We start from the raw sequence: 71,515 nt of genomic DNA on the forward strand, positions 1-71,515 counted from the left end.
AATGTGTTTTCTCAGGATACTTCAAGGCATAGAGGGGGCCCTTGCAAAGTTCGTGTTCAGTGATGACGTAGGAGCTAGGCAGCATCATAACATGACACTATGTCATCATCTGAGTCAACTGTGATCTGTTGCATTGGATTGTGACCAGAAGTAGCTGACAGTGTCACTGAGCTGTTGATCTGTGAGGAAGTTGTTGTTGGTAAAAAGTTGCTTGATGGAATGATGCTTGTTAAACTGTCATGCTGGGAAATTGTAATGGGAAGAGTAACTGATTGAGAGGAGGTTCTTATGTCGGCAGATCTAGATATAGCAGACTCTATAAGCTGAGTAGATACAACTTGGAGTGCATCTTGGTTTTGATGTGCTGAATATGATTCTGTTTCTACCGAAGATGTTTCTGGAGAAGATCTGTAGATACAACAAATCTTTTTTCCAAAAACCATAATAACAATACAACACAGTGCTCTCTACACGCCATGCAACTGCGCCATGCACTATGCCAAATAGTCTGCTTGTTTGTCCATCCGTTTGCCTGCCTGTCTGTCTATCTGTCTGTTTGTCCGTTTGTCTATCCTGTCCAATAAAAACATTTCGAAATTTTTGCTATATACAGTAGTTAGTGGTGACTATATGAGTTCCAAATCTCTATAGGGCCACCATTGTCTATAGCTATCAAACTAACATACATTTAGATGGATGTGATTGATAATCAGAGTTGTATAGATGGATATATATAGCTTTGTCAAAAAAATATTGGTGAAAATGATGGTAGAATATGCTCAATTGAGTGTGTAAGCAGGTTAGTCTTTATTAAATACCTCATTTGAAAATTGCTCTGTTGTCTTGTTTGACTACTCCTGCATGCCATGGTATGCTGTCTCATATAAGCCGAGGGAACTTGCTCACCACATCGACAGCATCTCACAGTTGGATGGGCTTCTTCCAAAGCCTAACAGTAGAAGAAGCTACGATACAGACTTAATTAATCAGTTTTTAAGTGATTCTTTATTGAAATACAAGATTGTGTTACCTCTTGGACTTGTCTCTCACTTACTGACCTTCTTGAGAGGTCACGTTGAGTTGGCCGTACGTATATATTAGTGGTAGCTCTTGTAGTGTTGTTCAAATACTGAGCGGTTACCGGCACTGCGGATTCTGTGAACCTTGACAACAGCCTGCTTCCAGGAGATGCCCGTAGTAGCTCAGCCACCGCAGCTCAAGAGTTCAGGAAGTTTGTTGTTAGTTGCTCGTGTACGTCTTCTGCTGTGCCGTTCAATCGTAGTTGAATTCGCGCAGTCCCAAGCCGCTTTCAGAGAGAGCTTGCATTTGGGCGTGGTTTGGGGCAGTACATGCGGAAAAACTTGACAAGATACAGAATGTTCGTTGAATTGTGGGAATTCTCGAGCGAGGGTACGTGTACGGCGCCGACGATGTTCGTCGGGAAGAAGACGTCTGCCTTCGAGATGGTTCCTCTTGGGTGTCTTGTCGTGGACTTGTGCGACGGAAGAGAGCCGATATCTCTTCTCTGATGCCGGTAGGCTGTGACCGCAGCTGGCTAGCGTCAGAGTCGCTCTCACTCGTACGAACACGTGTTATAGAAGGAGGGACATGGATCGACACACATGTTCGTCTTCTGCCCTCTGTATCACCAGACGCTGCTCATTCAAATACCGTTGTAGTATTTGTACATAAATTTGTACACATGAACAACTCACTTCTGTTGCCCAGAAGCCGTTGCACTTGCTGCTGTAGGTTTTGCAGTGCGCTCATAACAACACGAATACTATCATCACGGTCGTCGCTCGGTCGGTCTTGTTGCTGACTCATAATTCAGTGTAGACTAGGCATCGTCTAGGTTTCACGCCCTTTTACCGCAAGACTTCCGCCTTACAGATATCAATTACGTGAATACACTGGAAGTGTTGGTTAGCTAGTAGTGCTCGGTAGATCACGGAGCAGAATTACACAGACATGTCAACTATTGAAACTTAGATACGTGAGACAAAGAAACGAACAGTTACGTGTACACAGCCTTGCTAGTATTAATTAATTAAAATAGTTACGCTACCAGGTTTGTTCCCTTATAGAACCCTGATTGACTCAAGCTATGCCTGTAAGTTTATATATATATATATATATATATATATATATATATATATATATATATATAGCCGTGCAGTGCGCATGCAGTTATACTAAAATTAGTTTGGTCAAAGACAAGTGCTTTACTCTGGGATTACCAGTCTATATAGACTGCACAAAAACTCTGCCAACCTGAAAATTAGCAGGCAGACTTCCTGTAAACTGTAAACGCCCATAGGAAATCTCAGTATGTAGATAGGCGTGAGACGAACTCGAAGTGATGGGTACGCGCGAGAAGGGGTCAAATGCGTGAGAGTTGAAATATCTGGGCCATTTATTGCTAGTAGTTACCAAAGTTGTAGGCGCGTTGCCGTTGTATTGTATTAAACAATCACAAGCGGTATATGTACCCACTCTACGAGGATGATGATGAATTACTGAATTAGGATTCTATGACAGGTGAGACGCAACAAACTCAGTTGCCGCGATGAACAAGTCTACGCCAAAATCATTGCTGTCGGCTAGAGGATTTACTGTTCGTTTCAGTGCTACGTAATCTGCTTCGCTGAGAGGAACTTCTACGCCATCTGATAAGTGAACTCCGCTTGCGGTAAATTCATCATCAATGTCGCCGGTTGCTGGGCATTCCAATCCACACCATACTCGTCAGGGTCAACAGGTAACGGATCGGCAGCCGTACGCATAGAACCTTGCATTCTGAGCATTCCAGTTATCCATAACTATAGCCACAAAGGACGTAAACTGTTATAGTATGCACGTTATATAATATAACCATACGCAATTTATTTTGACTTTTACTGTAATTTTTGTTGACAGAATGGTGCAGATGGCTTGATCTTATATGTTGATTCTGCAGGAGGCCTTTAATTTTGCAGCTCAGGAATAGCAACAAGAATTTTCACCCATACTGTTTACATAGGTGGAGATAAATTCAGCTATAGTTGTTTGAGTACAATGGATAACACATGTCAATGTATGTTCTAATAGAATGTCAATAAATACGGAGGTTGACTGGCTGAGTTTATTGTAGTGCTTATTGACTAGTGTGTATTCAGCTAATTTTTGTAGATCTCTAATTTACTTAAGTCTCTATCTTTGTAACTAGAGTGTGCACTCGCGGTTTCTTTTTGCGTCAGAATTTGAAATCTAGCAGTGTGCGCTTGCGGCGTAGTGCAAAATCACGAGGCATGAGGGCGTGGCAAAAGCATTTTGGCGGGCTTCCGTGGAGGTGTCAAAACAACCTGCTTGTCTCCGTGTAACATGGAACACCACGGTACCTTAAATAGCCGAGATCTCCAGCAGTTGAATGACGATAATTGGCTAAATGATAGTGTAAGTCTGACGCCAATGTGTACAAATTCTCAAATGTACAAAAATACTAAAATTGAAACGGTGTAGGTCATTGAAGCTTACCTGTGTTTCTTGAAGAGCCACTCTGGAAAAGATTTACAAAAAGTAGTTTAGCTTTATCTAGATTTTTCTATTTCTGACATGTGCTGGATCGTTTGCCTGGTGCAGAATCGAAATCTGAAGAACTTCGAGGTCTTGAGCACTCACTTCTTTACCACAATTAGAAATAAAGGCATCAAGTCTGTTGAAAGCTGGTACAAAAAGGTGAAGAAAGCTGCAATTGAAATACATGAATGCATTTTTACCTGCAAATCTTCAAAATGTAGGCAGATATTTTTGATGTCGAGTTGCTAATAGTACCTATCAATGAAGGCAACATCCACTGGACACTTCTGGTGTGGCCCACTCACCCGCTTAAACCATTATTTATACCCTAAATCAACTTTTGTATACAGGTAGTAAATAATAGAGAAAAGACTATGACTTATTATGATTCAATTAGAGGATTGTATGATGCTACAGACAGTTTCAGTCAGATGAAGTAAGTAAACACATTCACAACATAATCACTAACTGTTACATCATAATTGTTATCTTAATTTTGAACAATTGCAGGCAGTATTTGTCACGACAAAGTATGTTGAGACGTACAATACAGATTGACTGGACAGAGTGGAAGACTATCAACGCCAGTGTAAGATCTATTATATTCACTACTATATAAACCTGAACATTTAAAGAGTGCATGTTCGAATAGGTCACATGCAGCTAGCCATATAAGGCAATTAATGACTTATTACCCTCAACTAATGCTCACTTCTAATCAAATCGTAATGAAAAACCTCTTACAGTTACTCAATCTCAACACAAAGATAATATCTGCCCACTATCATTGGCTCTTACTAGCTGCAAATATAGGTATACATTGTATATAACAGGTCAACTTTTAACTTAATAGTGGGCTTGAAACTGTTAGACAAGTTCTGGCCAACAAAGAGTCCTCCTTTGAGATGCAATGTCGTGAATGCAGTTAGTGTATTGTGAATTTGTGTGTGTGTGTGTGTGTGTGTGTGTGTGTGTGTGTGTGTGTGTGTGTGTGTGTGTGTGTGTGTGCATATATGTGTGTTCATCATTAAATCCAATAAACAGTTCAAAGACCACGGTGTGCAAACAACTGACATTAGTTAGTGTTGTTATGTAGCATGATTACCATTGTAATCTATAAATAAATGCAATACACAAAGACATTATTCTGTTATTCATACTTTCTTTATGACTTTCTTTATGACTTACGCTAATACAGGAAATACCTCAACAGCAGAACGGTAATGACTGTGGGGTGTTTCTTCTCCAGGTATTACAAGCTACTTGGTCTGACTTGTTCTAAACTAGTCACAATTTAATTTTATCTGTTCAGTATGCCTATTGCGTGGTTCACAGAAGAGACATGGACTTCAGTCAGGTACATGATTGTTAATTTATATATCCATTAATTAATTAATTAACATTCAACAGCTTACTACTGATACTAAGAAACTCAAACATTCTATTTATAGAACCACTTAGAAAACCTGAATGATATATCTAGAACAGTTTGTACAGTTAGTAAGTACTCGTACTTTATTGGCTTTGTTACTACAGGCTGACATTCCCCAGATTCGTTGTCGGATTCAGTCAGAACTAACAGACGTGTGCAAGTCAAAGACAGCAGCTGACTCCAATGAATCCATATCAACACATGTAGAAATAACCAACAGCACTGACTTGGCACCCATAACTGAGTCCAAAAACAATGAATGTCAACCCACAATCAAACAATCGCTCATTCCAACCTGCCAGTCAAGTCTAAGCACAGATTCAGATTCGGATTTTGAAAACAACACTGTGGAAAGAGTCTCCTCCGGCAATAGAAATTGCTATTCTGTCCTAAACGGAAAATGATTGCCCAGAACAATTGAGAGCTGTTGTACCACAATCCAATAAATACACATATGTAATAGATGAATTCAAAGTATCTGAGCAACACTGTCTTGATAGTACCCAGTTTTCTGCCACTCTACGAATTAATTTAGCAACTAAAGGCGATGCAGAGCAATGGCTAAAACAATTCATGTGTCACAGCAAGTGCACATACAGAACAACAAGAACAAAGAAGATTGCTTTCAAACGCCTTGTGGCAAAATTCCACATGCATTGTCAGCATCACAGAAAATCATTAAGTCACAAGCAAAAACAGGCACATCTTCGAGTTGAGAGAAAAGGACAGAGAAGATCTCTCATTGCAGGAATGAGAAGCAAAAAAACAGAATGTCCTTCAAAGTTGACTTTAACCATCATGAAACATACCAAGAAGCAAGTTTGTACAGCAGATAAAAACCTCCTGTCACACATGACAATCTTGAAGTTGAATTTTATTCACAACCATCCTGAACACTCAGCGCATGCGTTGAGTTTTCGATCTGTAGATGATGCCACAAAGCAGGAAATTTTCACTCTTTTCTCTAGGGGCATAGTGCAGCATCAGCTCGGCACGCCCATGAAACCAACCTGATGATTTCCTGTGCTGAAAACGAGCAAGATGTTCAACGTGTACTAGCAGACAGGGCCATAAATCCATCAGTCCAGGACTACAGCAGATTGCATGAGCAATGGAGAAAGAAGGAAATGGGTGAAGAGAATGGGCCAGACATGTTTTTTCAGCTTGAAACTGAAATTGATGTCTACAATGAAAACAACCAACAACAAGGTGGAACAGCCAAACTTCAGGTCTATGAAAATCCATGCTTGAACAAAGCAAAAAGTGGCACACCTTCTAACAGTGATGACGAAATCTCACCACCACCAAGAAAAAAAGAAGTTGTGTAAAAGAAAGCAGAAACATCAGCCAATGGTTCTAGCAATCTGAACACCACTTATGTCCAGAGCCCACAACAACATCAAACAAGCCAGAGAAATGGTGTTTATTGATGCAACTTCCTCACTAGATCGCTATAATTCATCTGTATTCATTATGTCAACTAGCACACCTACTTCTGGTATCCCTCTAGGTGTGATTGTCACTTCAGATGAGCAGGCGACAACCATACATCGTGGACTGGAGTTGTTAGGAGAAGTTTTGCCTGAGGAGACATTCAATGGCAAAGGAGTGAAACATGGTCCCACTATTGTTATGACCGATGACAGCCATACAGAGCGAGAAGCTCTTCACAATTTCTGGCCAACAGCAAATCTCCTTCTATGCACATTTCATTTTCTTCAACGCAGGTGGACCTGGCTATATGATAGTAAAAACCACATTTTAAAAAATGATCGTACCATCCTTATTGAAAAAGCCAAGAAATTAGTTTATACTAATACAGAAACTGAGCTACAGAAACACTACAACAGTTTCCTTCAAAGCCCTGAAGTAAAGAAATATCCTAAGTTTTATAGTCACATGCAGTCACTGTGGGCTAGACGAAGAGAATGGGCACACTGCTATCGTAGAACGATTCTTATTAGAGGAAATCATACTAACAACTATGCAGAAGCTGGAATGAGGATCCTGAAAGAGCTCATTTTCAGTCGAGTGAAAGCATACAACTTGGTACAGATATTCTATTTCATAACTGAAATAATGGAACGGTATTACCAGAGTAAACTGCTCAGTGTAGCCCACAGTCGAGTTGACCGCTATATTTCACTTCGCTATCAAGGCGTAAATGCTAAAGCATATGCTAAAGTAACCATAAAGCAGATCGCAAAAGAAAGTTTTTCGGTGCCAAGCAAGACTGAAAGGGGAGTTGCTTATTACACTGACATGAAAATAGGAGTTTGCACGTGCCCAAGAGGTCAAGATGGGTCACCGTGTAGTCACCAAGCAGCAGTTGTGTTGCACTTTGGGTGCACAACAGTAAACTGCATTCCTGCTCTCAACCCTGAAGACAAATGGAAGTTGGCATACATTGCATATGGCAAGGAATGTGTACAAGATTTGTCCTTCTATACGCTAATCAGTAAGCCAGTTGACACAACAAAGAAATCATGCGAGCCACAACCATCACCAACACAGCAGCAGGAGAAGCAGCAGCAGCACGACATTTCAACTGGCTGGTATGCGCAATCAGAATATCTACAGCCACAATGGTGTGCAGATGATGACACAAAGCAGTGCAACAAAGAGCATGATTCTGATACCACTGTCTCTCTAAAACAAGAAACACAGCAACAAGACCAACTCTGTCAGGTAGTTGACTTAATATCTGAAGATATTAAGTTAATTACAAAAAATTGCATAACTAGATAAATGGGCAGATACTTACATAGCAGTGGAGAAGAAATAATTATACATGTTTTACTGAAGGTTTGCTGAAAGGAAGACAAGCATGCTTACAGTCTCAGGGAGAAGACGAGAGCGTCTCGCACTAGCAATATGGCCTGCTGTACTGAAAGCACGCTCTGAGGGAACAGAGGTAGCTGGAAGGCAGAGGTATTTCTTTGCTAGACGAGAGACTTTGAGAAATCCAGTGCTGTTGCGACTCCACCAGGTCAATGGATTGTCTGATGTTGCATCTTCTCCAATATACTTGGAGACTTCAATGTGAGCCTTTTCTTTCGCAGAGATGTCCTCATGACCATCAGAATCTGGCTGCACAACATCCTTAAGGAATTCAAGTAGCACATGCTCTCCACGGGGTCGTTTGACTGCTGGTTTAGCTTCCTCTGCCTCAGTAGACTGTGTAGAGGTGGTCTCAGAGTTGATAAGTTCCTCTACATCCTCCTCAATAAGTGATACTATGTGCTGTCTCTCCTCTGACTTCAAGAAAGGAAGAGCCTTGAATCTTGGATCCAGGGATGCTGCCTTCGTCAGCAGGTCCAATGCACTACCAACATAACGATCCTGCAGATCTGAACAAATTGATTCTTTAATCATGCACACTAGGCGTGAATCTGCTGTGGCTGGCTTGAGGTGCACGTTAAGCAACTTGTGCAGAAGTGGCCGAATGATCGAGATGGTCACCCACTTTTCACCCCCAATAGCCTCAGTCACATCAACTAGTGGCTTCATCGCATCCTTGTAGCACTCCATGACACTGAATTCAGTGTCAGACGGCATCAGATCTCCCTTACGTAGCTCAAAGAGGGCGGCACAAAGGGGTTGCTGTTGCTCAAGCACACGCTCCACCATGTAGTAAGCTGAGTTCCATCGTGTTACGACATCCTGAATGAGGCTATGCTTCACATGATGGAGATCATCTTGCTTCTTCTTGAGCAGGTGGCTTGATTTAGCTGAATGATTGAAGTGACTGACCAAACGTCTACACCTTGCGAGTGCTTTTGCAACCTGTGGTAGCTTCATGGCCTTCTCCACTCCAAGTTGCAGTGTGTGACTGAAGCAGGATACATGAGGCCACTGGAGTAGGTCCACTGCAGCAAGGATGTTGCTCCCATTGTCGGTTGTGATCCCAGCAATCCCACTCTCTGTCAATCCCCAGTCGCCAATGATCTCCTGCAATTCGTCGTTGATGTTCTCAGCATTGTGGGACTCTGGGAATTCCCGTGTTCCTAGGAGATGGCTCTGGAGTTGGAATGTATCGTCTATGTAGTGGATAGTGAGGCTTGTGTATGCATGTTTTGCTCGGGACGTCCAAATATCTGTTGTCAATCCGAAGTCTTTTACACCCTCGATCTTCTGCTGGATCCGTGCCTTTTCCTGCTCGTACAGTGCAGGTATGTACTTGGTAGCAAGCAACTTTCTGTCAGGCGGGGTGTAGCGTGGTTCAAGCACTTGCAGCAAATGCCGAAACCCACGATCGTTGACAGTGGAGTACGGTCGCATGTCTTTGGCGACAAAACGACACACGGCTTTTGTTATCTGTGCCCACCGAGGACTTGACCGATCTAGAGGTTGGCCGCGCGTAAACCCCTCGGCGATCGACAACTGCCCAGACTCCAGCACTTGCTTACTTCCACACTGTGGCATCAACTTTCGCTTAGCCTCCTCCTCCTGAAGGAGTGCGCTGTGTTCTCGGCGATGTGTGTCCAGAGGTGCGAACGCATATTCGTCGTGTTGCCACTGTACTTTATCCGCTTTGGGCAGAGCTTATAGTGCACAAACTGCCGTTTCTTTCTGTCTGACTCAAGAATCTTCCCATTGCGTGCTGGGAATCCAAAATGACTCCATACAGCACTAGTGGCACCTTCAAGAGGTAACAACTCGACATCGCTTTCTGCCATCTTGCAAACCGAACACGTGGCCACTACTTGCGCATGCGCAGTACAGAAATGCATTGATGCAGAATCGCGCGATTCTGATACTGGAAATATCGCGATTCCGATACTGGAATTTTATCGCGATTATGCTTAAAACGATATTATCGCTCAGCCCTACATTATACCATGCCAACATCATTGTGGCTAGGTGTAGCATATCTTCTGCAACAGGAGAGCTAGAATTTTGTGGTTTTCTATATGCACTTAGCTAACTTAGAGAATTCAGATGGTTGTACCTGTCATGTGGTATAATTAATCAAAGGGAAATTATGACTCTTTGTTCTTATACGCCTGGGTATAAGTCATGAGGGAGATGACCAGTTAGACACTCTGAGCTTAGAGGCCAGTGTGATGCCATTTATTATGCCTGAATGTTTCCTAACATTGGTATGTTGATAGAAAGTCGTGGTTTCTAGTGGGTGTGTGAATCCATACAGTGGTTGTGCACTGTTGACTAATTTGTTGACTTACCTGCTTAATTGTTGGGAACCAAGAATCTGCCTCTAAATTATTGATTCTTGTCCAACTGTACTGTTCCTGTTCTACCGCAGATACTATATAGGCTAATTGATTGTTTATGTGCAGTTCTGTACTTCCTTTTATATAGTCATGTGTCTTGATCTGGTAACTTCTGACTGTCTCTTCCACTTACATGCATTTACCTGATGCATCCACTAGGGTTACAATGATATGCCTCTGTGAAGGACTTCGTGGATGGAGGGATGAAGTTTGAATGCCGATGCCTGTGGGCATTAAGCAGGTAGCTAGGTTACAAGGAGAACAATATTAGCCTTCTGGCTCAAGACTGTTACTGTCATTGATCTTTGGAACACCAGTGCTTGCATTTTGCTGCTCCATGTCATCAGTTGCTGGAGTCAGACCCTTGGTGTTGGGACATGTTTCAATCCAGTTATGTACATACTTGTTGGGAGCGTCTGGCAAAGTCAGAATGGTGTTTGTGTATATGCTATCTTTCTATATTATAACCAGCAAGCTGCAGGATGCACAAACATTTAGCGGCACAGACAGGAACAGACAGACTGACAATAGTCACATGTACTGAATCTTGCATCCCTCACAGGACGCCAGTGCTCTAACTAATCAAGTGTCAAGATTTAAAAGTGGCAATAGTGCTCAGTTACTTGCATGTTCCATGACTACAACAAAGGTCTACTCTTAGGTTACATCTTGCTTTATTAACTCTCCTCTAGTACCTAGCGCTGTAGGTTTATCAAACCTTTTTTGATGTACTAAACAAAGACATTGAAGAAGAGACAGCACGTTTACCTTACTTTTGTAAATTCTTCAGGGATGGGATGTCGGCCATTGTGCTGCTTTCTTACGTGGCGGGCCCAGGACTGCTGGCCCTTGCAGACAAACCTGCATTTGATGCAGGTGCATCTCCTTTCCGATCTCAATCTTCTCTGACGGCGCAACACTCTTACTGCGTACGCTTCAGGCTTATTCTATGTGAAATTTGGTTTAGTAAATTTCAATTTTACTCACTTCAACTGCATGTACCATGAGATTTCTATAAATCTTCATCATAAAGGCGTCCTGCAACACAAACAATGGATCTCTTGATTGACATTGCAATACCCCAGTACACATACAAGTTTTGAAAAGGGAACTCTTTTTGGCGGTGGTTAATGATTTGATTGATGTGATTGGATAGAGAGTCGGCGGTTTGTTTGAGTGGCGAATGTCTCCAGCCGGTCTTTCTCCTCCACGGGGGGAGATGACTGGCTGGACACTCGAGCCTACGGCTATACATATTTACGAAGGCTTCCGCCACATCCTCTGCGGTAACTTTCTTTAGCGCGACGGCCACGGGGTATCTCGTAGCGTAGTCAACCAATGTAAGGATGTATCGGCATCCGCTGTCACTAGGAGGGTAGATAGGTCCAACCAAGTCAACGGCTACCCTCTTGAACAGAGTGTCTATCACAGGCATTCTTTGAAGAGGCACCCGGGGTACTGTGCCTTTAGGTACGGTCTTTTGGCATACATCGCATGACCTGCAAAACCTGGTCACGTCGCTTGGGATCCCAGGCCACCAGAAGTCGTTGAGGATCCTGTCTCTCGTCTTTCTTATACCGAGGTGTCCACTCATCACCGACTCGTGTGCGATCTTCATAATCTGCTTGCGGGGAGTGTCTTCGGAACGATCACTTGGCGTATCTGCTCTCCCATATTTACTTTGGGGTGCTTATACAGTCGATACCACACGCCGTTTTTGGGTTCAAACGTCACTTCTTGGTATCCTTTCCTCTGTGTTCTGGTTTCGTCCCGGTACTTGTGTAGCGACGTATCTTCTGATTGTAAACGCGACGTTTGTGCTCTGTCAATATCCATCCATTTTTCCTCCGAATGCTAGTCACTAACGGGTTGCTCCGGTCGGTCCTTTTCAAAGCCGCCTTGGTTGACGCACCAGCCTTCCACTGATTCACTCTCGGATCGTTAGGATTTTTGGCTTCGGGACGTTCCCGATAATGAGATCATAAATTGCGTTGCGCAGGCACAGAGCCTCCACGTCTTTTGTGAGGTATGGAGTGTCGATTTTTATCTTCGCTAATGGAACTTCTCTGAACGTACAGTCCGCTAACTTGATGAATCCAAACTTTCCCGTGTATTGATATGGTTTGACCAGCTCTTGCTTCACCAATATGCTACTGCATCCCATGTCTCTCAATGTTTGTACGACTCTATCATCTACTTTTCCTTCTCTCACTGGCATCTCCCCATCCATCGGAAATGCTCGGGTTGCTGCAGGCGTTCTCTATATACGGTACGTACAGTACCTCGGAGCCGTCAGCGAGGACTAGAAATCCGTTTGTGGCACGCGCTGGCCTCTCCAATAGACATCCGCTTGTTTCGATGCCGGCGTCACTCGATAAACGACTGGTTGGGTTTCTGTTCTCCGATTCGCGTCCATCTCTGATCTTTTGTCGCCCCCGCTCGATAAGGAGCCTTCTGGCTGCTTTCCTGCCTCGAAGTACCGGCGGGGTTCCAACAGTCTTTGGCTTCGTGTCCAAGTTTATGACATCTGAAGCACCGTCTCTTCCCTCGAAGTCGGCAGTCTACTGCTCTGTGGCCGGGCTTGTCGCAAATATAGCAGCGGGATGAAGGTTTTCCCTCTCGTAACGCTCTCTCTGCAATCGGAGCCGTACCGGTACCATCACTAATCGTAGTCGGTTGATTGGTCGGAGCGTTCGACACTGTGCAAAACTTCCGTTGGTGCGCCGTCAAGTAGCGATCGGCTGCGTTCGCGAGGTCTTCTAGGCTCGCTATCTCCCTCTCCTTTAGATGTACCGCCAGATCGTTTGTGCACACTTCCAAAAAACTGTTCTCTTAAGAACATGTTTGTGACCTCCTCGGCTGACTTGGGATCGCACTTCGAAAACATCATCCATTTCTTCAGGTAGTTCTTCAGGCGGTGAATAAGTTGATCGGGCTTCTCTGCTGGCTCCGGCCTGCTCTTTCTAAACTTATGCCGGTATCCGTCTTCCGTCAGGTCGTATCTCTTCAAGAGGGCCTCCTTTAATTGCCTGTAATCAACAGCTGCCTCTTCCGATCATCGGGAATATACGTCTAGGGCCTTCCCAGACAACAAAGCACTCAGAGCGCCAGCCCATCGGTCGTCCTCCCATCTATTAGCTCTAGCAAATCTCGAATCTCAGTAGATAACTATCTAGTTCGTCCTTACCATCTTGAAAGGATGCGATCTTGGGTAGTTTCGCTGCGCTAGTATGGTCTACTCTGATGGGCGCGTCTTTAATTCTCGCCGCCTCCAGTTCTAACCTTTTTATCTCTAAGGCATGTTGTCGTTCTCTCTCGGCTGCTTCAGCCTTTTCTTTTCTGGCCCGTTCCGCTTCTTTGGCCGTTTCTCTTCTGGCCCTTTCTACGGCTTCTTGTTCTTCTTTCTTTAGTTCTCGTTCCTTTTGTCTCTCTTCTCTCTCAATCGTCTGTTGATCCGTCACGAATTGACGTAACTCCGCTCCAGTCAACCCCATCTTCTCCCCAATCGTGACTAGTCGCTCCATAACAAATTAATCTACGCTTTCACCTCGACTGTGTTGCGTCTTCTGTAATCCCGAATAGCTGCTTTCCCGCCTGAGCCCCCAGTTGTCGCACGCGAGAATCCAAGAGCTTTTCGGCGTACACGGAAGACGACGTAGTTCGACTCGCAGTGAATGATTAAATATTAATGTTACGGACTATATATGAGTACAATCGTGCATATACGCGCACAAGCTCTTCAACACCACGTAACTGACAGTTTAATAATTATAACGGTAAGCACCAATTCTCTCTGTCCCTTCTGTCTGTTGTGCTTATGTCCTTCGTACAGATTTTCTCCGTCTGATTCTTCTTCTCCCCTCTCCTCTTTCCGTCCTCTCTCTCTCTTCTTTCTCTTCTCTCCTCTCCTCTCCCGCTCTCGCTCACACTCGAGCTCACCGGCATCTGCAACTCTATTTGACTACTTCTAAAAATATCTTAGCTCCAGTGTTCTAGCCAGGATTTTTTCCCAACCGGCAATGCTAATTGAATTATGACGCCATTAATAACGGATGATGACGTCATCATTGCCTAATTTTAGGTCATCTTTAACTTGCATTAGATTTTAGGATGGTACAGGTGATATAGACACTATCCGCACACAATTCAGTATGTATACATTACCTATAGTACGTGCATTGGTCAAAGTGTAGGCAGTAGTGTTAGGTACGGGTTGGAAAGTACCAAAACGAGACCTAACTACACCATCACAAACAATGCGAAGGTGTAAGTCAAGCTGACAGATATTGCTAACATCAGTTGTCTCATCTGCCATGACTCCCACAAATGCAGATCGCTGAATAAGAGACGATGTTTCATCATGAACTACTTCAGCAAGAGCTTCCAGAAATTCTCCTAGTATTTGGTCACTGTCGTAGTGTGCATTTTTACCCAGTCTGATAGCGGAGAGATCAACACCAACCTGGCCTAGTAGCTCTTTCAAACTATGCCATTTCCTCAAAGCAATATCTTCCTTTGCTATCCAGTACAGAGCTTGCAGGCATTTCAACATTGCAGCATCCTGTTGCTTGTTTTTGTTTCGGATGTGCTGTATCTGCATTCCTTGAATGCCACCACTTTCAGCTACACGTGCAGCTTGTTTGCTGTGACCAATAGCTTGCTTGTGTAGCCAAGACTCCTCGTGCTCCTTTACTGCGTCTAGCTTCAGTCGAGTACAGCCTCTAGTAGACCATGCTCCCCTGTTGTGTCCTCCAGGTAACATTGTTTTATCGTACCGCTGGCAACACACTTTACAGAACAATTTTGGCAGTGAACCATCTTCACCTAGCCGGTAGGTCAGCCACGACCGAGTACTTGCCCATGTTGTGTAGCTAGCCGGCATGCCAGATGGCAATTTCACCTTCTTTGCAGGAGGTCCACTATCTGCTGTTGAGGCTAGATCCATACCTTCAGTATCCAGGATGCGCAGTAAGGATTTTAGTGTCACCGTATGTGAAACATGCAGCGTCACTGTATGTGACACATGCAGCCATTACTAGTACAGAAACTTCAACTATAGGTTATATAGCTATTCAGATGTACCATGACACCTTATATACAAGGCCCTAGTAAAGAAATGAGTTACAACATTCTTGTAAGAGAAGGTGCAGGTGTACATGTGGATGTGCAGGTGTCTTTTGCAAAATGGCATTCCTATCTTGATAGCCTGTTGGTGCACACGTGCCAATGGCAAGGTGAGAATGCAATTAACATGTGATACAGGTACCCTACTGACATGTAGCTGTTTAGCTTTCACAGCAGGCTGTCTCCACAACCATAGTCCCTTCTTCTTACTTGGCAATAATTGTAATCCATCCAACCGGCAAAATCAGCTATATTTACCTTCCCAACCGGCATTTTTCCTTCCCAACCGGCAAAATGCAGGCACTGCCGCCTCTGGCGAGAACACTGAGCTCCTCCCCGAATCCCTAGTTCCTTCTAAACTCGATATATGTGTGTGTAGAGACGTGACTGGCTATATAGTCTCTCTGTGCCGCTACAACGTCTAATTACTCACTATCAGTGCTGCTGTTCATTGTAAAAGTCTACAAGTGGCTTCACATTCATCACCGTCGCCGTCATCTTCTCTTATAGTCCACGCATGTATACGCTGCAGTGCAAGGAAAAGAGCTCTTGACGCAGGAGCAACGTCTGATCTCGCAACCTTTAGCACAACTGCAACTAGTAAGCTGTAAAAGTGCTGCAGGAGCTGGCGGATTTGTCATCCATACGATGTTGAGCAAGGAATTTTTGACTTCCCAGCCGCTGCCATTTGGTGTAGGTGCTTGATAGTCTGCAATCCGTTTCGCCGCAAAAGTGCTTGATAGTTTGTTCTATTTACATGATGACTGAGGGCATCAATTGTGGGAGGTAGCAGCATTGAGTCATTGGAAGGATTCTGCACCCAAAGCTTGCACCGGAGATCGTTTACACCATTTGCAAGAATCTTCTTACTGTACATCTTAGATGTAAATTCCTCACAGAGTCGGAGCAGTTCACGAGAAACTGTCGGTTGACATCCCAGTTCTTGCATAGCGTGCCAAGTTCCATTTTTGACAAGTTCAAAAGCTGTGCTTTTTCCCTGGCTGAAGAAAGCACTAGTGCTGTCGCATCCAGTAAAGGCATGCAATCCCGGAAGTGCTTTACACACATCTCCTACACACAGCTTCTCCTAGTGAACAAGCAATAGGTGTCATGCTGATGCAGCGCTTTCCTTTTTTGTACCTGTCTGCCATATTATCTCTGGCGGGATCTGATGTGCGACAGAGCAGCCTATCACTAAAACGTCGCTATCTGGTGAACGGATGACAATGCGAGATGCTTCCGTGTTTGCTGCATGGTTGGCGTGCAAAAACATTCGGGTGTCCACTTCTTCTGCACTGCACGAAAGTGCTGGAATCAATTGTTTAGTGACCGTCACAGCATCGTTTGTAGTAAACCTTGAGAGCAATTGCTGCCGTGACACACAAATACACACTTGCCATAAGGAGACGCGCGTATTCTGGGAGCTGCCATTCCTTAAACAGAAAATCAACAAGAGCAATTTTATTTGCTGCAGCTGCCAAGAACCTTTTCCAATCGCGAGGAAGCTTCTGGTGACGATGCTGTATTTGGATCACAGCCGGCGTGACAAATAATGTGCGGCGATTTTTCTCCCAATTTTTGATTGATAAATTCGGAGAACGATCGATCACGAAGTCAATCCGATTTCCAGTATGAGTACGTTGGGTAATGCAAGTAAAGAGCCGAAGAGCAAGATGAGCGTAAGCTGTTCCGGAAGGAGTGGTAGCTTGTAGAAGAGCCATTCCGTCAAATATCACTGTAGTATTTGATGGAAATTGTACAGGAGTGTCGTATTTTTCCAGTAAAGGTATCATCTTGGACTTGGCTGTCTTTTCATCTCCTATGGTATTTCACTTCTGCAGCTACATCATCGCCACCTGCAAGGTATACCAGCAGTCGCTGGTCATCTCGTAAAGTTGCAGCATTGCATAGTGTACCGTGAAGACTTGTGCAAGTTGTCAGCTTTTCAGTACGACATCTGTCTTTGCTGTTTCTCTTTGCTCGACCTCGTTTTCTTTCTGGCAGATAATGCACAGACTGGGATCCGTTTGAAATTGAACATCAAGACGTTTGTTCTTTTTTGCGATCTGTCCAACTGAGGATTATCACCGCAATTTGCAGATGCTGCTGGAGTTTCAACAACACAAGTATCAACATTTCTGGATAGACGCCTCTGTTTCCTACGCTTCCTTGGAGATCGTACATACTCTGGGACGTTGTCTTCTCGTTCTGTTTCCGTTTCCATTGGACGAGAAGCAAATTAAAAAAATCACGTCTTCAGAGTAAGCACTAGTTACTCTCGATCTCGGGTAGTGCGAGCATGCGCAGTCCGCGAGTTTGTCGTTGCGTAGCAGCGAAACGACGCCATCTTCGGCGACCGCGTGTGCACCGCTAGATAGCCATTGATATATACTAGCAGCGCGTAATATACGGGACAATTTATTCTCCAAAAGATTTTGAAGTGCGCATGGCTGAAGTTTGCCATGCCACGTGACAACAGTATATACATAAAATTAATTATTCACATCGTCATAGAGATTGCTATGTCCAAAATATACTTATGACGTAGTTTCGAATACGATCCCAAGTCATTTGGTGGCGTGTTCGCGCACATTCCAATCCGTATGTGAGTCACGCCCGTGGCAACCGTTTGTGCTGTGGAGTTGTTATTGATGCGTTGAGAGACCTCAAAGTCGCAAGGCGAAGTACATCAATTTGTAGAATTGTGTTGATGAAGTGATAGCCCAATTTCTCGTTCGTCTAGTGGCTTTTCGGCACATACGGAATCCGATCTAGGAGGCGTTACCCTGCAAAATGGAGGACAATGCTCTGATTACAGACGCCAAAACGCACTTGAACGGCATCCGACCAAAGCCAAAGTTAGCGAAAGCATTGTTTAGGTTACTATAGACACGTTTGCAGTTTCGACAAACTTGTTGATCTCGGCGAGCATGCCGATACGATGCGCACGTCTTCACCGTCGATATCGGCATGGAAAATTGTCACCGACTGCTTAGCGAAATTGTCTACTGGTATTTAGTTGCTACCTAATGCTATTTCAATCGATTTTGTGATTTATATTGAAATAAAAGTTGATGTACTTCAGAGGTAGTAGACTTGTATGCAGATTTATAGTTGCCCGGATGAAAAATTGGTAGATAAAGGGTTAACCCTTTCCCGTCCGTCATTTATTACGTGCGCATACTTTCTTGTAGGCGTGGGATCACGTGCTCACCTTATCTCCGCCTCCGGTTAGTACCCGGTTTATATCGGGCCGTTTTCCCGGAACGGATCCTTCCTTTTTATTTTTAAATTATAGCCTAAACGAATCGCTAATAAATTCTCTTTCGAATGAGCTTACTTTCAGCCTTCTACGTTCTATCAATCGCCAGATATCGCAAGTTGTGTTGACGTCACACCCATGGTCACTTCCGCCCACGTGACTTCGCCATTGAATATCTGTCTTGTTCAGCTTTGTTAGCCAATCAAAATATTTTTAGCCGTTTGACACACCCTCTGGGCGTGTCCATGCATACGGGTATAATTTAAGCGGCGCATGCGGCTTAGTAGGAATTTTGCAGACCACGATGTCTGAGCGCTGCAGTGGCTTCCCTGGTTCTTTGTTTGCCACTGATCTGGCGGTGCGGTTTCAATGCGAAACGACGGCCGACGAGGTTTCAGACGAGGACGACGCTTTGTTAACGTCTGACTCGTCACCGGACAACGACGAGACTGAGAACGAGGAAGATCTTCCCGGGAGCGAACACAGCGATGACGCTACTCTGTAAGTCTAACGATTAGAGGTAAAATTTTGCCGTTTCTTTGCTATATGCTGTTCAGTAAACGTTTTGGGAAGTGTTTTGAAAGTTTGGGCGTTGACCGTTGGGAAGAATCTAAGATATTCGCATAGTAACAGTGTTTGTCGACGTTGCTATGGCTACGTTTCCGGATGTGTTTGTTGCAAACGCAATATATATCAATCTGCAAACATTTTCCTAATATTATATGTATTTCTTAGTTTACCAGACGAAGCTGCTACGCTCCACGAGGAAGATCTTCCCGTTCACGTTGACAGCGATGACGACACTCTGTAAGTAAAACAGTTATGTATGTAATTCCTTCGTTTTGTCGCGATGCGCTGTTTATTAGACCGTTTCTTGTAAATTGTTTGCAAGTTAGCTGTTTCTGCTGTAAAGATTTTGAGTTATGCGCATAGCAACACACGTATGTCGTGGTTGCTATGGGTAGGTACACGGATGTGACCTTTTGCAGACCTAATAATTTGCTGTCATGCAAACATTTTCTAATATCTTTATACATTTCTTAGCCCTCCTTCACATCAACAGCATTCTTTGCCACCTCCTCCATCTCCGTCTCACTCTACTACACCACCTCCAGTTCTACTACCTTCCAGCCCATCTTTTGTTTCGTCGTCATCATTGTCAACCTCAAGGTCTCGTCGTTGTCCTCGTCAGCCTCGTCAGCCACGTCAGCCACGTCAACGGCTAAGGATAGCCACTCGTCGGCCTCAACGACAGTTGCAACAGCAGCAGTCGTCTGATTCCGAGCCTGAGCCAGCCGAACACCTTGATCGCCGCTCCGAACCACTGAACGTCCAGGAGTTGTCTGAATATCCACCTATTGATACATATCAATTGAATCTACCACCGTTTCAACCATTCAGGCAACCTGGATTCTACCCTCCTCCAACATATCCAACTGACGCCCTTGGAGTCTTCAAACTGTTCTTCACCGATGATATGCTGGAGACCATCAGAATGTATGTGTTTGATGTCTTTTGTGTGCGTTTGTTAGTACGTTATAATATTTTTAGAAACAGCAACATCAACGGTGAAGACAGTTGCAAAAAGAGTTACCGTGGAAAATCACAAGGGCGCCGAGGGGAGGGGAGTTTTCGTTCAGTGACGCTTGCGGAGATGAACTCATTCATAGGGCTCATAATATACATGGGAATTGTAAAGGTATGTACTATAGCAAAATTCCTTAGTAGTTTCTCCTTAATTATATATGTATTTATAAGGTTCCCGAGCTCTATGAATACTGGTCCACAACCTTTCCATTCCACGGATTGTGGGCCAGACGGTTCATGTCACGCAATCGTTTTGTCGCTATAATGTCGGTCCTGCAGATGGAGAATCCTCGCACTGACAAGGACCGAGGGACTGACTCATTGAGAAAAGTCAGAGGCCTCGTTGAGGCCATGCGCTTCAACTGCATGAAATATGGTCAGCCCCATGCCCGTGTCTCACTTGACGAGCGAATGGTTAAAGCCAAAGGTCGCTTTGGCTTTAGGTATGTAGAAATTTCTAACATAAAAATTAGAAATTGACTAAATTATTTTCGCTGTTATTAGGCAATACATAAAGAACAAACCCGTCAAGTGGGGAGTGAAGTTGTATTGTGTATGCGATTCAATCTCCGGCTACACATACAATTTAGAGCGACAATCATCGGATGCGGCGACGACAGCAGCAACAGCAGTAGCAACAACAACAGCAACAACAGCAACAACACCAACTGCTGCAACAACTGCTGCAACAACTGCTGCAACAACGTCCGCTGCAGCAACAACAGCAGCAGCAACAACGTCCGCTGCAGCAACAACAGCAGCAGCAACAACACCAACTGCTGCAACAACTGCTGCAACAACTGCTGCAACGTCAGCTGCAGCAACAACAGTAGCAGCAACAAACACAACTGCTGCGACAACAACAACTGCTGCAACCACATCAAGATCGGCTGGCTCGGCTCGGAAACGACGGAAGACGACACGTCAACCAGCGGATGACACAAGTGTGATCCATCGTACGGTCATGCGTATGATGGATCCTCTCCTTGACCAGGGGTACACTGTATACACAGATCAATTCTACACATCAGGACCTCTGTTCAAGGAGCTTTACAATCGGGGTACGATGGCTTGTGGTACAGTCCAGAAAAATAGTAAGGGTGTTCCTCCGGAAATGAAAACGCCAAGAGTCTTTGGCAAGTCACCACGTGGTAACCATAGCAATTAATTTTATTAGCAAATACAATTAATAGTTTTCTTTTAGGTTCATTTCGCTATCACCGCGATGAAGAACTATTGGTGATTCAGTGGGTGGACCGAAGCGTGGTGACGGTTATGAGCACCCTTCATTCTGGACACCGTTATACTCCCTGCGACAGATTTACCAAGGATCGTGCAAAGTATGACGGGCACCACAAGATCACGATTTCCAGACCTGAGGCTATTGGTGACTATAATCTGCACATGGGCGGAGTAGACAAATCGGATCAGATGATCAAATATTACGAAGTCCTGCACAAGAGCCTCAAGTACTGGAAGAAGATCTTTCTGCACATGATTGACATGGCCGTATTCAACAGCTACATCATGTTTACTGCCCTTCAAAAACAACATCCTCAAGATCCACTTCTCAAGAGGAAAGGGCAGTATACGCAGAAAGTCTTCAGGTGTGAGCTTATGCGAGGGTTGGCTGGAATCGATACTAACGAACCTGTACCACGATATTGTGAATCAAACAAAAGGGTGGTACAGGTTCGGCCTCAACTCGATTACTAGCATCAACAACAAATACAAGAACTGCAACGCATTATATTACAGCAACAACTGCAACATCACCAAGACAACCAAAATATACAACAAATGCATCAACAACAAATGCAACATCAACAAGACATACAAATATTACAACAACAAATACATCAACAACAAATACATCAACAGCTCGACAGATATGACGAATCTGTGCAAGAGATCTTTCAAGCCGGTCAACAGTTCGTTTCAACTTATTTACGACATCTGCATTGTTAGCAAAACAACTGCTGCAGGCCTTGCAGCTTGATATTGAGATATCCAAAAATGATGGCTACCCAACAGCAATTTGTCGGATATGCAAAGGGGAGGTCACAACTATAATCCAAGCAGACGCAAAAAGAGATGCAATGAAAAAAAAAGTACATAGAAACAGCAACCAGTATCCAAAAAAAACCACTAGCCAAGTCACCAGCAGAAAAGAAAGCAGAAGGGTCAGATCTTCTTCCTAAGATGTCAAGAACAAAGGCATCACGAATGCTCACATTTGGACATCCAGCAAGTGGAGAGGATGCTACCAGCATTAGACAGATTCAATCACAAAAGCAGCAGCTGCAGCCCACAGACTCAGCAATGTTTTCCGATGAGAAAGTTGAAGACAAAGCACCCCCCCCCCCCTCTCAGTTCAATGCACCACAAACACAACCAGGCAGAAAACATCGGTGACCATAGCTCACTACAAAAAATTGTACAGGTCAGCTTTATCAGCACTTACTCAGACAGAAGTATTTATTATCTTGCAATACAAATGATTTCTGACTTTTCATGAAGGTTACCATCCAAAAGCACAATGGCCAACATCTAACAACAGTGTTGCCCCAGTGGTTATCTTGGCTGGGAGAAACACTGACACGTCATCAGGAAAATGAAGTCAGTGAAGAAATTGCAGCCGCAGCAATGAGCACAAGCAAGATACAAACTGCTCTACTACAACGTCTCTCAGAGACTATCGCTGGAGAGTGTAAGCAGCTGTGTACGTTCAGTGCAGCAAGCATGCTTCAAAAAACATCATCTGAACAACTGTTATCATTCAACATCCATAGGCTTACTAACGAGTTGAAGTCTCAAATGCATAGTTTAATGACTGTCCTGATAGCTGCTGCAGCATCCACCAGAGAGGGGGCAGAAAATAAAGACTGATGCCAGGCACGAGAAGATTGCAACATGTTTAGCTGCTATACTGCTCAGAGAAAGAAGTGACAGAATGTCAGCTCTACACTATGTTATTGGGTTTGCTCTGCATAGTGGTGGAGCTACTTCTCATGCCTTTGAGAGGCTGTCCAGTTTGGGGCAGTGCATCACAGACAAATCAGTTTTGCGAAAGTTAGATGAACAATGTCAGCATTTTGACCAAGAGGTTCTGCAATGGAAAGAGTCTGTTGAGAACTATATGATGGACAAAACATTTGTCTTACAAACTGACTTCCAACTGATTGGAGACAATCTTGATTTGCAAGTGGCAACTCACATACAATCTGTTCAATACCATCCACAGAGTCTACACTGGTTTAACTTGCTTGCTGTCAAGCATCGTGTTCAAGCTGCCCATCTGAGAAACACTACCTCTCAGCGACCAGTAACAGATCTTATGAATTCTGACTTTTTGCCCTCTTCTCATGATCACTGTGAACTTCGTAAGCACTTTGTCATTCTCGTAGGCAGAATTCTTGTTGAACGACTCGCATCTTTTGAGGTCCTGAGAGGACAAGCAATATACCATGTAAGACACAAATACAGCAATGTCATGAAGAGTAAAACAGAAATGGTAAGCTGTCTAACAGAGCCTAAGAATACATGACTGCCAATAACTGATATCAGTGTACTTCAGGTTCCCTTTGGCTTATTGATGAAGAATGAGAATGTCAGCAGTGAAATGATAGATATTATGAGACACTGCCACAAGTATGTTCCCCAACATAAGGGAAATATACACAGGGTGTTGTTTGGAGGAGATCAGCTGACATCTGAGAGGGCTAGAAATGCACAGCTCGCAGTGCAAGATGAAGACATACCCGAGTCCAGACTTGAAGGTTTAGTGTGCAAAATCGAGGACTGGCATACTAGGGTCACAATCCTTCAAGCAATTCTAAAAATATTGTATCGAGAAGACAGTGATGACAACACAGGTACTCTAAAACACTTAAAAGTTATATCGAATCGAACGTTTTCTGCAAATGCCCACAAAGACGTTGCTGCAGTACCTGAGTTTATAGAACTAGTTACAGATGCCTATGTAACATCAGCAGCAATGGACCATTTACAACTAGAGTCTACCACCAGTACGCCCAAACAATTCAAAGACATATATGCTTTGTCTAGCAAAGAAAAACAAGTTCTACTCAATGACATTGCAGCTCAGATTGTAGACAACTACATTTTGCGAGATCGTGATGAGATCCTAATAAGAGCCTCGGCACACCAGCTGCCACAAGAAAGACTATTGTGTAGGCAAGATGACTGCACAAAGTCATATCGGTACAGCAAATGTAGGCAAAGACATGAACAGCAACATCATGGTCTCTACATCAACCCACCAGAATCAGCTGCAGCTGTAGATCCGGAGGCTTTCCGACAAGATGATCATATGTACAACTACAGCACAGCTGTCATGAAACTGGGACTGTCATGAAACACAGAAATTTTAGGGACGCAATACGGGAAGGGGATGGAGGGAGGTTGGCCATGCTGTGGAAATTTTTGATGCTTCTCTTCCATTGCCATGGGCATTCAAAGTATGAATTAGAGGGTCTTCTCTTGACAGCCTGACTACAAGCCACTTTGTCTCCAAGGGCAGCAGAGGTAATGAAGTGGAATAGAAGTGTGAACACCAAAGGTGGCCCAGGAAACAATATCCCTCTGGACCTGGCTCTGGAACGCCTTAACCATGCAACAAAAGCAGATCTCAAGCATTTGGGAGCCAACATAACTGAGGTGTCAGCAAGAAGATGCAGTCAATCTGCAGGTTATTTGAACAAGGTACTTGAACAGCTAGACGAGCAGTTAGATGTTGCTCCCAAGCATGGAAGACATGCAACACTTAGCACAAAAGAAGATTTTAAGAAAATTTTAGACAAATTGAAACGCTACTCACTTACATCACTACATGAAGGTAGAGAACACAGTAAGTTCAAGTCATTTTCGCACAATGTTTTTAAAGGTTTGAAAATTGAGAAACTGTATGCGTGGCTTGACAAGCACAAGACATTGATTGCACGTGGTGGTGGGGACTACTTTTACTAGCGCTGTAGCTGTCAGTTCGGTGTGCGGCAGTGGAGCTATAGTAAATAAACTTTTCATTCTGTCCCGATTCTGACTGTATATTAAAACAATAAAAAAGGTTGTAGTGAAATTCAACAGAGCCTAGCTCATGCAAGTTGTACGACACAGACAGCACTCGATCCTTTCTCAAATGAAAAAAGGAAACAGAACACGCACGAGAACGTCACCTTTCACTCCAAATGGAGACAGGAAGCCATTTACGTGCAGTCTCAGTGAGTCCGGCCAAGCAGCGACGAAAAAGACGCCATCTTGACAGCAACATGCGTGTCAGCCCATTAGTCGAAAACAGTACAGTGACTAGTCGAAGACAGTGCAGTGACCCCAAAGGTTTCTCGATCAAGACGAAGACGACATGCAGGTGCAGCTCACACGCTAACGAAATAAGATATCACACCGTACAAGCATTTGACTATCAGTTACAAATTGCATTAGCAGAGAGCCAATAGCGATGTCCATTGCAATCAGCAGTAATCGTGGATGCACGTGCATGCACAAACACTACCTAAACGTGTACGATCCTGATTGGAGGATAGAGTCGGCGGTTTCCTTTGAGTGGCGAATGTCTCCAGCCGGTCTTTCTCCTCCACGGGGGGAGATGACCGGCTGGACACTCGAGCCTAGTATAGCCGCGTCGGAGTTCCAGAGGAGTTACTCACTGATATGGGACCTCAGTTCACTTCAGAGTGTATGAAAGAAGTATCACGTCTACTCAGCATCCGACATGTAACTACTAGTCCTTATCACCCTATGTGTAACGGGTTAGTGGAACGATTCAATGCCACGTTGAAAGCCATGCTAAAGAGACTATGTAGCGAGAAGCCACGTCAGTGGGACCGCTATATCATTGCTCTCTTGTTCGCCTACCGTGAAGTTCCCCAACAGTCCACGGGATTCGCCCCTTTCGAACTACTCTACGGGAGGACCGTGAGAGGACCGATGAGGATTCTAAGATCAATATGGACAGAGGAAGAGGGCGAGACAGAGGCAAGGACTAGCTACCGATATGTGTTTTAACTTAGAGAGAGATCAGAGGAGATTATGACAGTGGCACGTGAGGAATTAGAAAGGTCCCACGGACGCTACAAACGATACTTCGACAGAAGATCAAAGGAGAGACGGTTTCCTGTAGCGGACGAAGTGCTAGTGCTATTACCAACAGACAATAACAAGCTGTTAATGCATTGGCGGGGACTGTTCCGAGTAACCAAGATCATCGGGATCAATGACTATGAAGTCGAAGTACAGGGCAAGGGAAAGATTTACCACGCCAATTTACTGAAAAGGTACCACTCGAGGAATGACACCGACGGCAAACTCTGCGAAAGAGCTACGGGAGGGTTGCTTTTACAAGTAGCAAGTGCAGCGATATTGGAAGCAGACGAATGGGATCAAGACGACACAGTAAACGGAAACAGCCTGCTCGAACTAGGGACCTGTCGACCCAAAGAGACCGTGGGGGACGTAAAGGTAAGCGAAGAGTTGACGTACGGAGAGAGAAAGGACGCTCAAGAGGTGATCGCAGAGTTTAGAAACGCTTTCACCAATCTTCCAGGCTCGACCGACTTGGCCGTGCATCGGATTCGACTAACATCTGACCATCCGGTGAAGTCTAGGCCGTACGCGATACCATTTCATATGAAGTCTGAACTAGAAAACGATATCAGAGACATGCTGAAAATGAATATCATTCGAGCATCGGAGTCGCCATACGCATCTCCAGTAGTTCTAGTTCGGAAACCTGACGGAACAAACAGGGTTTGCGTGGATTATAGAAAGATCAATCGCCTGACCATATGCGATCCGGAGCCCATGACACCTTTGGTGGACTTAGTTCAAGACCCCGCCCGAGACCGATACTTTACGAAGATAGACTTGTCCAAAGGCTATTGGCAGTTCCCCGTGGAGACGGAAGATGTACACAAAACTGCGTTCGTGGTACATAATGGCACCTATGAGTTCCTCAGAATGCCGTTTGGATTGGTCAACTCTGCAGCTACTTTGGTGAGAGGATTGAGAAAGTTACTGGAGGGACTGGAGTATGCGGACCACTACATGGACGACATTGTCATTCACACACCTACGTGGAGAAAACACGTTGCCGCTCTCAGAGGAGTACTGAAGAGGATTACCCAAGCCCGCCTGACGATTAGACCTTCTAAATGTGTCATTGGAGCGCGCACACTGTCATTTATCGGCCACAAGATCGGGCACGGCCTCATTCACCCGAGCGAAGACAACGCCCTGAAAATTGGGAAGGCCAAGAGACCCGGCACAAAAAAAGAACTACGCGCATTTCTAGGACTAACAGGATTTTATAGAGAATACCTACCCAACTACGCGGCCATAGCAGTTCCTCTGACCGACTTGAAAAAGAAAGGACTCCCAAACAAACTGGAATGGAAAGAAGCGCAGGAGAGGGCATATTTGGCATTGAAGAAGGCACTATCCGCTCGACCCATACTCAAGTTGCCCGAACATGATAGGCGTTTCTTCCTTCGAGTGGACGCGTCAGATGTAGGAGTGGGAGCGATGTTGATGCAGGAGTACGGAGGAAAACCATTCCCAGTAGCATATGCAAGTAAGAAACTCAGCGACCGAGAGAGAAGATTCTACACCATCGAGAAGGAGTGTTTAGCGGTTGTCTGGGGAATCAGAAAAGAGTAGAATTCACTGTCCAGACGGAGCACCAACCGCTGGCATACTTGCATAGAGCAAAATTCGAGAACGACAGGATTATGAGATGGGCCATGTATCTACAAACTTACCACTTCACGGTGCAGGCCATCAAAGGTTCGGAGAATGTCGGGGCCGACTTCCTCAGTAGGGTGTGCTAACGGCGACCGACTGAGACGTGCTTGAGTTGCAAGAAACTACTGAGGAGTTTCTTTTCTAATGGGGGAGATATGTCACGTCTCTACACACACATATATGGAGTTTAGAAGGAGCTAGGGATTCGGGGAGGAGCTAAGATATTTATAAAAGTAGTCAAATAGAGTTGCAGTTGCCGGTGAGCGTGACTGTGAGCGAGAGTGTGAGCGAGAGTGTGAGCGAGAGCGGGAGAGGAGAGGAGAGGAGAGGGGAGAAGAATCAGACGGAGAAAATCTGTACGAAGGACATAAGCACAACAGACAGAAGAGACAGAGAGAATTGGTGCTTACCGTTATAATTATTAAACTGTCAGTTACGTGGTGTTGAAGAGCTTGTGCGTAGATGCACGATTGTACTCATATATAGTCCGTAACATTAATTTAATCATTCACTGCGAGTAGAACTACGTCGTCTTCCGTGTACGCCGAAAAGCTCTTGGATTCTCGCGCGCGACATAGCCCTCTCCACATATATCATATATTTGATCTCCTAATTTAATTGATCAAATTTCTGTTTTAATAAAGCTTATCAACCATACCTAAAAGTTTTTAAATGCGAACTACCTGTTTTTGCATTTTAAATTTTAAAAAAAAATTTAAAAACCCTGTTTTCATCAACTTTGGACACTCTGATGCAAAAATAGACTTAATTTTCGTAATCACCTCAAAAAAAGTGCATATGATAGGCTAGAAAGTAATTGGTTTGCCAGGGGGTTAAGTCTTTGGATTAGGAAAGTCTTTGGATCACGAGACAAGGTCGTCATTGCATATGAAACTTGTTGCATCAGACAATGATCAACCTCCTCTTAACTAACAATTCTGGACTTGGCCCACGGACTATTTAGACGAGTTAAATATTCCTCATCAAGTTGAGCCAAGAAATAGGTATACCGACACAGAGACCAAGCCAAGAAATAGGTATACCGACTCAGAGAACAGGCCGGATATAACAACATACCCCACTGGACACTTGACAAAGACCTGGACATTTCACTTGCTCATCCACATTCTTGTGACACCGTACAATCAGATGCCAAAATATCAGGTTATGCAGCTGAGTTGAGAGAAAAACGCAAAATGGCAAAATATAGTCAACAGCAATCTATAGCAAGATCCTGGGCTGCCACTCCTACGGATTTTACCGTAGGCTACGGTAAAATGGCCTTCATACTTGCCTACGGATTCCGTAGGCCATTCCTACGGATAAATGCAGCACTGAGCAAACACATACTCGATGATCACATGGCATTTAGTTGTAGGTCTTCCGAAGTCACTCAACGTCGTGCTATCGAACCGTGGTGTGTACTGTACGTAAATTTGTATGTCTAACTTACCTAGTACAATGTACAAACAGTACGAACGTCGATTTCTTTTGCAGTAGTCTAACAGTTCCGGGATGTTCGGGGATGTGAGGTAGTCTCGCGTAGCCAGACCTTTCACTACTTGTCAGGCGCCTAGCGCCTGAGGTGAAAGCCTGGCCACGCGAGGCTAGATGCGGGCAGCGTATCCGGGATAGATCCGATCGTGCATCATGAAACGATGGCTACAGGCCTACAAGAAGGAGTGGGAGAGCGATCCTGTATGCTCTGGTTGGTTAACAGAGTCGAAGAGAAGTGCAGGCATGGCCTTCTGCAGTCTGTGCACTAAGGACCTCAGCTACAAGACTGGCGGTCTTAGGACCTTGCGTACCCACGCAACCTCGCGGGAGCACGTTGCAAGAGTACAACAAAAAAATTCTGGATGGATGGAAAGGCACTATCAAGGCCAGCTTTGCTCCAAAGCAAGAGAACGCTGTTTCCGTAGCTGCAACAAACGCCGTCCTAAAATTGGCATTCTTCTTTGCTGAGCATGACGTAGCTCTTGCAGTGTCTGATCATCTGACTCCACTGCTTCCAATCCTTTTCCCGGATTCTAAGATTGCTTCAGCCGTTTCTGCCGGGCGCACCAAAATGACTGCAGCCGTGCACACCGTTGCTGATAGCATGCACGCACATCTCGTTTCCCAGATGAAAATTGGATTTTTCAGCATCGTTCCTGATGAATCTACTGATATATCAGTGTTTGAACAGGTGGCAGTATCAGCTCGCGTGATCGACACTACAGATGGATTGGTGAAGTCCTATAGTTTGGGCATTAAACCAGTCCCGTCAGCGTCTGCTACCAACATTTTCGGCAAGATTGAAGAAATGTTCAAAGATGATGGTATTCCATGGAGAAACATGATCGCTTATGGATCAGATGGGGCCAACGTCATGCGTGGATCAAAGAATTCTGTTTTGACTAGGCTCAAGAACGTTCAACCTTACCTGTATTCTATTCACTGCACATGTCATCAGCTCCACCTTTGTGCTCAGGGTGCTTCTAAATGCATACCACCCATAGTAGAAGACTTCGCTAGGAATGTGGCATACTTTTTTGAGAAAAGTGCAAAACGTGTCGCGAGATACAAAGAGTTTCAGGCAGCTGCAAACGTTCCTTCACACAAGCTCATAAAACCGTCCTCTACAAGATGGCTCAGCTTGCATCAAAGTGTATCAAGAGTCTTGGAGCAGTGGGACGCTCTTGAACAGTACTTCACCCAAGACAACGATGTAAGGAACGTTTCAAAAGTAAAGGAGTGGGTTGAATTGATGGCAGCCAAGTCCACTAAAGCCTACCTATACTTTCTGAAGGAAGTCTTACCTATTTTTACAACAGTGAACTGCCGCTATCAGACAAGCAATGCTATGATTCACAAACTGTATGATGACCAGCGACAACTTCTGAAGATACTTCTTCTCAACTGCATCAAGCAGTCAAGCATAAGCCAAACCACTGATTGCCTTACCCTTGACCTAGACAATGAGGCACTGTGGATTGATGTGATAGATTTGGTTATCAGCAAGGACTGCGAGGCTATTGTGGCAGATATGTCTCATTTTGAAAGGAGCGCTTTCCTGACTGTATGTCGAGATTTTTATCTTGTGGCAGCAAAAGAGGTCAAACGTCGATTGCCTCTGTCATGCCCTGTTCTATCTGCTCTCCGGTTTCTATGCCCCGAAAGAGGCAAGGAACGCTCAGCAAGAGAAATTGGCCACCTAGCTAGCCAATTCTCGAATGTTGTCCTCCCAGAGAATATTACCAAGCTGCAGCGGGAGTGGCAGCGCTATCAGACCGAGAGCACTTCTAGTCGAAGTTCATTACCTCTGGCTATAGACAAACACTGGCATGAATTGATTAAAAGGTCAGATGCCTCTGGCTGCCAGGAATTTCCTCTTTTATCTTGTTTTGCATCAGCTATGCTAGTTATACCACATTCTAGTGCAGATATCGAACGAAATTTTTCAAACATGGGCAGCGACAAATCCAATACCCGCAACAGTATCGGTACGCCCTTGCTTAACAGCTTGATGACAATTGGTTGCAATAAAGGTCAAATGACGTGCTTAACGTTTACACCCACGCCATCGATGAGACGGGAGCTGCCACAACATGTGGCTAAGGCAGCTGGTCGTGCCAAGAATACCAAGTCCGCTGCAACAAATAGGAGCACTGGAGTAAATCAAGAAGCAGCTTGTGCAAAGACACCCGTCCTAGTGTGTCAATCTGAATCATCTGCACACAACCCATGCCCAATGCAAGATTTGAAAGAACCTGTTATTCAATTCCAGACAAAACGCAGATCTAGTTCAGTTACAAAGCATCCTCCTTTCTCACGCAAGCGTCCAAGTACTTCTGCTATCCACACCCATCCTGCCACAACGGCCAGCAAAATGAGCAAACGAGGTGATACTCCAACAGCCCATAATGCAAGTAGTCCGAAAGTTAATGCATTTGAGTTTCTTCAATCACAGTTACTTCACCACAATGAGAATCTAGACTCTAAAGAGATATGGACATACCGGGGTTCAGAATACCTATTAGCACCTTCGCTCTGCCAGTCTCGTATTGATGGACGTGATGGCAGCAATGCTTGCACTGTCATAGCAGCTCAAGTGTGTCAGCTGATTCTTTTGCAGAAAGACTCGTTTTTACTACCGCCTGAAACCTCTTTCCTAGAAGAGACTCTTGTCAACGCTATGAGGGCAGGAAATGCTACGTACGATCAGATGGGCTTGAAGGGGTTTCTGAGTGCATACGATGTTGTAAGCATGGAACCCTCGCCCACCCTTCTAGCTTCGGAGGATTATTTCATACGACCGGGATGTTGGCAGGGGCTAGTAGATTTTGTCTCCGGCAGGCTACGTTCTTTCACTGATGACAAAGTGGTGGCTGGCGTGCTAGTTGTATCACCTTATTCATTTGCAGTGTGCTACCTGCAGGAACACAGCTTGTTCATTGTGTTTGACAGCCATTCACATGGTAACGCAGGTGGCTTGATTGGCAGAGTGCCAAAGAATTTTGCTGCTAAATACTTTGAAGAGTTCCTTGGTCGCCACTATGCACACCTAGAATTTGTTCCTTCTAGTAGCAACAAAGTAGCGCAATTTACAAGCTTAATCGTTAAGGATTTGTGGTAAATAAAACTTTCTGCTGTTCTTTAGTTCTAACAGTTATGGATATATAGTAAATAACTGTTGCTGCTGTTCTGCAATTACGCGTAGTAGCATTTCATTAATACACTGTACCAAGAAAACGTGCAAACAAAAAATGCGTGGGCGCGGTCATTCTAAATTAGGTGGGCGTGGCCGTGCGTCACTGCGCCTACGGATATTTTGCTCTTCCAAGTGTGGCAGCCCTGAAGATCTGATACAACATGTATTCTACTGGTTTTTGAACACTTTGGTTTTGGGGACCTATGGCTGAAGACTATCTCGATAAGATTTCCAAAATTTCAAAAAATGCAAATGGGAAAAAGCAGCGAACCAGACTAAAAATCACTTCATAGTTGTTCGCATACTGTTACAGAATGGATATGATATCAATATAAAAGACAATGAAAGACATGTTGATGTGAATGTGAATGAAAATATTTTTGATCACTGTGTGAACTTGATGTTTGAGTGTGACAACAAAAATTGAATCTGATTGTGTTTAGACTCTCAATCCAGTTGATTATATAATGATCAATATTCGAACAATATTTATGAAATAGCACTAAAATTGTTGTGTTTGTTGAATTAGTTAATTATTTAATGTTATATTATACTACAGTAGATGTGTTTCTATTTCTTATATGTTTATCTGTTGTCTCTTGTTTACGGATTTTGTATGGTTGGACAGTCTGTTTGTTGTTCGTATGTTTTGCTTATCTAAGTTTCGTCCTGCTCTTCTGTTTCTGTTGTGTTTGTGTCTCATTCTGTTTGTCTGTCTTTCTTTCTGCATGTTTGTCTCTCTGCGTTTCCATTTATCTGCCAATTTGTCTGTTTGTTTGCTTGCATGTCTGCCTGTTTGTCAGCCATCCTGCTATCTGCCCACTTGCGTGACTACACATCTGCCTGTGCAATCACCCGTCTGCGCTCCGACCTTCATGCCTACCTATCGCACTCCTGCCTTTTCATCCACATGCGTTCTCGCCCACCACCTGCTTCCTACTTCGTCTGTCTGTCTGTCTGCCTCTCTGTCCGTCTGTTTGCCTGTCTGTCTGTCTGTCCATCTGTTTGTCTTTTCTGTCCACCTGTCTGTGGGTCTGTCTGTCTGCCTGTCTGTCTGACTGTCTGTTTGCCCGCTTATTTCTCTTTCTGTCTGTTTGTTTTAATGCCAGGCAGTCTGTCCATCTGTCCTATCTGCATCCTTCTCTGTCTGAGAATTGTCATAGCTGTGTAAGCATCGCAGGGCTTACATTAACGTCCGCCAATCGGACATTATCTAAACCGGTCTCACTGCTGAACACGGCAATTTGAAAGGACCTTTGTCCGGACAACACCTAGCAGCAAGGTTTTGGGTGTGGTGTGCGTGAAATTTCGGTATGAAAACCATGCACTACAGTTCGAAAGGATGTATTTAATCGATTTTCTTCTCGCTCTAAGTGCCTGGCGGTGTCTGCGAGACCCGGCAACGTGAAAATCAAAGGGTAGAACCGCAGAAGCTCGCATAAAGAGTAACAGCTATACTACTACAGCAACAGGCAAAGAGACAGGAATGAGAAAATATAGCCTACTCTCACCCACACAGCTGACTACACCACCCAACACACCACAGCAACATCCACTCTCTCTTCCATCAACTTCAAGGGGAATACCAAACGAAACAGTAATGGCAAAAAGTTACACTCCTCCACCAACAGCATACTACACACATAGTATCCAGCCCACTCCATTCCCCACCACACAGCTTCCTGGACAATTCCATCCAAGAGCAACAGCACTACAAGGACCACCACCACCACTGTATCATTTTGGACCAGCTGTTCTACCCATACAGCCAATGGCTCGAAGACCATACAAAGTCAAATTCTTAACAAATAAAATAACAGTTTGTGCTGGATGCAGACAAGGATATTACAAAAATCCCGATGGAACTGTTGCAGACGCACCTTATGAAATATGCATTGTTCATTGTTCATGTTCATCGTTCATCAGGAAATTGTGTGGATTACATCAAACCAGCAAAACTTCCCAAAATCCACCAATGTTCACTATCATGCAAATCCTGGCTGCATTATGACGAAGAACCAACAGTTTGTACCAAGCCAAACAAAGGTCCCACAAGATGTGAACGCGAAGCTCCAGCCAATCCATGTTCGCTATTTGAAACTGCATTTTGGACTATAGTTGTAAGCAATATGTAAGCACATGTTGACTGAAGTTTTGTTACTATTGCTAGTATCATTACAAGTTGCTGTTCTTATAAGTATAGATGCTTTTCACAGTTTAGCTGCTGCAGTTTGTGCTCTTAATTAGCACTTAGCATTACATTGTCCTACAAACTAGTTCTAATAAAACAGTTGTTGAGTTCTTCTCGTTACTGATCACAATAAACTGACACTTTGCAGACACTACAATCACATAAATTAATAGTTTCAGTTCAGCAATGGTGGGTGTAGCAACAGAGCAAGAATATGAAATATGAGTGCAGAGCATCCAAGTCTTAGTAGCTGGATATAATTGTAATCTACACTCAAACTGTACACATTTCAGCTCTAGCAGAACATAAGGTTGATAACCAAGCAATTACACTTGCAACTCCTGTTTACTAGGTGGGTAGACTCCAGTGGCGTAGCCAGGTAGCCAGGAATCGCTGGAGAAGTATTACTAAGAGACTTTGTTCCACGTGACCCACCAAACAGGGGTGAAAATACTCCTGAATCTCAATATCGTGTTAATATGACCGTTAAAGACTTTTGTCAGCACTATAACAATGATATTCTACCCTTTATTTCTTCTCCCCCAGGGTTTCCCAGGAAAGTATGTCTAGAAACAGCCAGAAAATTCCTTCACGACTTGGGATTTGAAAGAGTAGATTGTGGCAAAAAGGGGTGCATATTGACGGGCATGAACGACCGGATGTTGTCTATGAAAAAACGTTTTTTGAAACAACTTGAGGAATTAGAATCTGCACACCTGCCTCCCTCACCTCCCTTAGACATCGCACCTTCAGATCTTTCCTTACCCCTAATTGGAAATTATGTGTCTACTAAGTACTTAGTAGTTATTTGTCATGACCAGTCTTCCTTCCAATCGAATGAAGACCAGCGCTATTCTTGGTTGCAGGCAGATCTACAACAAATCAGACCAAAGTCAAGGGGATCAGGTCGTATGATTAGTGACTTTATAGACGAGTTCTCTGGGTATATAACAGTCTGAGTTTACTTACGAAACCCTAAGACAGGCTCACAGCAATATCCCAAGAGGCCAGGGAATCATTGAGCGTGGTGATAGGAGGGACGGGTATTGGACTAATGATAAGTTTATGAACCAGGTCAAGAAAGCTGTCCAAATTGTAGAAATTTTATACCCTAGACACAAATATACAAAATTATGGCTCTTCGATCAAAGTTCTAATCACAAAGCAATGGCACCAGATGCACTTATAGCACGTAAAAATGAATGTCACACCAGGGGGCAGCAGCCAGTTATAAGAGACACTGTCTATAAGGGGGTTGTGCAAAGAATGGTTTATGAAGATGGAACTGCAAAGGGACTCAAAAGGATACTAGATGAATGGGGTATAGACACATCAAAGATAAAAAGAGATGACATGATTGCAGAGCTAGACACACATGAAGATTTTGCAGCAGAAATGTCACTTGTAGAGCACTACATCACTTCTAGGGGTCACAACATTTTATTTTTCCCTAAATTTCATTGTGAGTTTAACCCTATTGAAAGAGTGTGGGGAAAGGCCAAACAGTATGCTAGAGCTTATCGTAATTATTCAATTACTGGATTACGAAAAACCACCGTTCCTACATTAGAATTTGTAAACCTTGACCTAATTAGAAAATACTTCAGAAAAGCTAGAGATTATATTAGAGCTTATAGGGATGGCAACAATGCAGGAAGACAAGTAGAAGATGCTGCAAAGCGTTATAAATCACACAGAAGAATATCCAAATATGTAGAGCTTTTGCGGGTTTTGTGTGTTTGGTAGAATTTTTACTACTTAGCTTGTTAGCTTGGCAGACTACAGTCTATTTTAGTAGAGTTTCTGTGTGTAGATCTGCAATATAATAAAGAAATACGAGAATCTGTTCAATAGGAAATGTGTGAGCATACATCAGGCGTCTCCTATGAAAGTGTCGAGGTCGTGTGAGTTCATTTGATGAAATCATTTTGAACGCCACATAACCCCTAATGGGGCTCTTTGTGTCGAATTACATCTCAGCCGAAGGATAAAGGAGAAATCCGAGTAATACGAACTGTGCTGTGAAATGATGGCAACCTTATTGCAACACACCATTACATGTCTTCTTCAAACGACGGAGTAAATTGGCTTCGACAGCAAAATGGCAACGGCGCTAGATGAACAAAGATGGATTCTTTCAACCGCTACTTCTTTATTACTTCTTGGATCTGGTGGTAGCTTTGTCTTCGCCGACTACTTTCCCAAGATTAGAATACAATCGGTACGACTAGATTAGAATTACGCGGGTTCATTTTCAGTCAGGTGGTTGTGGGCACGCATGCGTGGATGCATTGTAGCTGCCGTGCAATCGCACCGTCTGCTTGCATGCGCCTTGCGGTGCCTGATCCTGTAAAGACAGCTGATATACAGAGATGTACCGTACCGTCTTATCGACTGCTGACACTTCCAAACTCGAGGAGTCTAGGTTCAGCAACGCCCTTCCATAATATAACGAAGCAACCGCCGGGCGCGTGAGAAATTGGAACTACACTCAAACTCCCCTTATCCGGACGCCCCATATCCGGGCACGTCCGTCTACAGGGCACCCCCGTATTGCACAATTGCATCACGTGTATTGCGCGTGGTCCACGTGCACGAGGTCGAGGCAAAGGTCGTGTAATCAAAAGTCCAGTACTAGTCCAGTTTCTTGTCGACAGATAGCCATACTTAGGTGCTAGTTTCTTAGTTACAGCTTGTAAGACTTACCTGAAGATGTCTGAGACTAGACCAACGCAGACGCCTGCCCCGCAGAAGCGAAATGTGGGGTGTTCCCAGATGTGGCCGTTTCTGAGTTATGGGCAGTGTCCGGTCCCAAGCTGCCCGGATAAGGGGAGTTTGAGAGTACTTCAAGAGATCGATAACAGGCTCACAGCGACTCGCACGCGTCACCCACACGTCGTAATGAACCGTCGTAACAGAACACAACACCTGCTTGATAATATCATGCGATTAGTAGAGAACAGGAAAGTAGGAAGAAGTCACTATCACGGTCGACGTAAAGTAAAAACTGCGCATGCGCGTCCTAGGCAGTCTGGGTACGCGAGACTAGCTCAATTCAATGGCGTATGAGGCGCACGAGGTCTCTAACACAGGATCCGTGGATCCGCAATCCGCGATTTCCACCCAGCCTATACACAGGCAGTTGCATGAAGACTGCGTTCCACACCACAACATTACAAACGCACGTTTCGCCGTATTTAGATGGCCCCCTTTTGAGATCTAGCTAGGGTTAAGAACCTGTGTGTTCGTCGTGGTATTCTTGTTGCTGATTTGTTTTTGCTGACGTCTGCGTGGTTTCGAATTACTAACGCGTGCCAATCGCAACGACACCATCATACATAATAATTAATTTGCGTAGGGCACCTTACGTATTTCGTAGGGGCTAAAGTAGTGTTGCCGGTCATTTTTTGGGCTGGGGTCATATTTGTGGCTCCAAAGCTCTGTTTGGTGCCACATCATTAATATTAATACATAAGTATCATTATTATTAACGTACTAGTATTGACCATTTTTGCACTTTTGTTAGTTACACTTACAACTACCATGTTCTGGATTTCGAGACTAGAGTGAAGCCTCGCGGAGGCATTTCTCAAGAGTCTTAATCTGCTTGGTGAGGCTAAGGAGTGACATGTTTCAGAATAATAAAGAAAGGCTCAATTAATTAATATTAAAATATAATTTGGTCCCGGATATTGATGGAAGATGGACGTCTAGCTGTATCGTTCGTCTCAGAGCTAGCTGAGGAGCGCGTTCCTTGTCGGGAAACCAGGACAGGGCTCGAAAAGTCGGCATCTGGAATCACTGGAGCTGTTCGGAAGACCAGGAATAGTTCTGGGCGTAGGGTGACTGGTCAAACCATGTCTCGTGCGGCGTCTGATTTGAATTTGGCTTCAAATCCCGCTGACGAGACTACTCTGATGCCCACCGTTCCTAGCGAATCTTGTGTTTCGGCTAACAGGAACGGCAATGCAACAAGACGACGGAAATGGACGCGACAAATGAATAGGGCAGTGATGTTTTGTTATTATCACGTGCTGTTGTCATGCAAGTTCTGTGCTTTCAGAAAACCTATGCATCAGCTGTGGTGTGAACGAAATCCTTCTCTGACTGACGTCTCTGAGCAGCGTTTGGCAGACCAGAAGCGATATCTCTTAACTTCTGGAAGTCTGACTGAATCAGAGTTGGAGGAGATTAAACGCGAGGCCGCACAGGATGAAAAGCCCGTCTCAGGTTTGTTATCTGTTACGACTGATGTTTGTCCTGGTGTGCAGATGTCAACGTTGGATGTGGTTTCTGCTCTATCAGCTGATAGTTCAGTTGTCACGCCTTTGCCTGACAATGTGTCACCTTGCATGGCTTCAGTGAGGATGGCGCCTGCTGCATGTGGTGGGAAACCTGTCGCGTCAATGATGCAAGAGGATCATGAGTTTGCTAATCACTTGGAAGATGGCTCCCTTGTTCAGTCAGTAACTGTTCTCCCTAAGGACTGCTCATCTGCAAGAGACAGCGGTGATATCCTATCCGAAGATGACACTTTGGATTCAGTTCAGTGCAGTGCTGTCAGGGAATCACCATCCCCTTGTGACTCTGTGACCTCTGATCTGATGACTACAAATCCTAGTATAGCTTCTCGGCTAGAAATTATGGAAACTCCTACATCTCAACTCAGTCCAGACTGCTGCCAAACGGAGGATGGTCTTTCGCTTGATTGTGATGCTGCTGTGGACCCTGTACTTCATCGAGAGTTTCTTGAGGAGTTGCAGAAAGTCAGGCAAATTCCTATCTGTGAGAGACAACGCCTTCCAAGGATCTTTGTAAACAGTGAAACCCTGAAGCTTATTGGTGATCTTAACACGATCATCAGATCGTTCAAGGGTGAACCAGATATGAGTGAAATCAGTTACCTGGTATACTCTGCTGCTTCGCTAGTGTCCAAAAGGCGGGGCTTAAAGACGACGAAGTCAACCAATTCTCAAACACCGCGATGGAGACGAAGGCTGGATATGGAAATTCTCACATTTCGACGTGCGATCTCACTGTTGCTGGAGGTTAGAAAGGGTTCATCGGGCATTCGTATGTTACATGAATTCCGACCGTCTTCGGCATCGGTTGGGCATTTCCTGTTCGGAGAGTTGTGAGGTCTCCATCAATCGATTGAAATGGAACTTAAGTCCAACGTCGAGCGGACCAGGAGGTTGGAGAAGAATTGTAAGAGACTTCGCCAGAATGGTTTGTTTCAACGAGATGATGGACCGTTTTACAGAGAGCTGGATAAGCAGACTATCCAGGTCACTTCCCCGCCATCCGAGTCTGACATTGAACAGTATTGGGGTGGTATCCTAGAAACTGAGGTACATCACAATGAGGCTGCCTTCTGGCTGAGACGTCAAACCGATGGCGAGACGCACCGGAAAGATGAGCAGCAGCGGTTACCTATCTCAGACAATGAGGTCACATCGTGTCTCAAAAGGATGGGGAACTGGAAGTCTCCTGGTCCAGACAAGGTTTATGGTTTCTGGGTAAAGCGTATCACGTGTCTTCACACTGATCTGACTCATAACTACAACCTGCTGGTTCAGAATCCAGACTCTGTACCCGAATGGTTGTCTCAAGGAATAACCACTCTGATTCCTAAGAATGACAAGACTGACCAGGCCAAAAATTACCGGCCTATCACGTGTCTGTCTGTCTTCTATAAGACCCTCACCTCAGTCATCAGGCAGAGGATTGCAGAGCATTTGGATCAGAGAAACCTCATGGCTCCGGAGCAGAAGGATTGTCGACAGGGCTCTTTTGGTGCAAAGGATCAGCTGTTGATCAACAAGCTGCTTACCGAAGACTGTAGGACCAGGCACAAGAGCTTGAGCATGGCTTGGGTGGACTACCAGAAAGTCTATGACAGCGTGCCACACAGTTGGTTGCTCCAATGCCTTCAGCTGCATAAGATCAGACCAGTCTTGTGCGGGTTCTTGTCACGTGTGATAAAGAGTTGGAGGACATCGATGGTGCCTTCTTGCGGGAATAGTACGATCAAGACAAGGCTTATGCAGATCAGGAGGGGTAATTTCCAAGGTGACTCACTTTCTCCACTTCTTCTGTATGGCTCTCAATCCTCTAAGCAAGGAGCTGAACAGAACCGGTTACGGCTACCGGATGACCACTGGGCATGGTGAGACTGCCAAACGTCAGCTTATCAGTCATCTACTTTACATAGATGATCTGAAGCTGTATGGCAGAAACTCTGATCAGTTGGACGGGTTGTTGCACACGGTTCGTACCTTCTCTGATGACATCCAGATGAAGTTTGGTCTGGGCAAATGTGCTGTTGCACACTTTGTCAACGGCAGGCTATCTGGACACAACTCTGGAGTGACGGTAGGAAAAACGGACACCATCAACTGTCTGGAACCGGGTCAAGTCTAAAAGCACTTGGGTGTAGATGAGAGTAACGGTATTCAGCACAGCATGATGCGAGACAGACTCCGTCGCGAGTACTTGCGCAGAGTGAATGTGGTTCTCCGGACTGAGTTGTATGGTCGGAACAAGATTCTAGCCATCAATGGGTTTGCACTACCGGTTCTCACTTACGGTTTTGGCGTCATTCATTGGGGGTGCACAAACCTGCAGCAGCTTGATCGACGGACCAGAAAGCTCCTCTCTATGCACGGTGTCGCCATCCTGCTGCAGACGTTGACCGACTGTACGCTCCTTGCAGTGATGGGGGTAGGGGGTTACAACAGATTGAGTCGACATATCAATCTTGTATTGTGAGGCTGAACTGTTACCTTGCTGACAGTTCTGATCCCTTCATGCAGATGATACGGGAGTGTGACTCTGGAAAATCTTCACACTCGATCAAGCGCATGGCTGGTCGCTTTACTGCACAGCTGCGGATGAGTCTTGCTTCGGACAACAAGTCGCAGAACTTACACAGGAATGCATCCATCTCGGTTGAAGGTGGCTTCGAGCAACCACCTGAAACAGATGCGAGACATTAACGTACGTGTTGCAGTTCTCTTCGTGTGCGGTCCTGGAGCGGGAAGCCTATGCACGGGCAGTATCGTCGTCTCACTGAGCAACCGCCTGTGGACATGAAAGAGACCTACGGATGGCTAAAGGCAGCAAATCTTCCTGCTGCAACTGAGGGACTGGTTGTTGCTGCTCAAGACCAAGCTCTTCGGACTCGGTACTATGAGCGCAAGATTCTACATCGTGATGTCAGTCCTACTTGCCGCATGTGCAGTGTAGGCCTGGAAACAGTCGACCACATTGTGGCAGGCTGTAGTGCTTTGGCACCGATGGACTACACTGATCGACACAATCAGGTGGCCTCCATCATTCACTGGTATGTTTGTCGCCATTTTGGGGTTCCAGTGGAGAGCAGATGGTACCGGCATCATCCTGATAGGCTTGTGGAGACGGATGACATTACTCTGATGTGGGATACCACCATCCCCACTGCAAGGAAGATCAAAGCCAATCGTCCAGACATCTGTCTCAGAAATAGGAAGACAAACACTTGTCTTCTTATTGATATCAGCTGTCCTGCTGATGGCAACATTGGCAAGAAACATGCTGAGAAGTTGGCGAAGTACAGCGACTTGCGAGTGGAGATAAGCCGCATGTGGCATTGTCGAACACTGATGGTTCCGTTGGTCTTGGGAGCTTTGGGCACAGTGCACGCAGGTATTGCACGGTGGCTGGACATTACTCCAGGTCATCACAACCTGCAACAAATACAGAAAACAGTGCTTCTGGGATCTACTCGGATCCTTCGTAAAGTCATGTCTTCTTTCTAGACAGCCGTGATGGTCTAAGTACTTCTGAAGCAGGGTTTGCTTCCGGTACTTGTAATAGACTTGACAAACCAGACTGATCTGGTTCAGCACGACACTGTCAGGACTGGTGACACAAGTTTTATGCCTGGTGCCACAATTGGCACCATCACCATGGAAACGGCAACTCTGATGTGTTGTTTTTAATACGTCGGATATGTAAAATACGCAACCCTAGCTGCATCTATCTAATGTTACCCGGGCAACGCCGGGTCCAGTTTCTAGTATATGTATAAATACTATTTTAATATACTGTGCCTTGTGACTTCCGGTGTCACGTGTACAAAATGGATAACGGTATTGGAGTGCCCGCCCGCATCAGTGTGAGAAACCTGGGTGATGTGAAACAGACATGCAACAAATAGGGGCCTTACCTTGAATGATCAGGGTTCTAGCCAGGTATGCTAAGGCATACGTCTACGCGTACACTGGTTACGCGTGTAGTAAGTACTGCACACTACACCTGCACACGTGCAGTTATCTTTTCCATTGTATTGGTATTGACTAACAGCCTAATTAATAAATGAGAATGCAATCGATACGTCACTGCCCATCAGTGTGATTTGTAGAGGCTACTCCCTAACCGAAGGTAATTGTGCGGACACTACATGCCACGCCCACGTGCCAGACTCGTGTGCCAGACTCGTGTGCCACGCCCATACCGCTACGTCTTCCAAATCTCCTGGCTAGAACCCTGCTAGTTCATTGAAAATTCTATTTATTTTGTTTGATCTACAGTCAATACTCCAGCAGCTGACAAGAAACATATAAGTATAAAATGGTGGATTATACATCTAATTCTATTATCATGTATTTTGATATGTTAATATTAGAAGATGTTAATCATACTTGGATATGTGTATTTGACAGCATGGAGATACTGCACTGCAACTGGCTGAGAGACTGAATAGGAAAGATGTTGCAGATGTAATCAAGTCATTTGCTGTAAATTGCATATCTGTGTGTGTGCGTGTGTCTCTTTGTACGTGTATTGTAAGCTAATGGTGGTCATTTCTACAAAAGAATGTCGCAGAGATTTGTATGTTCGTACCTTCCGTGTACGACGATAATATCCCGAATAATTTACTTCCTTTGCCATTCTCAAATCACACACTTTTAATACTTCTAAATCAAATACTAACACATTTCGAGCAGCCAGGTCGCACATACCGATGCTATGAGGGATCGCTAAGACTTCTTGAAGTTCCAGTGACTTATTCAAATACAAGCCAAACATGTCCTACAAATAACTCAACGTTAGCAGGCTTAAATCGTTACGAACGAATAACACATGCATGCATAAATACATACACGGATATCCCTCCTTCGTTTTCTCCTGTCTGTTTCATCCTCCATCCAATCTACCTCCGGCCCACCTTCCCATACACCCTTCCGCTATAGTTTCACCCTTGTTCCATCCCACCTTCGCTAGGCTACCTGCCAGCATGCTCGTCCTTTAGCCGATAGGGAATATTGGATTATTGCCATTACAGGGTGGAACCGCTCTAATGGACGCAGCACACTGTGATTATTATAAAAAGTGATTATTATAACATAGTTAATATTCTGTTAACATCAAAAGCCAATGCTGAACAGCAAATGGCAGTAAGAGCAAATGGCAGTAAGTGAATAACGTTCTCAGGTGTCTTGTCGCCCATAGCAACTGAGACGTGAGCTTCTTCTTGAAGAATTGCTTCATTAGATACATCATCTACATTGTTTGTAATAGAGCTGTTAGGTGACAACGTAAAACAGCGGCCTGCTTCTTCAACCAAATCTAATCTATCTCCGACCCACCTTCCCTTACACCCTTCCGCGAAAGTCTCTCCCTTGTTCCATCCTACTTTCGTTAGGCTACCTGCCAGCATGCTCGCCTTTTTGCCAATTGGGAATATTGGATTATTGCCAGTACAGGGTGGAACCGCTCTATGGACGTACCACTATGTGTTTATTATGAAATAGTCAATATTCTGTTAACATCAAAAGCCAATGCTGAACAGCAAATGCCAGTAAGAGAATAACGTTCTCAGGTGTCTTGTCGCCCATAGCAACTGAGACGTGAGCTTTGTCTTGAAGAACTGCTTCATTAGATGCATCATCATCTACATTGCTTGTCATAGAGCTGTTAGACGACAACGTATAACAGCGGCTTGCTTCTTGAACCAACTTCATCTTAATCTCGCCTAGCCATTTTAACTGCGACTGTAGGTCGGTTTGCGAAGACGTAATTTCGTTTGCTTCTGCTCTAAAGATTCTTTCTATCAGTTCGGATTACGTTTCTCTCCTATTTCAAGTAATGTCTATAACAGAAATAATGGAGACCAAATCTGCATCGGCACAGGATAAATGACGAGATAGCCTTGAATGTGGGAACATGCACTTATGATATCGCTGGCGCAGATGAAGTAATCGGCATAAAGTGTTGCTTGGGCGTAGTGGCCACTAGTCAAGCGAATAAAAACAAAACAGTAATCGGAGCCGCAGTCCTGGAGCTGCATGATGCTTTTACGTTGCTCGAGTCACACCCCGTAAACATGTCGCAATCACGTCGGCTGAGTTGATGCATGGTGTATAATGCAATGTGGTTGGCGCAGTGGAGAGCTGCTGCATGGCTGTCCATGTGTGAACTTATTGAACTAATGATTGTGTTGGCCCATGTGGCGGTCAAGAAAGATGTGAAGCTGAGACTGAGTAAAGTACTAGAGTATTCCTTGTCCATGCCATTATTTGAATCTGACCGTCAATTAGCTGACTCATTCCAGCAGATACCGTATTACCCCGCCTAGAAAGCAGGGGCGCTTATTAGAACATTAGGTACTATGTGCCTCTGCAAATATGTACGGTCGCAGTGAACTATCTACAAATCCAAAAATATAGAACTACGTTCGGTATAAACGTTTAAAAAATTGGATGAACTTTAATGCAACTAAGATATTCCATTCCAGAAACCATGTGCAAGGCAAAGTGAAAAGCATTGTCTTATCAGTTATTAAGCTAGCAGTTTTGCTGCTGTTGCTGTAGTTTGGTCTGGTGGCGCGTTCGCTTCATTTCATACCGATTCTCTGAGGGACCACTAAGACTTCTTCAAGTTGCCGTGACTGGCATATTCAAACACAAGCGAAATATTTCCTACAAATACTTCAATGTAATAACACATGGAAACAAATCAAAGAAATTGACAAAAATGATGACGATGGTGAGTTCTTTCATATCAACATTGTCATTGGTTTTAGAAGGCTTAAATCGTTACGATCGAATAATACATGCATACATGCATAAATACATACATACACGGATAGCCCTCCTTCGTTTTCTACTGTCTGTTTCTTTCTTCCTCCATCCAATCTATCTCCGGCCCACCTTCCCATACACCCTTCCGCTATAGTCTCTCCCTTGTTCCATCCCACCTTCGCTAGGCTACCTGCCAGCATGCTCGCCCTTTAGCCGATGGGGAATATTGGATTATTGCCATTACAGGGTGGAACGCTCTAATGGCCGCAGCACTATGCGATTATTATAAAATCGTTAATATTCTGTTAACATCAAAAGCCAATGCTGAACAGCAAATGGCAGTAAGCGAATAACGTTCTCAGGTGTCTTGTTGCCCATAGCAACTGAGACGTGAGCTTCTTCCTGAAGAATTGCTTCATTAGATAAATCATAATCTACATTGTTTGTAATATAGCTGTTAGGTGGCAAAGTAAAACAGCGGCCTGCTTCTTCAACCAAGTTTAATCTATCTCCGGCCCACCTTCCCTTACACCCTTCCGCGAAAGTCTCTCCCTTGTTCCATCCTACTTTCGTTAGGCTACCTGCCAGCATGCTCGCCCTTTTGCCGATTGGGAATATTGGATTGGATTATTGCCATTACAGGATGGAACCGCTCTATGGACGTACCACTATGTGGTTATTATGAAATAGTCAATATTCTGTTAACAGCAAAAGCCAATGCTGAACAGCAAATGCCAGTAAGAGAATAACGTTCTCAGGTGTCTTGTCGCCCATAGCAACTGAGACGTGAGCTTTGTCTTGAAGAACTGCTTGATTAGATGCATCATCTACACTGTTTATAATAGAGCTGTTAGATGACAACGTATAACAGCGGCTAGCTTCTTGAACCAACTTCAGCTTAATCTCGCCTACCCATTTTAACTGCGGCTGCAGTCCGGTTTGCGAAGACGTAATTTCGTTTGCTTCTGCTCTAAAGATTCTTTCTATCAGTTCGGATTACGTTTCTCTCCTATTTCAAGTAATGTCTATAACAGAAATAATGTAGACCAAAAATCTGCATCGGCACAGGATAAATGCCGAGGTAGCCTTGAATGTGGGAACATGCACTTATGATATCGCTGGCGCAGATGAAGTACTCGGCATAAAGTGTTGCTTGAGCGTAGTGGCCGCCAGTCAAGCGAACAAAAACAAAACAGTAATCGGAGCCGCAGTCCTGTAGCAGATGTAGGCAAAGTTGCATCGCTGGAACTTCAAACAAGAATGAGTCGTTTTGCACTGCTATGCAGCTAATTGGAAAAGCTGCGACAACAACATGGATGTATTGTTTACGAAATGTCAACCTTACGTTTGTAAGATGTACGTTACCATGACGTCGCCAGCGACATTATTACTGTAAGGTATTCTTTATTTTGTGCACGAGCTGCAGAATCAGCACATCTTCCTCCTACCCAAGACGCTCTGAAGATGCATATCGAACGAGCAAATTATCTGGCTGGTGTATGGCGACGTGCAATGGAAGTTAATCCTGATATACCATCTTTACACCATCAAGGTTGGAAGATTGGTCATGACAATGAGGCAACTACTGAATGGACGACGAAGCCACCGGCGCCTACCTGTTGACGTTTTGAAACTGATCAGTTGTAGCTGTAAACTGGGTGCAGCTCTAAGCGATGCTCTTGCCAGCGAAGCTGCTTGCCATGTACAGATGTGTGCCAGTGCGACAATTGCGAAAACCCTATTCAACGTTAAGTTTTGCAGCCTGCTTCCACTATAGCATTTGCAAATGCGTTTGAAGCTGATAATTTGTGGCAATCTCCAGTGATGATTATGATGAGTAGCTGGCTCCTTATATTTCATTGGTTATTAAGTGCAGTTTCTATATGAAATCATTAGTCCACTAAATAATGACTAAAAATGACTCTGAGCGCTTTCGTACAGCCGTAAATTTAAGCACTTTATGTCAGTAACGCTTACGAACTGCTTTCGATGGTCTTATGTTAATTATTGTACACTTGCACTAACGTCTAGATAGTTCATATACAAGGTACGTGCCATACATCTGGGAGTTTGTCACGACTTGTGCAGTGTTTACTGTCTTTCCGAACGCTCACGGTCACGTTACTGTTACAAGGCAGTCAAACGCATCAGCACAAGTGTAACAACTGTGTACAAGTTTTCTTTCATCAACAGAACTAATGGCAATGTGAGAAATACTATCTAGAAACGGCAACTTCATTACCTCCAGCTCTAGAAAAGACAGCTGCACTGGTTTAAGCCTTCGTGTGATATAGCTAATGTCTATAGAGCTTATGCATGGGACCACGTTCGTCTCTTACTCTTGGTTCGCTGTTCCTGCAAATATGCGTGGCCTCAGTCAAACTAGTCGTTGTTACTCAGAAACGGCCCCGTTGCGAGACAGCAAACAATCGCAAATGCACTCGCATGGCTTCTCTTCGACGATTGCAACTACGGAAACTTCCCCTGGTTTGGGGGGGGGCTACGCAACTTGTCGCTTTCTGGTGTTTGCTGACGGATTACAGCAGAAAGGACGCTAAACTGCAAATTTTTGCCATCTACTAACTAGTAGTCGGGTTACCGTTTCTACTTGCTGCCATCAATGGATCGGTTGTAAGCATTGCACAAATCAATGCAAACGATGCCGCTTTGCAATACAACGTGGTGAGAAGAACAGCTTCCACTGACTCTCCGCGGCCTGGACGACCCGAAGAAACTGGAAAGAGAAATACGGAAAGAGTTGGGCAGCGACTCGGCTCATGGTGACACTTCGTCTGACACAGAGCTTCCAACTGTGTTTAAACCTTTACATGTCCCTGATGCTTCTGACTCAACCCAAGCTGGTGCTTCATCACGCTGCTTGACGGCCGACGCCGAAGACTGACTAGAGGTAATCGAGTGACACGTTTGCACGGTCGTAAGCTATCTGGTCATCTTTGACAATAGAGTACTGTTTTGACATTGCACGGTACTGCAATAAAGTTCTTTAATAAGCTAGCTGAATTGCATGTCTAAGCTAGGGTAGGATGAGTTGTGTTGAGTTCAATAGTTGAGTTGAGTTCGAATAAAGTTCGCAACGAATTACGTTGCAGACAAAGCTGTACGCACTTATATCGATGTACTTAGTGAGTTGCACGACGTCAGGGATGTCAACTGTAAACTATAAATAAACTTAAAATGCATTATAAACGCGTGAAAAGCGAACTCGAAGTGGAGCTCGACACGACAGAACATCACATCGCACAATAGAAACGGAATTCGACAACAACAAGGGGTAAAGAAAACGCAGACAGTCCGGAGCTACGCGAGCGACCTTCGAAGATCTCTAGGGGAAATCGATCGCGAGCAACCAACCGCAGCAGGAGCCCAAGATAATCGATCTGTGGCACCCGGCCATTGCTGCCGCACGACAACACCGACGCAGGAGACAAATTGAGAAGAGCATCGAAAACGTTTCGAGGCGGAGTTACGTCAGAAAAAAATCGAGGAGTCCAGGCAAAGCTTGTTGAGAATTTAGAGACGTCGGAAATGGAAAACATAGAATGGAGCAAAAGAATGCGCCAATTTAAACAACTAAAAGCTGCAAGGAACAGAAGCAAAGATAAGCAACGGAAGTTGCAAGGTTCACCAGTTGCAATTGCCTAGCAATGACATGTGCATGCATGTAGTCTCAAATTTTCTGCGTGTGAAGCGATTGTATTACGTATCAATATAAAGCCAATAAAAAGGTCTGCACAAGAATACCTGAGTAGGTTCGTCATCCGTAAGCGCATGAGATTAGTGAAACTGCAACAATCTGTACCGTAAATAGCTGCCAACCGTTCGGGGGTTCCCTGGATTGTCCCAGGATTAGTCACTCCGTCCCATAAGGCAAGTGCCTCAGGTAAAAAATAGGCGTGGTCTTTTCTAACGTGCTAGGACTATCGGTTCTCGATACCGAATGTTGTAACATGGCCAATCTAGATGTTTAGTGCAGGCATCGATTCTGCAGTCTGTTAAAAGGTAAGCAGACCCTAATGTTTGAAGCAGCCCAGTGGAGTCTCTTTGAGACATTATCTTGTTTTCGTTTCGCAGACATGTTGACACGGCTGATACCAATAATTCAAGCGAACCTGCGCATTTTCTTTATGATCCTCTGCTGTTTGGTAAAAAAAATTATAGCTAACTAAGGAAAAAGCTAGCCGTATATATAATAGTCCTTGATCACGAACTATGTTTACAGGTGCATGTCTAACCACTACTCAAAATTATCGCTGAAGCTTACAGGACGTTTTCATGACATTTGTGTATAAAGTATCATCTGATTCATATGGTGTACCTCCACAATTAATTCACATCAAGATATTGAAAATATCAGTACCGAAACTTTCATAGACAATATAAATTTCAGAGTTCGAAAACCCGGTCGCCAAGTCGCCAAATGACGATCTCTGTCACAGGAATCGCGACTAGTCAAGCCTAGGAAGTCGCCATGCCGTAGGAATGGTAACCCGTGACGAAGATAGACTTTCCAGATTTCCGAGTTTAGTACGAGCTTCAAAACTAGTACGGCGTAATCTGGGTACACAAAAACCTCAACGATGCCGTCTACACGAACGTAAACTGTCCACCCTCGTTCCAGTACAGAGCGATCGTACTGCGCTAAAGCACGTGCAACGGAATGACACTTACCTGCACCTGGGAAACAATTAGGTAACTAATTAATTAAAGAAACCAAACAATAGGCTCCATTTTGACTGGCTTCCCACACAATGGCGTGCATTCAGCACTTACGAAACTTGAAATGTGCAACAGAAGTCGTAGCCAGAGCAATTCTAGCCGAGAGCGGCAAATACCAATATTCCTGGAAGCCAGCCTCGAGTTTCTTGTCTCGGTGCCAACTAGATTTGCTGGCTAGGGATCTGATACCAGACGATGCTCCTGCAAATCTGCTTCCAGTAGGTGTGGAAACTGCCATAAAGAACGACGGCTTCGCATAGTCTCGCGTAGCCAGACCACTTTACGCCGCGTCATCCTTCCGCCCAGCGGAACTTGGCTTCGAACTGTTCTTGAGCTCATGCTCAACAAAGACTATTACATCAGTTGCTGCAATGAACGCGCTGACCAGGCATCAGTGGAGTCTCTCCTAGCGGCTGCCTCACAATCTATTTGTCTAGTGTTACTTCTGGTAAGAACTTCAAGTATATGATAAAGGAAGTATGGCACGTGTGCATGACGTCTGCACATGCTAGACCAACTGAATTAAATTCTGCTTGCATACAGTAAACATAGCTAAAAGAGACCGCAGCCTAACCTGCAAGTACTTTGTCCCCGTAATTAATTAGGCATAATTAATTAGGCTTCCCATGTTACAGCGACGCATCACGTGATTCCTAATTGAAAATAGTGTAGCAGACTGTTGGTCAATTGGTCGTTTATACACTTTAAGATGCTCCAACCATTGAACGTAGATATTAATCTAGAGAATGAAGCGCCTTCTGTGCCCGCGTGTGGTTACATTGCCGCATCCCATACTATTGAAATTATAGGATGAGTGTAACAAAAAAAACAGTAAGTAGCTACAATACGCCTTTATAGACGCTGTTTGACTAATAGCTTCTGAGCATCACAAGCACGCGTGGACCTGCGTACATTTATTGAGGGGCGTGGCATAATAAGAACTAACTTTCCTTAGGTTTTTCGAACCCTGCGGGAAGAATTCAGGCTACTGCTTAATTAAGCCTCCCTGTGGATAATAATTTCTACACGATTAACACACCCTAATTTCTAAGGTAGTTTGTCTGCAGTATATTGTTGTTGCAAACTTTCTTGTCTCCCACTCGTACACTTACTTGTATTGTACAGCTACGCTCTTCTATTTGTGTCTATTGTATTTGTTTGCACTAGTGCTAGGCCTATACTGGGTGCGATACAGAAATAATTATAAAAACATAAAAATAGTAAGCTGCGGTAGCTCTAAATTAGCTATTGAACCACACAGTATTTCTTGCAACATGGAAGCCGATCGTTACAGAACATGAAATTAATTATTTCAGTCACTGCCGAGACACTCCCTACAACTTCCCGTATATACGGATAAAGGGTCACTGGGGTATGAAATTAATTTCCTCGGGTACACCGACGAGAAACTTCCAAAAGATCCCGTATGTACGGGTAAAAATCACTGGACTAGGTACTGTACCTAAATTTATTCAGATCATCCTATTGCCACCACTACTGCTTCGTCAGTAAGCTACACCCCTACAGTATGATATAATAGATACCTACGGCCAGGAAAGGCGTAGGCGTAGCCACAACACAACTTACAACTATTCAGTCGCGATCTTTGTTAGAACGCTACCTAGTCCACCGCTAAAGGTAACCCGATCCGAATAGCACTAGAAACACATTGACAGCCATGTGCTTCGAAACAGAATTTGTAGTAACCCAAAACTCGGAAGTAATCGGGAAGGATCACATCTTCTACCCAATCCATCCAGCCCTGCTGGAATTATCGTATCCCACATCAAATACCACATCTACTACGCGTAGGATTGCAAATTTTATCATTATGGCAACGAGATTGCGAAGAACACAAAACAGTCGTTCGTGAAATGGGGAGCGCCATGACAGTACCACCAGATATCCCGTATTCTCTAATCAATGTCCCGGACATTTCATCCGTTTATCACATTTCTGTACACGACTGCCTCGGCTGCGAAGTCACAATAACGGTTTCTACGTTGATTATCTTCACACAATTTATACAGACACTTTATTCATTGATTCTATCACACATTAAAAGCAAATATTTGTTTAATTAATTAATTAATCGCTTAAGGCAAGATACTGCTCAATGGAACCATGCTGCACCAAGCCAGCTTGCTTGATTTTAATGAGCTGAGCCAGCAAGCTCCAATCTCTCCCAGCCTGGCCCGGTCACGTTTACACTGGCATGTTCGACCATCAGCACTGAGCTGGTGCGGTCCCAACCTGGTTGAATGTGTCAGTGTAAATGAGGTATTATAGTGAGAGGAACTCATAATAATGAAAGCAACAAATATGATTATCTGAGATACTTACTGGCAGCAAGATTTGGTTTATCTCCAAGTTTTCTTCTAATACTTAGGCTTTGGTTTAGTATTTCTAGTCCTTCATTATATTTCCCTTGTTCAGTTAAACATAACCCCAAGTGATGAAGTGCTGTACAAACATAAACAATAAATATCAATGATCTCACACAGATACCCGCTAACCAGCAGGTGAAGAAGATGGAAACGGAAATGGTCTGACTACATGAGACTACTAACCATACGATTTGTCTGCGGGCCTTGGACTAGCAGCAGCGGAGTCATACAGCTGCAAGACGCGCCGGAATGATGCCTCTCCTGCTGCATAGTATCCAGAATCTATATATTTCAGACCAGTTGATTTCTCAGCTGCAAAGAAACACTAAAACAACTACTACTTTATTATGTTCTTCTCTACAAACATACCTTCAGCTTCTTCTAACTCCATATTGTCGTTCTGCGACCTTCAACCCCCACGCCTCAAGAGCGCGCATACAAATCTAGAGAAAGCAGTTTTAAAATCACTATTGGGTATCTATTACGCTATAGAACAAAACTCAACTCTTACTGTTTCTATCAGTTATTGATAAAGGAAGGTGTAAAGCAGAATAGAACAAGCCAGCATGCACTAAGATCTGCAATAGCTACAACTAGCCAATACCCGCAGAGGTTCTGCTGTAGGTGGCGAGTCACTGCGTAAGCACAACGAACGAAACTTCCACAACAGTCGAGTCCTCAAAAGGGGTCCCGCCCAAACATGGTTAGCGCATGTGCTGCCCAGTCGGCATTGCACTCGTCCGGCAGCAACGCGCGCCGATCCGTTCATCCGTTCGGCCGCTTTGCGTGCGTCTACACGAAGCACCGCCCCGACCCTACAAGTCACGCCCAATCTGTGGCCTGAGCATTCGCAAAGGGTAGATCGACGCGGCGCATCGCACAAGACGAAGAATGCAAACAGATAGGAAAGAGCAACAGGAAGGGAGACAAGTTTGCAGTCAATACGCAACGTAGAAGGCAGGCCATGTGGGTTGCAACCTGTCCAAAGCGTGGGTGTTCCACGGCTGCTGATTGGTTGATATCGTTCGCACACATAGTGTGCTCCATCCTCTACTAAAACCTATTGAGCTAAATGTCTACTATACATACAAATTAAAAGTAAAATAAGAAGCATAACTTCTTTGTCCTTGACTGTAACTCACTAGCAATACACTGTCAACTGAGTCAACTAAATCTACTGGACAAAATAGTGCAAAGCCGTTCCAATGATAGAAAAAGCAAATGCTAACTAAAATGTGGCATATCAAAATAAAAGTACAAAACCTACAAAATACAACAATCCCTTTTTACAGCAAGGAAACATATTCTACCAACTGGTAACCAAAAACTTCTTCCGCTTATAGTCTGCAACCAATGTCACATATGGTCTTCATCAGTAATTGGTGACTGGCTTTGCGACCAAGTTGGTTGGTCCACATGTCTAGTGCCTTTCAATCCTTCATCAGCTCCCAGCTAACGATGGCTGTTGTCTTTGCTCGAGTCCAATACCTACAACATAACCCAGAAGGATAATGGACTGATGCAATCACGCTGAAAATTTTGAACAACCAATTCAGTTTAGTGATGACCGTATTCTTCAATTTCTCACTCTTCTGAGAGAATATTACTGATCCGGCGTCATCCAAAAAAACCAGAGCCGCATGCACTTCTTTCTCTTCAGAGATGCGACACAATCGATTGGCCAAAGCCAAGATAACTTTGACATTAGACAAGGCACTGCCCATCTTCTCTTCTAGACCATCGCAGATTTTATCTCAAGTGACAAGATTAACTCACATGGGCACGAGACACAATCCTGCATCAGAATATGTTTGCTCATCACGTAATTGTTTTCCATTCACAACGAGCAGTTGATCCATGGATGAAGAATCATCCTTGCTACCAAGTTGCTTCTTCAGTGTGGCAATAGTATCAGATGCTTTTGCCTTCAATTGCACTTCTTTACCATTTAGTGACTTGGCTACTAACTTGAGCCATTCACTCTCAGATGCTAAAAGTGAAGCAACAATTGTGAGCTCATACGGATAAAGCATTTAGATAAAATAAATTGAGTAGCTACATACCTCGCTGGTGATTTGCAGGCAGTTTTGTAACATTTTCATGTGTTGCCTTTTTCGCCAGTGCTGATTTGGATTTGCAGTACTTCAGTCGTTGCTATCCACAATAAGCCACATAATATTACTTTGTATATTTCCTATCACTTCTAACTATACTATGTGACATGTAGCTGTTACTGACTAAGCAGGCAATGTCTGATTAGGAACGATAACACTTTCTTTCCACATACTTTCTCCATCCTTCTTGTCAGTTTAAACTAAAGGTAATCTTCTACAAAACCATTAAAGCTTCAATATAAATAAACAAATCTCCCACTAGCTATCCACCCCTCCCACTACATCGCAATCCACTCTAAACAAACACCAACAAATAATGACCAACACAACTAACCATGTGTGTCATGCCAGGTACTGTGACTTATTGCCATTCATGTGTCCTTGTCACGTGGTAAAACATGGACGTCACAGCAAATGCTTTCCTTGTGCTCTTTTTGAAAGATGGCATCGAGTGTGCTAGACAAAGTGGCTCATGAGACTACAGATTACAGGCAATGGAGCTATTACTTATAAGCGTTTGCAGTCTAGGAAACGAGCAATGCTACTCACTACTCCTGATGTGATGACTGCTGTGTCACAGTTTTTGTCCATAGAACAAGATGAACAATGAAATTAGATGGCATCATGCAATAACTCGTCATCAGACCATGCCATGTCCAGGAATACATAAGCTCCACATGCCTTGTCCATATCTGAGAGAGTCGTCCAGCATACTCGTGTTAACACTGCTCAATGGGACCACGCTGCACCAAGCCAGCTTGCTTGATTTTAATGAGCTAAGCCAGCAAGCTTCCACCACTCCCAGCTTGGCCCGGCCACGTTTACACTGGCATGTTCAACCAGCAGCACTGAGCTGGTGCGGTCCCAACCTGGTTGAATGCGCCAGTGTAAACGAGGTATTATAGTGAGAGGAACTCATAATAATGAAAAGCAACCAATATGATTATCTGAGATACTTACTGGCAGGAACATTTGATTTATATCCTGGTCCAAGTTTTCTTTCAATTCTTAGAGATTCGTTTAGTAATTGGAGTCCTTCATCATACTGTCCTCACTTAACCGCAAGTGATAAAATGCTGTACAAACGTACAACAATAAATATCAAGCTCTCACACAGATACCCGCTAACCAGCGGATGGAAACAAAAATGGTCTGACTACGTGAGACTACTAACCATGTGCTTTGTCTTCAGGTCTGGGTCTAGCAGCAGCGGAGTCATACAGCTGCAAGACGCGCCCGTATGATGCCTCCGCTGCTGCGTAGTTTCTAGAATTTATATATTTCAGACCAGTTGATTTCTCAGCTGCAAAGAAACACTAAAACAACTACTACTTTATTATGTTCTTCTCCACAAACATACCTCTAGCTTCTTCTAACTCCATATTGTCGTTCTGCAACCTTCAACCTCCGTGTCGCAGGCACGCGCATACAAATCTAGACAAAACAGTTTTAAAATCACTATTCGGTATCTATTACGCTATAGAACAAAACTCAACTCTTACTGTTTCTATCAGTTATTGATAAAGGAAGGTGGAAAGCAGGATAGATCAAGCCAGCATGCACTAACATCTGCAATAGCTACAACTAGCCAATACCCGCAGAGTTTTGGGTCTGCGGAATGTGGCGAGTCACTGCGTAATTACCGTAAGCACAACGAACGGACGTGACTTCAAGTTCCACAACCACAACAGTCGAGTCCTCAGAGGGAGTCCTGGACAGACGAGGTTAGCGCATGTGCTGTCCAATCGACATCGCACTCGACCGGCACCGTCGCACGTCGATCCGTCCAACCGTTCGGCCGCTTTGCGTGCGACATATCTACACGAAGCACGCCCAACACTACGAGTCACGTCGAATCTGTGGCCCAATGCGAGCAATGGCATTGGTTAGTTGATATGTGTTAGGCATGCGAATTTGAAGACATCGACTGCAGGGGCGGCGGAGCCGGGGGGGCTGGGGGGGCTAGAGCCCCCCCAACTTTATCAACTTTATGCTGTAGAATTTCTGCTTTCTGTAATGTTTACCCTTTCGTTAAAGAATAGACCGCTACATATATTACGCGCTTCAATGCAGGCCGGGGCTCCAAGGCAACTTGGCCACGTGACTCACAGAATATCCGCCTACGCTGACACGTCGTGCACGAGACAGGGCTAGATGAAGAGACAAAGTACCCTTGGTGAGGCGTGGGGACAAGGAGGAAAGTCTAAGAGAACAGCAGAACAAGTAGCTGCAGCAGACTCCGAATCTGATCGCGAAGCCATGGAATTCGGAAATGCAGACACGACAGAACAAGTGGCTCTGTTGCCTGATTCAGGGAACCGATGTTCAGGTATGATTGAACAAACTGAGCCAGACAGTGATGGTGACGTCCATTTACGAGAACCAACCAGGTTGGTTACCTCTCGAGCAGAGTGTGACGCAAGGTGCTGTCTAGACTACAAGAAGGCATTCCAACCTACAGATAAGCAGACATTAACTTTGCTAGACCAATACAAGCGAAAATTTATGCCTTCGTGGTATGAAAAGTTTCCTTGGATTTCAGTGTGTATCACAAACAAAACAGTCTTCTGTGGATGCTGCAGATACGGCCATAACACTGCGTTGTTCCAGACTTTTGCAAAAAGGGCAGAGACTGCGTTTACTATTGACGGATTTTGCAACTGGAAAAAAGCCCTCGAAAAGTTTTCCAAACACGAGCGTTCTGACGCTCATTGCTTGGCGATGGAAAAGTGGGTAAATGTGGACAAACCAAACATCTCTGAGAAATGTGCTATTCATCTAACAAGTCTGCAGAGGCAGAGACGAGAAGGCTTCTTGAAACAACTGTTAGCCTTAAAATTTCTTTTGAGACAAGGTCTAAGCATCAAAGGCCATAAAGAGACGGAAGGCAATCTATCCCAGCTACTTGGTGTGTGGAAGTCAGGCTGTCCTAACCTTCAACTGTTTCTTCGAGAGGGAAAATATATGTCGCATGACGTGGTGAATGAACTCATAACGCTAATAGGCCGGGAGATCACAAAAAATATTTTATCCAAAATAAATCAGCAACATCCTTCCTGGTACGCAATTATTGCTGATGGAGCGTCTGATGTGTCTACCAAAGAACAACTGAGTGTGTGCATTAGGTCTGTTGACGGAAATTATGTCGTCAGCGAGGATCCCATAGGTCTGTACAATTTACCTAATACCACATCAGAAACAATAGCTCTTGCCATCAAAGACGTACTCCGAAGATGTATTCTACCATTGTCCAACTGCAGAGGTCAGGCATATGATGGGGCAGCGGCAAATATGGGAAGAAGAACTGGAGTTGCTGTCAGGATTCGAAGCGAGGCACCGGCAGCTGTGCAGGTCCACTGTCTTGCACACTGCCTCAACCTTTGTCTGCAAGATGCAGGGCGCAAAAGCGAGATTCTCAAGAACACCCTCGATCTGGTCAGAGAAATCGCTAAACTCATTAAGTTTTCCCCGAAACGACAAGAACTATTTTCACAAAACCTGCAGCAAAACTTGACGGTGGAAAGTAATGCGGATGAGGCTAGTACTGGACCTAAACGACTCATAGGGATCAAGCCCCTTTGTCCAACTCGGTGGACAGTGCGTACAGCGGCCATTAATGCTGTTATTGTCAATTATCATATACTCCTAGAGACAATGGAAGAAATAGCACTAACAACCAAAGACGATTATGGGCTAAAAGCGTACGGAATTTTCAGCGCACTAAGGAAATTCCAAACCCTATTTGGTTTGAAGCTTGGCCACCTCCTTTTTAGTGCAGCGGAAGAGGTATCTAAAGCACTTCAGGCAGTAGATACATCTATCCAAGAAGCAATGACGTCTGTAAACGTTGCAGCTCAGTACTATAACAGGCACAGGACAGATGTTGAGTATGAAAAATTTTACGCTTCTGCTATAAAACTGGCCACAGACCTGGATCTGGAAGGTCCCTGCCTTTCTAGGCCAAGACGACAACCTCGTAGAGTAGATGATGGAAGCTCACCTCACGTCCATGACACACCTAAGGTTTTCTTTCGCCAACGGTACTTCGAAGCGTGCGATATTCTTATTAACGACCTGAAAGACAGGTTTGATCAGAAAGAGGTGATGGAGCCGCTTTTGACCATTGAGTCTCTCTTGCTGAAAGCTGCAAACAGTAGGGCATATGAAGACGCATGGAAAAAATTTTGTTGCTCTTGTTACAAAGAGGATTTGGACATAGAAAGTCTTGATTCTCAGCTTAAGCTTATGTATGATGCCATTCACCAAGAATTGCCGCAAGTGAAGGAAATAACAAGCATCAGAACAATATGTCAAGCACTTAATGCAAACCAAGGATTGAAGATATTGTTATCTGAAGTTCATAAACTTGTTCGTCTGTTCTTGACTGTTCCGATATCGTCTGCCACATCGGAGAGAACCTTCTCAGCTTTGAGACGAGTAAAAACGTACTTAAGGAGCACCATAACTCAGAAGAGGCTAAATAACTGTTTGCTGGTACATATGTATAAAGAGATCGCAGACAACGTAAACTTGTCAGATGTTGCTAAGAGTTTTGTCCAGCTTGACGATAGTAGAAGAAAACACTTTGGTTCCTTTTGAAGTTAATGTCCGATATCAATTTTGAAACTGGGACTTATAGCTTAGTTATTGTTACAATATTAATTAAAGGACCACAATGTGCAGACATACAGATTTCACTAGCAGATGAGGTGTATCGGACGGAGTTACAATACCTAAACTTGAGGCATGTATATTGCAGGACCAATGATTTGCAATATCTCAGAGTGGGTGTGACCTAAATATAAGTGGGCGGGGCCTTGCTCCTAAAATTCAGCCCCCTCAACTTTCAACTCGCTCCGCCGCCCCTGGACTGGCTCGCTCACTAGCCCAGCGATAACAACGACGTATACGTACACTCTACTGTAATGCACGAAACGATACTCACGTATTTAAAACAAGCGAGAGAGTTCAACGACGAACCAGACTGCTGATTCGACCGCGTTATTGCTGTGAGTAACTACGTGGCAATAAACCAATTACGCATGCGTGTTTGAAAAGTACACATCACTGTCAACAGCTTTATCAGATTTTTCAAACACATGATTTCTAGTCTGTCACAGTGGCACTTGCTGCATTTACGAAGAGACCGTGTACTGTTATGTCAATAATACTCTCGGATTCTTTGCTACTATACTACGGATGATAAAATACTGCTTCTCTCTATTTTGACTTCTCTTTATGCTTGCACTCTTTTTGGTGGCTAGACCAATGCAGTTTGACATCTTAAACTGCAGGAACAACCTGGACACAACCAGTCTATGAGCTGTACTAGATAAATACATAAACTAACATTACGTAAACGAACATCTTTACTAGCTGAACATCTTTCAGGTTTGAAATATAACTCATAAAAGGATCGTAGTTCTCTAAACAATAACCAAGTTCTAGGTCTAGGTGATGGTATCAATCCTTCTCAATTAATTAACTAAATTTCTCTTCGCTGTTCTAACATAAACGGCCTCAATGTACACACTCCCTCATACAAGCCAATTTGTAACTAACTGAAAAACTACGATATGTGAAACACACAAGAAATCTTATGAGAATTAGCGGATTGCTTTGTTTGAAGTGTACATCTTATAAATATAAACTGCTTTAGACACATCAGTTGGAATAACAATGTATCCAAATACACTAGTTTCAAGTCTCACAGCTAGATAAGTACTTATTTAATGAAGAAGCACTAGAAGTGCAAACCCTCGGCCAGTAGGCACCTTGAAGGCAATTAGTCGCGCTATGACAAAATCGTGTGACAGAAACGCATGATGTGGGTAACAAAATTGGATGTGGGAACGTTACAAATGCAGCTAGATTAGGCGTTGTTTCTAAATGCATGTTACAAATGTAGTTGTTTCCAAGTGATGGAACAAGCCAAATGTCACAAGTCGGAGAGCCTCGACGCTAGGCCTGCTGGCAATCTTCGCCTTACGTGATGAAGTAGCGGGCGTGATCATTGTTCTGTTTGTTGTATTGATGGAAAACCTAGGTTACAAATGTAGACCAAACAAGCAGCTCACCACCGATTTTCCAGCTCACAAGAATGTAAAAGTCTCGTTCTTTGTGCATTTTCTCTAGGCGTCTTGTTATTTGTGCCGCTTTTCTAGCTAGACGTCGCCTACTGTGCACTGTACCGTATTTACACAGCTATCCGTCTAACCGCAATTCTGGTTGTTGTAATGAGGTGACCCCAGAGCCAAAACAAAACGTCAATGTGGAAAAACATGCACGTGCACATGTAGATTAATTAGGCGTCTGTTCGCTCTGACTTTGGATACCGCACAACGAAAATGAATAGAGACGCACTAGCGTACTTACAGGTCAGCCGAGCCGCTTCGTCCGACAAACAGACGCTGTCATGGACATGCTCGTTCCCCTTCGCAAATTCCCGTCAAGCGCCACATTTCTGTTGAAGACGACACTAGTGATCGTTGCAACAACACCACGGCCGCTCAGCCACGCCCACCCAAAATTCAAGCTGACAGACTGCAGAACCACTTTGCAGAAACACTGTGGAACAAGCAAAATGTTACAAGTCAGGTACAGCTACACACCCTCGCTCCTGGTTGTTGTTGGGGAAACATACGCGGCAAATGAAAACTATACGCGTTGTTTCTATGTGCTAAACCCTTAAAGCAAAGAACTAAACACCATGTACAGGACGGACGCCCGATGGCCGAATTCTCGTTAGCAGCTACCAAACAAAGAGAGGTGGAGCCTCATGATGACATCACGTTCGTCTATTGGTCAGTAATGACACCACTTCTCGTCTATTGGTCGGAATACTTCATTCGCATCTCCGCTAACCAACTATATATATGGTCAGTCGTCGGGTCTTCGGTCGTCGGGTCATCGAACGACTACTGTACCCTCCAACCGGAAATCCGGACCTTGGGTAATTAATTAAGCCATGAGCTGTTGCTGTATCATTGCTACTGTGTTATTATACAATGCAGCTGCATGTGTTTCTAACTCGCGATCAAAGGAATGACTTCATAAGCTACGTGTTAAGAAAAAATAGAATATCTAGCTTATGTTTGCACCATGTACACCTCATTGCATGATTTGCATCATTCACGTACTGCATACGAACATGTCACAGTGTAAAGCCTCATATGGCTTACTACATATAATGTTCGTATTTTACAGACAGATGTCGCCTACAATCAATAACAAAATTTGTTCAAGCCAAATCAGGCAACTGACAAACACATGAACACACACACACACACGCACGCACGCACACACACACACACACGCACGCACGCACACACACACACGCACGCACGCACACACGCACGTACGCACACACACACACACACACACACACACACACACACACACACACACACACACACACACACACACACACACACACACACACACACACACACACACACACACACACACGAGTTCTGTCTGGACAGATTCATTCCTTCCTAAAAGTCCTACACAAGAAGCATTCAAGATTACCTTCTTAGTACAGAAACTTCAGCTAAACACTGAAAATATAGTATAATGTCGTCGTTTGTTTAGGACCTGCTTTGCTGGCTAAATAGTAACATAACACTTTACTTGTTGTAAAAAATATGTGACTATACTTTAGAACAAGCTAGATAGACTGTCCAGCTTATGAGTCATTAGCAAGCAAGGAAATAGGGCATTTACACTAACGACTTGGTATCAGTTGAATTAGCTGTTACTGTACCACTTGGATATTATGAATGCACTTACACCTCATACACTACACAGCATATATAGGTGAGCGCTTCAATGTGAGTGTTGTCAACATGTATCATCAATCTACAGAGCTGCAACATTGTTGTACATACTCAGTGGCGGATACAGAATTTGATAGACGGGGGGGCACGAAACCTAGTTTGTGGGCGTGTCCACTAAAAAGTGAGCTTAGACGGCTAAGTGTAGTGTTAAATACTTCAATTACTAACTAACGGTAAAATAGTTGTTACAGAGTGTTTTTGAAACAAAAACATGAGAAATTAAAACAAAACTTAGACTAACTAAATTAATTTTCCCCAGGATCAATAACTATTAAGTGGACTTTGAAGTAACATTCTTCTTGGCCGCTTAGCAGCAAAAGAATTTACAATAACGTCATAGTCAAGAGGAATGTCCTTGTGAATAAACAGTAATATAAGTGCATTAAGTCGGTCCTGTAACATTGTTGTTCGTAGCTCCGACTGTAGGTACTACACGGATGAGTTACCTCTCTCTACGCTTGCAGTTGTGACAGGAATAACAAGTAGCAGGTTCAGCAATGTGCAAATGTTAGGATACAGTTTGTCGCTGGCCTGTTGTAAAGTTTCACAGACATTGTCAAAAAGCTGTGTAGGAAATAGTTTTCAATTCTCAATCCACAATTTTACTTCTTGTTCAATGCCTCCGCAGCTGGTAGGTCTTGGTGAAAGCGTTTATACAGTTCAGCCACCTCACCATCAGTTAGAGTGGTCAAGTTACAAGGTAACAGCTGAAGTCCCTTGATAGTCTGTTGGTTAAGTTGTGAGAATCTTGTGGAAAGTTCTGCTATAAGGTGGTCAAGGAAAGGAATAAATGTAGTGCACCTCCAGTAGGTTTTGGGGTTCTCAACCTCAATGTTAGAGCGAAGACTTTGCCGACTACACGTCCTTGGAACGGTCAATTCCTCCATCCCATGCAGTGTAGCCATTGTAAAGATAGACGCGTAAACCTTGTCGTATTCATTGCTGGGATCCGCTCGGATGTCCTTGAGAACACGCTTAACAACGTCTAACTCTTTGTAAGCTGTCAAAATATCTTGTGTCGAGCATTGGAGAAGGCAGCTTAGGGGTTTGTTGTAACCAAAGAAGTAGAGATTTGTCTGGAATGCTGCAACAGATTGGTCTGACGAGATAGCTTTGAGAAGTCCATTGGCCTCCGTCACGCTCTTGGCATTCTACTCCCTACTTGAGCTTCTGCTTATAGTCTCAAAGCAGTTTACGATAGGTTTATACATCTCAGCAAATTTAACCAAGATGGTATGCCGCTCGACCCAACGCGTTTCACACATCAGTTTTACTTTGTGAGGGGAAACTTCTGTGACTCCAAGTGATTTACTTTGAACATTTAACTTCGAAACTGTAGTCTCAAGATGTCGTTGCCTTTGGGGGAATACTTAAAGAAAATACCTACAAGCCTTTAGATGAGAGAGCATGCAGCAGATGTCGGGAACAGTGGATGACTTGGAAATAGCCAAGTTCAGCTGATGGCTAGCGCAGTGATAATATGCTGCCTTGGGAACTTAATCTCGAAACTTAGCCTAACAGCCATTTAGGTGACTAGACATGCTTCTTGCACCATCATATGCTTGTGCACGACAAAGGTTACAATCAATTCCAAACCGAGAGAGAGCTTCAAAGAGTTTGTCACAAATCGAAGCTCCCCTTACACTTTCACAGGGGATAAAATTGACAAGTCTCTCACCGATTGATGATCTTTGACATAACGAAGAACCACCCCAAGCTGCTCCCATCCACTCAAATCTGTTCCTTCATCAGCCTCCAGTCCAAAGAACTTGCTAGCCTTCACATCAGACAAAATCTTGCTTAAGACGTACTCACCCATGCATTCCAAAAGATCGTTTTGGGAGGTATTTGATATGTATGTGGAATTTTTTGCACGTTCCTTTTCTAGAAATTCTTTCAAAACAGTATCTCCTGAATCAATTCGAAATTGCACTATTGCTAGGAATTTTCCTTTGTTGATGACGTCACATGTAGAATCATCTCTGTGTTCTCTCAGTGAAATGCTCTGCTTGCCACAGAATTCCAAGTATTTGACAATGGATGTCAGAACAGCATGACTTCTTTTCACAAGCTGCTGTGCTTCCAGACTAATTGCAAAATCAACTCTTTGGCTAGGGTTTTCCATGGTTACAACGAATGCCATAAACCTTGCTTCAGATAGGTGGTGATCATGGACACTTGCGTGTGCTGTCAAATCAACTTTACCATCTTTCCAATTTTGGTAAGGCTTCTTAAAACCAGTAAATTGGCGCGGAAGGCTCCAAGATGGGAACCACTAGCTGGAAACAGGATACATGCCAGGCAGTACAAGCCTGAAGCTCTCTCTGAATATGAGAGAAAAGTAAACATGTCAAACCATTCTCGATTGCAGTTCCTGTGGTATACGCCACTCTTTCGTTTAGAATCCTTGTTGGTTCGAGTGGGAATTTTCTCGTACTCCAAGGGTCTGCTCTCGTTGATAAGGCGCCATTTTACTGCATCTGGAATGACCGCTAGCGAGTCCGCCACTAAGTCAGCAATGTCAATTCTAACGAGGTCATTTTCATCTCCCGTTGCAAGTTGATCTGTTTTTGGTGTAATCCGGAAGTTGTCCTAGCGAAAGCAACGTTGAAACCAGATGAGTCCATTGCTCTGTTCTTTGTTGCCTGCTCTTGAGATGACGACTCAGAAAGAAATTCTGTCAGTGACAACTGTTTGCGTTTGGTACACACCATGTGTCGAACTTTTTCCTGCTTGTACGTGTACGTGTACAGACAGAGCAAGCGCACTTGCAGGTATTTGTAGATGCACGGTAATAGATCAAAATGATTCTATTTATATTGGTAGGATCCTGTAGACTCAGATTTGAAGATTCTACGTAGCCCTCTGAGTACGTACCAATTTCTGATGGGTCCGTTCACTTACAAGAAAGTTTTTCCAAACGGGGGGGGCACGTGCCCCCAGTGCCCCCGTCTGGATCCGCTAGTGAAGGCAGTGACTGCAAGCCATCTACAGTAACACGTGTTCGGTACCTTCTAAGGGACCCATTGGATCACGTGAACCAGATCATAGTGCTGTCTATCACAGTTGACCAACTCTGTACTGTCGACTGGTACATCCATAGGAAACTGAAAGGAAAACCGAGGTTCATGCGTATGCCATTCCCACCTTTCGCCTGCCAGATGGAAAACGTGTATCGGTAAGCCAAAGTAGGTGGCAGCCGCCATAATTTCTGCATCAGTTCCCCGTGTACACTGCTTTGACATTGACTCAACGTGTTCATTGTAATCGCCATCTACGTAGACAGCAAATGAAACAGCGCGTTCTCTCATGAACTCTACGATCTGCTCTCTGTAACTTAGGTGGTATCGTTGTGACTCCATAAGAGCTTGAGAAAAGCATTTGAATAGGCAATCACTCCTTCCAACTTGACTAATTTCTCGATTCTGTGCAGAGAGCTGATCGTGTGCTTCACTGCGTGAAGACTGACATCCACCGCTATTTGACATCGCGGGTATCGTCGTCGGAGTCGCAAAAGTAACGTGCGATGACTCAGTTTCCGTTAGTTCAACATTACCCTGACTGCTGCCCACTAAATCGTGGCTTTCTGCTTGCATGCCAATTTTTCTAATTGTTTGGCTGCAAACCTGCGCTCTTCGTTCTTTCACACTTGGACGTTCATCTTTTTGCAAGACCCTTCAGCCGCTCGAAAGCAAACGGCTGTAAAAGACAGTCTTGTAAACGTTTTATACATGACAAAGCAACAAAAGAAAGTCCCACAGCAAATCTATATTAAAACTTGTGTATGTACATAGGTAATCCTCCTTTGGCAACATCGTATACAGCAAGAAACCAACAGACTTCACAAAATAGTCTGAGTCATACAGGTCTGTGTCTATGTACTTTGTCCATCAAAATCGTAAAGTATAGCGTCATTTCGTAGCTATGTTAATTGGCTACAGGTTGCTAAATTGTGTTCAAAAGGTAATAGTCGAATTGTAAGGTAGTAATGTTTCAATAGATGTTGCTGTTTATATGTCATTTCAGACATCGTGCGTTGTACATAAGAAATTGGTCGATGAAAATTTTACACTATGTCACTTTTAGCTATGTTAATTGGCTACAAGTTGCTAAAACCTGTTTGAACAATGTAATTGCAGATTTGCTGTATAATAATGTTTCAATAAATGTTGCTGTAAATATAGCAAAACCTCATTACAGTTGTTTCTTGTTTTCTCTAAACTTCTTCCTCATATAGTGTTACTTCTGTTTCTCTTTCTGTCTACCGATGAAAAGTCATCACAGACATGCACTTCTATGTATGTATGTTGTATGCAGGAAGTTCTGATAAAGCTAATGTTCATGGAACTAATAAAGACATTGGAACACAAAGATCTGTTCAAGCAGGCAAGCAAAGCAATCAAAGTAAAAACAACAAATACCATTATTCTAAACCCTGTGTTTGTGCATGCTTTAGAACTGAAACTAGAAAAATTTTCAGAACTTAAGAGAGCTATGGAACAATCATGCTTAGAAATACATGACCTCAACCTCAACAGAGCTCCCTTGCATAAAAGAGTTCAGATTTCAGGACTTCGGTTTCGCGGCAGAATGCCTACAGATGGCAATTGCATGTTTCATGCAGTTCAAGACCAGCTTCAACGAGTTCATTCAACAGAAAAGTACAGTCACAGTGAATTGCGAGCAAACACAGTTGCTTATCTTGAAGCTCACGCCTTTCTTGTAAGAAATTATATATATATATATACATATTTGCATATATATATATATATATATATATATATTGCATTAACTTATACATATATATAGAATATATATATATATATATATATATATATATATATATATATATATATATAATAAGATTATACTATAATTATATTATACTATACTATAATAAGATTTATACTTTCATCATCTGATTACCTTGCATATCCAGGATACAGAAGGCAAACCTCTTGATATGTCACTTTGTTGTCAACAAAGACTGGGCAAGCTATCTGATTAATTTGAGAAGAAATGGAACATGGGCTGATCACATAGCAGTGTTGGCTGTAGCAACATTTCTTTCCTATAACATCAGAATAATTAGTAGCGCAGTTGGCACAGGAGACTGCTTCGATATTATAGTTGAGCCAAATGGACACACAGCTAGACATGCCATTCCCTTACTTCTTGGACACTACGCTGAAAACCACTATGAAAGCCTGGACATTGCAATTAATGGTATGTTTGAGTCTACTATTTCTACCAAAACTGATTGTCCTTTAATCAATAGATGATCCTGTCACAGAAACTGAATCCAGCAACGAACTAGAAGTTACAACTATGATGACACGCGATCTGCCAATTAAACTCACATCACTTTAGGTCTATGAATTTTGTAACTAGACAAAGCAGTACACTGTTGTTTGCAAGACTTGGAAGCTGTTGAAGCACAGGCCACTGAAGCGGTTCCAAGTAAGTTCATTTATCACGTCATGGATAAGAATAGAATGGTACGGATTATGACAGGTAGTTTACCAAAGAAACAAAGACTTCATCCGTTTTATGTTCTGTCATTGAAAGAGCAGAAAGAAGTGGATGAAATGGTACTTAGTACCGATTAACTATTAGCACCTTACCAATGGCCTACATGTATTATAATGACCAGTGTCTTGTAATTCACAGATGGCTACAGCATTTCATGAAGAGACTAGTAGGACACCTCTCAGATGTTCCAACTTCCTCGGTTTAGTAACAGTTGGTGACATATCACGACTACATCCCAGACGATGGCTCAATGACAATGTCAGATCTTATAAAGACACCTACTAATGTATAGACGTCTTCAAAGTGGTTTGTCTTGCTATTGGCAGCTAATCAATGCGTTGTCACGTTTGTGGGAAATTGATGCTCAGCTTGTGGTATTGAACTAGTCAAAAGCTTTTTGCATACAAGTTCTGTAATCATAAATAAGTCTTGTTTGCACAGGGAAAGAAAGTTAAAGCATTAAATACCTACTTTTTGAAAAGCTGGACAAAGAGGGCCCTCAAGCTTTAAGACCATGGACAAGGAAATGGCTGGTGAGATCACACCAAGAAAATCAAACACAGTATGTCACAAGCGCTTGATTGTAAATTATATAGAAAGAACTTCTTCATTATGATATTCTCATAATGCCCATACATTGGCCTATAAAGCAGCATTGGTGTTGTACTGTATGTCGTTTAGTTTGTCTAAACCTTGTTTTGAACTAGTGGCAAGAATATTTTAGATTATAGACATTAACAAGAAAGAAATTCGTTACTATGATCCACAAATGATTATGTGCTCAGACGTTTTTCCTAAGACAAGGTACAAAGAAGCAACAGCACATCTCTTATTTTTGAATGACACTCTAATTATGCTATGCTCTTATTAGACAGTGGTTGTCAGATACAGCAAGACAAACAGGAGAAACATATGTGGATGATAACTGGCGTGACATTACTGTGAAAGTAAAACTCTCAGTACTTATTTCTCATGCACATCACAAAATCGTTTCTTGTTTTCTACAGAATGCTCCAAGGCAGCTAGACAGTTGCAGCTGTGGAGTCTACTGTTTAATGGTAAATGTTATTTTCAACTGTTTTCTATGTAAATCTTGCACAACGACTTCTACCAATCTGTGAACTTTTTAGTACATGAGACAAGAAGCAGTCACTAATAACCAACACTTCTGTGAGGTAGACAACCTATATGTTTAACTAGTTACATACCTAGTAGCATTATTTGCTGAACTGCAGAGTGACATTGACGAAATTCGATCTTGGCTAGTGCACAGACTAATAACATTTTCAGCTCAAAGCGTAACAACTCAGCAAAGGTGAAGGCACTATAGCCGAAAATTTGATACAACTTGACAGTTTAGTAATTTGTATTTTGAAAGCTCACCCTTGGAAACCGATACCAAAACCAAAAACTCAAGCGAGAACATGGAAAGTTTGCAGTCTCAGCTGTTTGATACCTCGCTGCTGCGACTTTGTCAAACAGCGGCAAGTTCAGAAGAATGGAGAGCAGAAGATGACGATAATATGCAAGTATGTTGTCACATACAAATGTGCTTACCTTAGAGGCTGAGCAGACCAATTTGTCATTTCTTGTTGCTCAAATGCAGATAAACATATGTAAGCAACAAGAAATGACTGAAGACTGACTTTTTTATTGCAGTGGAGCTTAGCACTAGTCAAATAACGATTTAAACTTACTGTTGTTGTTGTTGTTGTTGTTGTTATGTAAATGCAGCTCAGAGAACATAGTATAGCGCCTGGAGACTGCTGGCTTAGCATTGATCCCTGGGTAGCTTTGTGGTTGGACTACAGAAGTTTTAACAACATGCCTCCTTTGAAAACAGCTGGTGATTTTGTTTTGGTGAGCATTGACCAACACATACAGCAGAGGGAATTTACTTCAAGCACCACAACCTTTGACATATGTCTACTACCAGCAATTGATTTGTTCAAATTCTGGAGCACATACAAGTGCAAGAAACCACGCCCAAACACTGTCCATAGGAATGGAAAAGAATACCTAGCTCTTGACAGGTCTATAGTAGATGATCTGTGCGTATGGATACGTGAAATGAGAGAGCAGTTTGAGAAGCATGGAAAAACATTTTTTATTAAATCAAGCAAGTAAACTTTTGACATTAAGTATTGTTGATTGTTTGCAAACTCCCCAGTACTAATGTGTAAGCACTGTAACTGAAGTTTGTTGCTAATTAAGTCTATTCTTCAATGGGCATTTTGCTTTACAATGCTATGAATGCTATGGATTATCTACTATAAATCAAAAGCTTCATTTACTGATCACCAAAGTGTATTATACAAGGTTCAAGTTCTACATTTGAGAAGTAGGCTATATAATTTCAACGCAGCTCTATTTCATTCTGTTGTTTAGACTGTACTTGTTGTGTTTGACTGCACTAACTAATTCAGGTGACATCTTTAGTGCATCCAATTAACAGTCCTGTTCCTGTTAGGTAACGCGTGTTAGCAATACAAATTCGTTCTTACTTTATAACATGACAAAGCTTTCTTTGCAGAATCTGAGACAAATAAACTTGATATTATGTCATAAAGAATCCATCCACGTTAGAGTCAGAATGCTTTGATAGCTGGATGAGCTAATCAGAGGTGCACATGCAAACACACGCGCGCGCGCGCTCAATTTTTGCACATATGTACTATTGCAGTGATGGTCAGGTGTGTCCACACCTACCTAGTGCTTTAGTATCTATGCCTAGTGCACCTGTACTTATATATGGGAGTAGTAACCACATGCATACAGTACAAGCAGATACAACTAAAGATAAAATTCATACAATTAAAGAAAAAACTTTACCAAAATAAAACGAAAACCAAAATTTTGCCTTGAAAAAACTAAACCCAAGCTAGCAAACTTCTTACCTTACCAAAACAACGAGGCACTTTTAATTTTCAATAGTGATTTTCAAGAATGATACGCTATCTTCATAGGAGACCTGAAACGTTAGA

At 43.6% G+C, this 71,515-nt stretch overlaps 7 protein-coding genes and 3 long non-coding RNA genes across 17 annotated transcripts in view; 5 read left to right on the top strand and 5 right to left on the bottom strand.

Moving 5' to 3' along the window:
- The window catches only part of LOC134188123 (uncharacterized), a 2,321-nt gene extending 1,917 nt beyond the window's left edge, over positions 1-404 (bottom strand). Inside the window, exon 1 of the long non-coding RNA XR_009971269.1 lies at positions 1-404. This exon is cut by the window's left edge and continues 389 nt beyond it. This is a non-coding gene — a long non-coding RNA (uncharacterized LOC134188123).
- A 5,963-nt stretch (positions 405-6,367) lies between these two features.
- LOC134187678 (uncharacterized) lies at positions 6,368-7,787 on the top strand. The gene has a single exon (XM_062655830.1). The coding sequence runs from the start codon at positions 6,368-6,370 to the stop codon at positions 7,736-7,738; it is 1,371 nt and encodes a 456-aa protein (XP_062511814.1). The 3' UTR covers positions 7,739-7,787.
- On the bottom strand, positions 7,787-9,415 carry LOC134187679 (E3 SUMO-protein ligase ZBED1-like). The gene has a single exon (XM_062655831.1). It carries the CDS (start codon positions 9,413-9,415, stop codon positions 7,787-7,789), a length of 1,629 nt encoding a protein of 542 aa, XP_062511815.1.
- Positions 9,416-29,938: 20,523 nt separating this feature from the next.
- LOC134187680 (uncharacterized) lies at positions 29,939-32,783 on the top strand. Its single transcript, XM_062655833.1, has one exon. The coding sequence runs from the start codon at positions 30,042-30,044 to the stop codon at positions 32,589-32,591; it is 2,550 nt and encodes an 849-aa protein (XP_062511817.1). The 5' UTR covers positions 29,939-30,041; the 3' UTR covers positions 32,592-32,783.
- Positions 32,784-54,014: 21,231 nt separating this feature from the next.
- Positions 54,015-56,972, bottom strand: LOC134187800 (ubiquitin-ribosomal protein eL40 fusion protein-like). 8 transcript variants are annotated; one of them, XR_009971161.1, is made up of 6 exons: positions 56,522-56,972; positions 56,336-56,464; positions 55,711-56,237; positions 55,496-55,617; positions 55,111-55,201; positions 54,015-55,037 (listed from the first exon to the last, which is right to left on the bottom strand). XR_009971161.1 is itself a non-coding variant. In XM_062655960.1 (5 exons), the coding sequence occupies exons 3-5, from the start codon at positions 56,131-56,133 to the stop codon at positions 54,820-54,822; spliced, it is 321 nt and encodes a 106-aa protein (XP_062511944.1). In that variant the 5' UTR covers positions 56,134-56,237; positions 56,336-56,464; positions 56,522-56,972; the 3' UTR covers positions 54,015-54,819. The 8 variants fall into 8 exon arrangements, 3 of the variants coding, with proteins under 3 accessions (XP_062511944.1, XP_062511943.1, XP_062511945.1); XR_009971160.1 differs by having other exon boundaries at positions 55,496-55,639; XR_009971163.1 differs by having other exon boundaries at positions 55,669-56,237.
- A 343-nt stretch (positions 56,973-57,315) lies between these two features.
- On the top strand, positions 57,316-59,760 carry LOC134187681 (zinc finger MYM-type protein 1-like). The gene has a single exon (XM_062655834.1). The coding sequence runs from the start codon at positions 57,316-57,318 to the stop codon at positions 59,758-59,760; it is 2,445 nt and encodes an 814-aa protein (XP_062511818.1).
- A 6,253-nt stretch (positions 59,761-66,013) lies between these two features.
- On the bottom strand, positions 66,014-66,487 carry LOC134187682 (OTU domain-containing protein 3-like). Its single transcript, XM_062655835.1, has one exon. It carries the CDS (start codon positions 66,485-66,487, stop codon positions 66,014-66,016), a length of 474 nt encoding a protein of 157 aa, XP_062511819.1.
- A 1,437-nt stretch (positions 66,488-67,924) lies between these two features.
- LOC134188374 (uncharacterized) overlaps positions 67,925-71,515 on the bottom strand; it is a 3,820-nt gene continuing 229 nt past the window's right edge. Inside the window, exons 2-3 of the long non-coding RNA XR_009971318.1 lie at positions 71,434-71,502; positions 67,925-68,070 (exon numbers count right to left, since the gene is read on the bottom strand). This is a non-coding gene — a long non-coding RNA (uncharacterized LOC134188374). The remainder of the gene's footprint in view (positions 68,071-71,433; positions 71,503-71,515) is intronic.
- Positions 69,406-69,689, top strand: LOC134188379 (uncharacterized). The gene is made up of 3 exons (XR_009971320.1): positions 69,406-69,478; positions 69,539-69,589; positions 69,662-69,689. It is a non-coding gene; the product is annotated as an uncharacterized LOC134188379 (long non-coding RNA).
- LOC134188369 (uncharacterized) lies at positions 69,931-70,695 on the top strand. The gene is made up of 2 exons (XM_062656558.1): positions 69,931-70,060; positions 70,266-70,695. The coding sequence occupies exons 1-2, from the start codon at positions 69,956-69,958 to the stop codon at positions 70,656-70,658; spliced, it is 498 nt and encodes a 165-aa protein (XP_062512542.1). The 5' UTR covers positions 69,931-69,955; the 3' UTR covers positions 70,659-70,695.

Source organism: Corticium candelabrum, chromosome 12, assembly GCF_963422355.1.
Source record: "Corticium candelabrum chromosome 12, ooCorCand1.1, whole genome shotgun sequence".
In the NCBI taxonomy this organism is placed as follows: Eukaryota; Metazoa; Porifera; class Homoscleromorpha; order Homosclerophorida; family Plakinidae; genus Corticium; species Corticium candelabrum.

Coding starts and splice junctions, on each gene's coding strand:
- LOC134187682 (XM_062655835.1), bottom strand. CDS start 66,487: ATGTCAAATAGCGGTGGATGTCAGTCTTCACGCAGTGAAGCACACGAT.
- LOC134187679 (XM_062655831.1), bottom strand. CDS start 9,415: ATGCCACAGTGTGGAAGTAAGCAAGTGCTGGAGTCTGGGCAGTTGTCG.
- LOC134188369 (XM_062656558.1), top strand. CDS start 69,956: ATGGAAAGTTTGCAGTCTCAGCTGTTTGATACCTCGCTGCTGCGACTT. Junction 70,061..70,265: donor AAGATGACGATAATATGCAA/GTATGTTGTCAC, acceptor ATGTAAATGCAG/CTCAGAGAACATAGTATAGC.
- LOC134187678 (XM_062655830.1), top strand. CDS start 6,368: ATGTCCAGAGCCCACAACAACATCAAACAAGCCAGAGAAATGGTGTTT.
- LOC134187681 (XM_062655834.1), top strand. CDS start 57,316: ATGAAGAGACAAAGTACCCTTGGTGAGGCGTGGGGACAAGGAGGAAAG.
- LOC134187800 (XM_062655960.1), bottom strand. Junction 55,038..55,110: donor GCCTGCAAATCACCAGCGAG/GTATGTAGCTAC, acceptor CTTCACTTTTAG/CATCTGAGAGTGAATGGCTC.
- LOC134187680 (XM_062655833.1), top strand. CDS start 30,042: ATGACTGCAGCCGTGCACACCGTTGCTGATAGCATGCACGCACATCTC.